This window comes from Micromys minutus (assembly GCF_963924665.1).
Source record: "Micromys minutus genome assembly, chromosome: 11".
NCBI lineage: Eukaryota > Metazoa > Chordata > Mammalia > Rodentia > Muridae > Micromys > Micromys minutus.
In genome coordinates this window covers 5,177,466-5,249,554 of record NC_137980.1, presented here as the reverse complement: position 1 = coordinate 5,249,554, position 72,089 = coordinate 5,177,466, and the positions used below count along the sequence as shown (strand labels likewise).

The 72,089-nt window shown below is 43.0% G+C and overlaps 1 long non-coding RNA gene across 1 annotated transcript; it reads right to left on the bottom strand.

Annotated features, from left to right (window-relative positions):
• Positions 1-49,294: 49,294 nt before the first annotated feature.
• Positions 49,295-67,311, bottom strand: LOC308427348. The gene is made up of 3 exons (XR_013975250.1): positions 66,952-67,311; positions 50,219-50,433; positions 49,295-49,515 (listed from the first exon to the last, which is right to left on the bottom strand). It is a non-coding gene; the product is annotated as an uncharacterized lncRNA (long non-coding RNA).
• Between the last annotated feature and the right edge of the window lie 4,778 nt (positions 67,312-72,089).

Here is a 72,089-nt window from a genome sequence, read left to right as displayed (position 1 = left end):
CATCTCTGGTAGAATCGGTCACTTCCTATCCCCACCCCCAAAATGCAAGATCAAGGAGCTTACAGCCGCACGGCATACTTAGACGGCCACAGAGGGACTTGGAGCTTAAGCACAGCACACTGGACTTCTCCCCAGGGACACAATAATAATCCCAGCCCAGGGCTTGCTATATTTAAAGAGAAGGAATGGGATTTTGAAAAGTTACCAAACCAAAATTCATAACGAATGATCATCTAGGGCCTATATAAGTGTCTGCCATATCTCAATATAGTTAATTTCTGTTTCCGGTTTCTACCTTAAAGTAGCATTAAAATCGTTTTTAATGATGATCTTATGCTATGGCATAGGTAAATATAAATATGTTTTATATACTTTTGGGGGTTTTGTTTGTTTTTTTGTTTTGATAGCAATGTCTTGCTATTTAGCACTTACTGGCTTGAAACTAACTATGTAGACCAGGCTGCCTCAGACTTGAAGCCATAGTCAGGGCCTAGATTTGCCTATCCTTGTACTCACGACGTTTTTGTGCTGAACATTTTCTGTGTAGATCAAAGGATTTGATAATAAATTCAGTTGAATGAAAAACCAACACCATACCTAGGTGTGAAAGAGAATTTGCTCGATAGTCCAATTAGAGATACATGAAGAAAGTGCAGCTGAAGAGACTTAATTCCTGCAGTGTGTGTGACTATGTTCTACAGTATGAAGGAGTTTCAGAAGTTCTAGAATATACCATCGACCAGAGAACCTGAGTCCAGAAACAGGCAATCTAGAGGAAATAAGCCCACCATTGTAAATTCAAGGGAAAAAAACGTCAGCAGGTAGGATAGTGTAAAGCTTGGACTGGGCTTGGGGGAGAGTGTGGTCATTGACAAAGTGTCCCCAAGAAGGAAGCAGAGGCCAAGTAGTTGGATACAGCCATATAGAGAGCTAGATGGGTCCAGAGTGGAACTTTACAGCACCAGATCAGAGGGAAGCGAAGACTTGCTTTGATTAACAGAGTGTGCAAAGATAGCAGTTCAGCAGCAGGCACAGTTGGTTCATCTTCTAAAGCAGGAGCGGAGGTTTGACAACAATAAGTAACTCGCTCGAATCAGTTTGGTTAATATGTTTTTGATCTTGTTAGAAAAATTAAGTCTCCTTGATTTCAAAGTATTCTCTTTTCTTGGTTTGGCTTACTCTAAAAATTCAGTTACTAAAGCTGGTGAAGCAAACCAGGTTTGCAACTTGATGCTGAGGCCTTTGAACATCTTGGAGGGCTGGAATCAAACTCTTCAAATCAGTTATGATTCCAGAGCTAGATGTAGAGATGCTTCTGTGGTGGGGGCAATTCTCAAACTTGCCTTCACCCTGGAATGACCTTCAGTGCTTGCTCATCACCACTGGGATGGTGACTTTAGTGACTGTAAGCACAGCCTGCACATGTGGATTTTTTAAACTGCCTATAGCTAATCCTGACATACACCCAGCCTGGAAACCTGACCACAGAGAACCTTAGCTGTCTGCAGAGAGCAATGCTGGCCAGACTTGCATGTTCTAATGTAGTAGGAAAAATACTGGAGGACTCCAGGTTTATTTTTCTTTTCTCTCAAACAAGTGGACCATAACCTATGCTTGGCTTTTCCAGTTTAACCTCCTAGAAAATATGCCAAAAGCAAACAGGTGAACGATTAACCTTACGAATCAAATGACTCCATGTTCTTAGGTCCCAAGTTCTGGCTGTGTGTGACCAAAGGTGAGGGTTTAGAACTGGGTCTCTCAAATCGCTCATTAGTACCCCATGCTTGGTTAAAGCTCTTACATCACCACACAATGGAATGTGACCTAAGTTCAAAAGAAAACAAAAACATTTGCATGGCTTTTAAGATTAGTAATGGAATCAGAGAGGTGATGTGCTTGAAACAGTATGTACTTTCCCCAACCTAGTGACTAATCCTTATGAACTCAGTGAGTGGTATAGTGAATGCACAGTTCTGACTACAGACATTCTAAATACTTTATTTGCTTGGACTAAGTCCAAATTATAGACCTTCCTTATTACCTAAGACACACACTTAGTATAGAAAACAAGGCCCTGTCCCAACACCCACTGTTAGAATTCTTGCCAAATTAACTACGAGTACACATTGGTGTAGGGTGGTATCCATCCCCACTGGGGAGATTTCTCATTCACAGCTGCTCTTCCAGCATGAAGGTTAGTAGTATCTCCTCTTGATCCCGGAATGTCTCAGCTTAGCTAGTTAGTCTTCCACTGAGCGTCCTCAAACTGCCTTTCCCTCACAGACAGCTCAGGTAAATCTCAGGACTGAAATGTGGCCCTTTTCCACTCAGGACACATACTAGGAAAACAAGGTTATTGGAATATGAATAGTGAATTAAGTTTTTTTTAATTGGATATTCTTTGTATTTACATTTCAGATGTTATCCCCTCCCCCCATACCATCCCCCCTTCCCCTCCCATTGGCTCCATGAAGATGCTCCCTCTCACAACCACCCTCCCCCCCCACTCAGTGCCTTGGCCTTCTCCAACACTGGGAGAACAGCCATCTCTGGACCAAAGGCCTCTCCTTCCAAGCTTTCTTTTTTAAAGGCACAATAACAAAGAGTTTCTTCTAAAGGCCCCTGTTAGGACAAGAAAGCAGAGTTGCATGTGGTGGTGCCTTTAATCCCAGCACAGAGAAGCCCCCTGAGTTAAAAGTAAGAAGCCCCTTCCTCCACAGGCAAAGACCTAGTGTTTATTTAGAGACTGGAATCTAACCACATGACTTTGAACAGGAAGTTTACTTTGATTTTGTTTTGTTTTCTTTGAGACACATTTTTCCTTTGTAGCCCTGGCTGTCCTGGTACTCACTCTGTAGACCAGGCTGGCCTCAGCCTCACGGAGATCCACCTGCCTCTGCCTCCTGAGTGCTGGGATTAAAGGCATGTGCCACTACCACCCAGTATTTTTAAACTTTTATTTTTAAAGTTCACTTTTGGCTCCCACATTTTTCTTTGCAAAACTAGCCAGTCAAACTAGGTAGTTGCTGTGATTTTTTGAGTTATAATTCTATGATCTGGATTGCCACTGTCTCTAAGCATTTAAGCACCATTTTTTCCATATATGCACTTTTTAATTAAACTGGGCTCCTTTTTAACAGATAAAACAAAAATTTGTTTTCATTGTATTTATCTAGTTCAAGATCACAGTCTATCCATTGAGTGTTTATGGATTATTGAAGATAGCACTGACTCAACTATTTTTTGAAATAGTGTCTAAGCACAAAGATATTCTACTACTAAGTAACTTTTTATATTTACATTTTAATTTGGTCATAATTAGTAATATTGTCTATGAGACATTAGAGTCACTTAAAGTACTTATAACTATGAAAGCATATTGCTTGTTTTGAAGATGTATGTGCCAATTGTACATACATGTCCTTAAAAACAAATGCAACTTGATGTTTGAGCACAAAGCAAACTTGTTGGGATTTATTCACTGTCTTCAACAATTGTGTTCTAAACACCCCGAATATAACTGGAGCTATAGTACTATCTAGGAATTCAAAGTCAAAATATCTCACAAGTAGGTCAGAACCTAGGATACTGTATACTTTTGTAGCAGTATAGAAAAAGCATACAAATTCTAATTAACCGTGAGACTGATCGTGACCAAGCACAAATTTAATAGCAGTAAGAGTAAAACGGTATTCAAAAAATGAAGATAAACTTCTGAAAGAGTGCACCGAGTTTTAGGAAGTTTCTCCAAGAAAACTGCTAAGTACTGGGCTCCACCTCAAGTTTTCTATTAACCATTGACTTGCACATTGACATGCTTAGGAATCATTTAAGTTGAGCGGAGGTGCTGAGCACTTCCCGAATTTCAGATGACACAGGTAATTCCATTTCTGCTAATTAGTGTCCAGAAAGTGACCACAGTGCAGTATGGACATCTCTACATTGGGAGAAGTGAGCTTCAATTCAAACACAGCAGCCAAGACCATCTGTGATGGGAAGACATTGTGTAGAAGACTTTGTTTCCATAAATGACACATCAGATAATTAAAACCCTCTTTAGGACAATTTATTCTATTTTTAATTTTGTGTATATGTGGGAGGGATGGGGTGTGTACGTATGATTGCAAGAACCCACAGGAGCCAGAAGTATTTGACCTCTGAAGCTAAAGCTAGAGATGGTTGTGAGCCACAGGATGTAAGTGTTGGGAACCAAGTTTGAGTCCTCTGGAGTACAGTGTATTCAACAGCTGAGCCATCATCTTTTCAGCCCTGAGGCTTGCTCTCGTTTTCAGATGAAGGCTTGACGAAAGGCAGAGAGGGCATGGAAATCAGTCTAAACTGACGAGTAACACTGGTTGACTGTGACATGTTAATAATGATCTTTCATGCCGTTTATATGTATGTATTACATAATAGAGTACAGTTTTTAAAAGGCTGGATGTATCCCAAAGTTTTAAGTTCTTTGTGTTTTCTGGGACTGATTAAATAATGCTGATATCTATTAGCACCTGCCGAATCCAGGGTGCGGAAGTGATCCTTAGGAAACTGGATACAAGAAGCAACAAAAGGTAGACTGACCAAGCTAATGGAAGAGTTAACACTTTTAGAACAGTGATCTAGGAAAAGTAACAAAATGAGGACAATTCAAATAGAGAGCACATAGTAAGATGATGAATATAAACATGCCGGGGACCACGTCAGCTCTAGATGAATTAGAATTCAACTGGAGGCTTCAGAGAATGACCAAGTGCTAATACAACTGAGTCCCTTTGGGCACAAAACGATGGTGTAAGCTAATGTAGCTCCAAAGTTTTCCCTTAACAACAGGGAAGGGGAAGGAAGGGAGGCAAGAAGCAGGTAAGGAGTGAATAGATGGAGGCAGCCTACTGTGTCTTATTCCAAATCCAAACACAGGTTCTAGCTGTAGATTTATGTTAAGGTGCTATATGATTGGACATTGAAGAGATGGGTGGGGAAAGGTTGAGGATTGGAAGTGGACGTGGGAGGGAAAATAAGATAGAGACAGGCGTGTATGGTTTTTTTTTTTTTTTTTTTTTGGTGCTGTATCTCTAGCTTGATAAGTTTGTTATTATTTCTAAGGGGTTCTATGGGTCTTTTATCTCATATAGAAGGGCAGTTTGTATCTTTGTCCATTGGGTGTAAATTTATTGTGCAGAGGGTCTGTAGATTGAGAATTTAATATATAACCCTGTTTGATAAGCCACCAGGCTTTACAGTTATGTTGTGTGGGCTGTGGAAGAAAGGAACATGCTGGGATTAGTTGTATCCACCCAGGACAGAAGCAATGGGGTGGGCGGAGTGAACCACACGGAGAGGGTGGCTTGCTGGCTGCGTGACAGAGTCCGTGCGCTTGGTTCCATACTGGAGCGTCATCCGAAAAGTGAGACCCTTGGGGATAGATGAAAGAATAAGCCATCCTTTTAATACTTACTGCAACATTAGCCATACTAGAAAAATAGGTCCCAGTTAACAAAAATTACAAAACTGAAAGCTCTATTTCATGCGGTAACTTTTGCCTATTTTTTTTTTTTTTAATCTCTCAAACATACTCTTTCCAGAGAAAGGAAAACATATCGGAGACCAGTGTGAGAGATAAGAGAGTAAAGGTTCTGGAAAATGTGTCACTTGAGAAATGACTGGATAAGCAATATACTTCAAACACCTTACGGGATGTCATGTCTTAGTGGAAAGGAACGAATGCTGTATTCCAGAAAGCAGAGCAGAAGCAGATATTTTTAAAAAGCAAGGGAAACAATGTAACAATGTAATAGGATTATTAGACAGAAGGGACAATTATACCGTTGGCAGCAGAACACAAAGCTGGGTGGGAGAAGCATCACCAAGATTAGTAACATACAGAGGAGCCTGAATACACTGAACGGTCCTCGGAACTCAGGGCCTTCGAAGGAAATGACCGTTGTTGACCCTTGACTATCAGCTTGTTCCTCATCTTTTGCTAACACATTTTTCTTCAGTGACCAAACTGCATAGGTTGTGCCAGAGCCAAAGTCATGGCAAGATGCAAGTGATGAGCGTATATCCTGATATGAAAACGTAAAGACACTGTCTCTTTGGTTAAGAATGGGTATGAGGTCCACACTGCAAACATTTAAGTCAGTTGTAAAGCCCCTTAACATACACCAGAGGAAAGTCACTTTCTCCCCAGGATTGCTGAAGGAATAAGGAAGGACTGAGCTCAGAACTTCTTCCAGATATGGTATTAGCAGGAAGGAGGCAGAGGCTTCCTGAGCATGAAAGTGGTGAAAATAGCCAAGCAAGAGGCAGGGAGGGGTAGACTGAGTCCTGGGCCTTTGGAGCACCTGGGTATTAATTAGTTTAGCAATGCTTAAAACAGGATTGGTTCTGGGAATGCCAACACACTACCCTTTTATATTGAAGCCAGTCTGAATGCAGTTTCATTATTTGAAGCAAGAAGACTTCCTTCTAATATGGACTTCCTTCCAATAAAAGTGTCTGAGTTTGTTTACTATTGCTGGAATAAAGAGCATATCCAAAAAGCAACTTGAAAAAGAATTTATTTTGTTTACAAGTTCCAATCATAGTCCACTGCTGAGAGACATCAAACCAGGAACTCAAAGGAAGCATGCTCCTAGAGGCAGGAACTGAAGTTGACACCAGAAAGGAAGCTTCCTACTGGCTTGTTCTCTATAGCTTGCTCAATTTTCTTTCATATGCCACCCAGGACCAGAGCCCAGGGTTTGGTGCTGTCCATAGTGGCTTAGGCCCACCCATATTAGTCAATAATCAAGAAAAGGCACTCACAGACTTGCTTATAGGGCAATCTAACAGGGGTAACTTATCAGTTGAAGTCCCCTCTTCTCAGATGATTCTAGATTGTGTCAAGTTAACAAAATAAATAAATATAAATAATCTGACACAAAAAGAAATTTTAATTACATGGCCATGTCATTTACAAGCCTTGCTTGGCAGGCTCATGGTCATTTCTAGCACTACTAGTGTTGCCTTTATGATATTTAGATGCAGTTACTGTTGTCAACACTTGGAAACAGTAATATTCAAATTTGCTGTTGTACATTGGTATAGCAATTTCTTTCTCTCAGTGCATTTGAATTGATGCATTTTCATTGTACAGAATATATTTTGCTTCTCACTTTGGTGTTCCTCAAAGTTGATCTCCTAGAAGTAGTGATGTTAACAAATATGTATAAAACAAATAAATAATTATACTTTACTAAGTATTAAAGTCTTTTAGAACATGAAGTCTGTTGATGGCTCATAATCATGGTGAAATATAGAGAACTGTCTCAACACTGTACTGATTGAGGTTCACAGTTTCAGGCAACTCCAGTTTTATAATTATGCAAAATAGGAACTTATCCAAAAGGTAGTGTGTCATGTGCAGACTCACTGGAAGGACTGGAAAGCCCTATTCCAGATGGGCTACAAAATTAAACTGAAACTCAGCTTTTTGCTGTCATTGACACAGACCCAAACAGCAAGCCTTCTGTGCTGGGTTCCTGGCATCACTAATTCTGAACAAAGCACTAATGTGAACCATCGGCTATGTCCTCAAGGGTTGTCAGTGCCTAACACTCTGAGCCTGCAGGGAAGACGTTTTCCTTTGTCTCCCACTAAAATCCATAAGTGGAGAATTCTCCAAATATGGAGAGGGGATTAACTGTCATGTGGCCAAAATGAATCATAACTTCTTGTAAGCCAAACTTCTATCAGCCAAACATCAGCTGTGAACTCTCCATACTTAGCTCTGGAGGGAGAGCTCTTGCTTAATCTAAAGTGACTGTCTGTCTTTCCCCATATAAAGGGAACAGCAGAATCCTCACCTAGACTGAAATCCAGCTCTCCTGGAATCATGCCATGGTCCTGTCTTAATATCCCATAAGTTCCAGACTAGTATTTAAATGAATCATACTAAAGTATACTGCATAAAGAAACAAAGTGGAGAGTACAAGAAAGCCTGCTGCATGTGGAAATGCACAGAGCACAGAAGATGGATGTGACCAGCTTACTTTGTCAAGGGCTCTTGATGATGGAGTGGTAGTGATGTCCAGACGTACTGAGAGATTGGAGAGACCAGGTAAGAACCCAAAAGAACCATTTTTCACTGAGCTACTGTACCCACAGCACCACATTTACCCACAGCTTTATCCTGCGGAACCACCTCCTTCTTTCCTGTTGGGTGGCATACACATGCTAGGCAGTGCATACACCAGCCTCAGGGAGCACCGTGAGCCTGGGAGAGGTGGGGTATGCCTTTAATCCTACCACTCAGGAGACGGAAGCATGTGGATCTCTGCAAGTTCAAATTCGACCTGGGATATGCAGAGAAATCCCATCTGAGAAGAAAGAGGAGGAAGAAGAGGAGGAGCAGAAGGAGGAGGAGGAGCAGCAGGAGGAGGAGGAGGAGGAGCAGCAGCAGGAGGAGGAGGAGGAGGAGCAGCAGCAGGAGGAGAAAAAGGAAGAGGAGGAGGAGGAGGAGAACTGTGTAACTACAGTATTTCCCCACAGCCAGGACCAATTGTTGTTGTGCCATAAACCTGCATTTTTGATGGCTCACCCTCAGTTGTCAACTCAGTTAAGACAGTTTGTTTTCATCCCTGCAGCCTGGCCTTTGTGATTGTGATGTATGATCTTATCAGCTTGACTAAATTGACAAATGTTTGTGAAGAGTAAAGGCCAGCTCTGTGAGTGTGCATGGGGCAACCCAAAGGGGGTTGATAAATGGGGAAGGCTAAAGGGAAGATACAGCTTTAATGGAGTGCTTCCTGGAGAGAATAAAAGGGAAATAAAGCCAAAAGCCTGTGTTGTTTTCTCTGCTCCCTGGTTTGACACAGTCCAACCTGGGCTGTGATACCCAGCTCTCTTGCCCATGATAGACTGAAGCCTCTGGAGCCCGAGCAGAAGGAAAGTTTTTCTGTTGGGTGTCTTGTTACAGCAGGAATGGAATGTAACTGATGCAGTTATTGATCCCAAACCATCAGAGAGTAGAGCAAAATGAAGCAACTTTGTGAATGAGCCATTTAGACTCTATAGGAGGTGATTCTCCAGTTCACCCCCACAAGGAAAGGGGTTATGGGAATATCGATGGTATGAACAAGTCACGGAGAGCACATGCCGTGTAGACGTGTAGACTGCTACACTACGGTCACGGACTGCTGCCTCCTGGCTGCCGCCACCACAACATGTGGTGTGACTTCAAAATTTCATAAAGCACGTAGCAACCAGCTAATGGGGTACACAGTAAAGCCAATAACTATGATGTGATTACAAATCCACCTCCTTACTTCTTCCTGCATAAAATGATGTGTCCTGCTGCCAAGAACCATATTAAATAGCACATCATAGGAAATGAACAGGAAAAGCAAATATAAGTGCTAATGATCACCCAATTATTGTAGGAGTGATTTAAGTTATCGACTGGATTATGTTGAGGGGTTATTTCCAATGCCCCAGTGTACACTGAACCCTTTATTTTGATTTTTAAAAAAAGGAAAAAAGAAAAGAAACTAAACTAAGGTGGTTTGGCTTTTAATGATAAATCTCTACTGTGTTGGTAGAGGCCTCAGCGTAGGCAGACACCAACGACCCAGCTAGAAGCCCATACAAGGTGAAGTATAAATGTGCCTTCTTTGTTCCCAAACCAGGTGTCTTTTACTATGTATTTTGTTTTATTTTGCTTTGTTTTGTTTGGATTGTTTTTTGTTTGTGTGTTTGTTTGGTTTTTTGTTTTTCTTTTATGCCCTGAGTTTTTGGACTTTGAACTCTGGGGCCTATACTAGAACCCCTTTGTGACCTTAGGCTTTTTGCCCTGGGGTAAGTCTTACATTTTTATCTTCCTTAGTTATAAAATGTTTAGACTTGGAGTGAGCCATGATACTGGCTTGCCTAGTTCTCCAACATTCAAGTCAACTTGCCTGAGGGTCTTCTCAGTCTCTCTATTCCATCGAGTTAACTCTCCACATAACTAAATTATCTAACTAGCAGATATATGATCATAAATATATAGACAATAGATAGAGATGATATACATACATGTATACATACATAATACATAGATACTTTCTTCTCTGTTCTCTATCTCGGCAGCTTGACTAAAACAATGGTGGACTCCCAAACTGGACATTCTATTATGGAAGGAGCCCAATAAGAAGTGAAAGTAGATGATTCAAGCCTATCCAGGGACAATATTAGCCTCAAATACACCTAGAGGTTTTCTTCTTAGAATCAGTTTAGGTTAAGCTCAGGTCCCCCTCAGCTTCCGCATGAGGCTGAAAGCTATCTATTGCTACTGGACTGCTTAACTGAGCCATAGCTAATTTTAGGAGCTAATAGCAAAGTGACAGAAAATCTTTGTGACATGAATGCCCTTCTTAAAGCTGGTTGTAAATCCTCATCTCACAGATTCCTCATCTGCCTTTTCCCTGCATGACAGGGTAAGAAGCATGTGAGTCTTACCGCGTCGGAAACACGGTTTCTGATCTCTCCCCAATCCCTCATGTTCCTCTGGGGTCAGGCATCACCATATATCCTATTGCTCAGACCCCAAACTATGGTCTTTTCTCGTTTACTAGCATTCCTTTATCCGTCTGCAAATGGGTTTGTGGTCTCTCTTCAAAGTGTACCCCAGACTCATTCACATCCCTTTTCTACATGTCTACTCTATTCCGAGCTGTTACCCTCTCTGAGCTGGACCATTACTTTGGACTTATAACTAGTTTCTTATTTCATGCTTTCTCCTGTATAACCTACTCATCACACAGTAACCAAAACGATATTCCACCGTGGTTTTGTTGAGGCAAAGTCTCAAACTCAGAGATCTGACAGTCTGTCTCCTGGGTGCTGGAATTAAATAAAGGAAGAGTGCCACACTTGCCAATGGACTTAATTTAGTCAGCTCATATTATTAATATTATAGGCTACATATTTGTGTCCTCAAAAAAAATTCATACATTGAAACTCTAATCCCATTGTGACTGCATTGGAAATGAGATCTTTAAATTGAATATTAAAAAGAATAGTACATTTTTTTTCTAGGAAAAATGATGTATAAGCATACAAAACTACAAAGTAACCGGCAGCTCAGCTTCTCTTACAACAGGAACACCTCAGAGGAAGGCCCAGTGGCCTATAGAATACACAGCATCATGCTCTCTAGAGGCAGGACTGGGGGAGGGGGAGAGTGGATCAACAGGAGAGGGGACAAGGGGAGGAAAAGGACAGAGGTGGAAGAATAATGAAATACAATCTTTTTGATGAAAATGTAGCCATGAAGGCCTAGTGTGGTAGTAATCTAAGAACTCATTAAACTGAGGCAGGAAAATTGACATGAGTCTAAGACCAACCTAAACATAATGAAATCCACTGTGTTGTCTGTTATGCTGAAAAAAAGTTAATGATTTTAAAATAAGCAAAAGTGGATGCTCAAATACAGTTACTTTGAACTTTTTTTTTCTTACTAGATTGGAGCCCCTAACCATCCCCTTCAGCCCAGGAAGTTTTTATTACTGACAATAAAACAATTGTGGAACATGAAGTGTACCTGTGTCCTCTGGGTTTATATATTAACTAAGATTAGCAGCTGGAGACAGAAAACCCAGCTAGAAATGTCTCTCCTCCAGTCTCTCCCACACTGATTCATGACAGCCGTTAACATGGCCTGGCCAAGAGTGGGTAGCTTGAAGTAAGCAGGAAGGCAGATTTCAATTGGCAATGTCACCTCCCTGCTTAGACCTTGTGACTGGAATATCCTGCTTTGGGATTTGGGTCAGTCAATCGGCAGGTATTTATCCAGTGCTTTCTTTGGACCCAGAATACTGTTAACTCAGCAGGATGCCACAGGCAAAAGCAAAGTGTGAGAGGCGAGCCAGAGAAAAGCAAATAGTCAAGTCCAGGCTGAACTGACGCTTTCCTCTCTTCTACTGCCCACTGCACAGCCGTTCCCTTGCTCTCTGCCTCTGCGTCCCAGCCAAGTTCCACAAAGCATGGTCTTCAGTCTCTGCTCCCTGTCCTTAGATTCTAGGGTTTTTCCCCCAGCCCCAGTTATTTTGTTTGTGTCTCAATCTTCAGGTTTCCTTGGAAAAACTCACCAGTGTCTCTCCTGCTGTCAAATCCCTGACTGCTCCTTCCCTCCTCCTTTCATTAAATCACCTGCTGTGTTTCCAATGTGGGACACTTCCTGTTTGGAACTCTTGCCATCCACAGCCTTGATTCCGAAGACAGACTCTGGAGCGCTCCTTGGCTTCTCTGTTGACTCGTGCTTCCCAGGAGTTGGTATTTCTTCTTCTAAGAAGCAGCTCTGATAACTCTGTAATCACACAGCCTTCAGTTCCTTTTATAGAACCAGCCTGCATTCACTGTCTTTTTTCATCTCCATCAAGAAGTCCTAGCTGCTGGGGAGGCTACAGGGAGTCTATTTTGGGGGTGTCTTAGCTGAAATTTCTACCAGTAGGGGATATAGAGACTGAAGAGGTCACGTCCTGTAGCCAGCCAGGTGGGACTTCCGATGGAGAGAGAGGACATCAACCCACCCACAAAACATTCAATTCAAAATTTATCCTGCCAACAAGGTATGCAGGGATAAAGATGGAGCAGAGATGTAGGGGACAACAAATGACTGCCCCATCCCATGTGAGAGGTGACCCTGACACTATTAAGGATACTCTGCTGTGCCTGTAGACAGTGAGAGCCTAGCATAGCTGTCTCCTGAGAGGCTTCTTCCAGTAGTGTACAGAAACAGATTCAGTGACATCAGTCTGAGCTCAGGAGTCTTGAGGAAGAGGGGGGCTGGAATTGAGTGAGCTGAAGGGGTCAAGGACTCTACAAGAAGACCCAGGGTCCATTAGCCTGGCCCATACGGGCTCACAGACACCGAACCATCAACCAAAGCACACACAGCGGCTGAACCTATTCCTGCTACACATTTATAGCAGACGTGCAGTTTGTTCTTCATGTGGGCCCCTAATAATTGGAGCAGAGACTGTCTCTGCCTCTGTTGCCTGAAACTGGATCCCGGTTTCCTTACCGGACTGCCTGGTTGAGCCTCAGTGGGAGAGGACGTGCTTAGTCCTACCGGGATTGGGTGTCCCAGGACCTAGGGCAGGATGGTACCCAAGGGGGTCCTCCCCTTCTCTGAGGAGAAGGGAAAAGGGTAGTTGGGGGAGGAATTTGTAAGGGCTGACTGGGAGGAAAGGTGTAACGTGAATAAAAAATAAATTATTGAAGGAAAAAAATAGAAGTCTGACATAAACCAAATCCAACCTGTCTACGAGGTGCCCATCCTCCACCCTGAAGTCCCTCCTCAGTCTATTTTTCTTATTTCTAGCAAATATCATTTTTTGTTTAACAAATGGTCAGGCGGTTTCTTATTTTTACATCTCTGTCTTTGGTTTTGCTCGCTTGTTTTTTGAGAGAGGTCTTGTTGTGTAGATTACATTGGCCTTAGATTACATTGGTCTTAAACTCAAGAGTCTCATGCCTCACACGTTGTCTGCCAGAATAGAGACTTGAGCCATGCCCAGCCCTTCCACACCACTCATACCTGTGCTGTTCCCTCCGTTAGACTTCTGTCGTACTGTCTTCTGCTAATGTCACTCATCATCCAGCCTGACAATTACAAATCTCATGAGGCATTACTGGCCAGGTTAAATAACTATTGCTGATACCTATTAGGACTTTGCAAGAAGTGTGTGTGTGTGTGTGTGTGTGTGTGTGTGTGTGTGCGCGCGCGCATGTGTGTGCTAAAAAAAGTAAAACAAAAAACAATGGTTGCTTGGCTTTGGGTAAGAGAACACATGAGGAAGAACAGAGTAAAAAAAAATTGACACATTCCTTCTTACAAGGAAAGAAATCAGACAATTCTGCTTTATTAAATTAATAATCTGTTTCAGGGTGTTCCACGGTCATTACTGGCTACATCCTGTGACCATCTGGAGGCCAGAATGACCAGCCAAGCGCTACGTCTTCATGCACACACACAAATAACTTTCACAAAATTCATTGGCAGGCTCTACAAAGTTTTCTGTGTTCTTTGAACTCTCTTGACCTTGGGGAGATGGATTGTCTACAGGAAACCTTTTAGCCAATTGAAGTTGGGCTCTTCTTAAAGGTCACATGCCCTTGTATTGGAAAGACTTCTTGTACATTTCTATTTCCTTTATTAGCTCCAAACTTCATTCTTCTCATAGAGCATAGAGAAGTGAAGATCAATGGAAAAAGAGAACTAGAAACCATACTGGAAACAAGCCTTCTGATGTGGCGATTGTCATCCTGTATGTCAGAATCTATTGATCCCAGCATATCCCCTTCTGGTCCTCCATGGTCAGCACAACTCATAGGTGCTCAGATGCCCAGCATAAATGGTTTAATATCTGCATATGCACATTCTCCTATGTAATTTCAATTCTCTCTAGAGTACTCATGTCATTCCAATGTAAATATTTTTAACACTGTGCTGTTATGTAATAGTTTCAATCAAAAAGTCTGTTCATTTTCTGTATACATATGTCCAAAAAATGTTTTTGATCAGGTATTGGCTGAATTTACAGGTGTTAAACCCATGGAACACAGACTCAATAGCACATGGGTGAAAAAAACTAAAAATGCTTAAATTTGTGGTGCAGAAACACATATATATGAGCTACAAGAAGATCCAAATAAGTAACCATGTATAGAGAATCTCCAGGCATTCAGTGTACCTTGGAGTATAAAGAAGTAGAAATTCAAAAATCAAATAGCCAAGGGTTCTGTCTATACTGCTGGTATACCCACATGAAAACAGAAGATAGTTCAAAACCAGAAGTTGAGAAATTTAGGCCTAACAAACATTTTTAAGTATAGACAGATGATTTTTTTCCTTTAGAATTGTAACAGCTTGGCCAGTGATTTAAATGATTATTAACATGTTCATTTCCCTGAAAGAGGGAACCTTGACAGAGTTGAAGTAACCTAACAAATATGGGGTAGTTCAATCCACTGGCTGAATGTGTGTGTGTGTGTGGGGGGGGGGGGGGGTGTGTGTGTGTATGGGTATCTTTCATCTAAGCTATAAGGCCTAGTTGCAGGGCCCTTAGGTTTAAAGCCAATCATGCAACGTTCATCCCATAGTATTTACTGAGATCTAATGCTGCTCTGAGTTCCCACAACAGACATTATGGACAACAAGGTCATTGCCATCCAAGGAGCCCATTTATCCATCAGTTAGATGGAGAACTCTGTCAATAATTTAGCAGCTTGAGTCCTACATACACACTTAGGTGTGCACACAGAATTAGAATTTCAGTTCTTAAAGGAATCATACAGAGGGATATGAATAAGATTTTGTGTTGCTAGCTTTGTATAATGGAAGCCATGTGAGACAATGAACTCTCTTCCAAGCAGGCTGTTTTTAAAGACACGTTATAAGTGAAAATGAAGGCACTGATAGGTTCCGTATCAGGCCCCACCATATCTCTTTCCGCACCAGCCTTGGCTCCAGCATTAAATTCTCTGGTGCTCATTTTTCCTCAAACTGTTCATTTTTTACTGATTTTTTGCTATGCTTTGAAACTGCCAAGCCTGGCCTGGATGACACACCTCCTCCAACAAGGCCACATGCTCTTGTCCTTCTCATACACTTTACCAACCTGGGACCAAGCATTTAACTCTACAGAGAAGGGACATTTTTCAATTAAACCATCACAATCTGACTATGTGGAAATGGATTTCTTTTAATTGGTAAACAACACTGGCAAGACATTAAGTCTATACACAAAATCAATACAATTTTTGAAACATCCCTTCAATGTATTAGAAGTAATGCTATTGACAGGTGGCAATAATGAGAAACTTTTCTTGTATTGTTTTGTTGTGTAGACAGACAGACAGAGATATGAATATTTTGTATTGTATGTATGACCCCCCACACTCCAAAGAAGTGAGATATGGGATCTTGACTAATAACAATACAATAATTTAAGGCCAGACCCATCATTAACTGGATACCATGGCGGCTTCAAAACCTGACTATATATACATCTAACATTTACAGATATTTATAATAGAGAGCAGGCCCCGATGAGTTTATATTATTGTCGAAGTAGCTGGTTCTATACTTGGTGTGTGTAGTGGCTATTTTTTGGTTGTCAACTTGACTGTATCTGGAAGGAACCACAATCCAGAATTGGCAGGCCCACCTTTGATTCTGTTCTTGAGGGATACAGGCTATTAATCTTAGGACACTAAGGCAAGGAGATCTCTGAGCTCAAGGTCATCTGGGACAAAGCATGTCCCAGATCCAGGTGTGGTGCTACACACCTTTAATCTGGGACACACCGTCTGCTGGAGACCTCCATAAGGACACTGGAAGAAGGAAGGTTGTCTCTCTCGCCTGCCTTGTGGGACTGAGCATCTGCTAGATCCTTGGACTTCCACTCACAGCTGCTGACCACTGTTGGGGAGTTGGACTACAGACTGTAAGTCGCCAACAAATTCCTTGCTATATAGAGACTGCCATAAGTTCTGTGGCTCTAGAGAACCCTGACTAATACATATTGGTGGCGAGCAATGCCAACAATGAGCCTTTTCGTTGTAAAGTTAAGTTGCGGGACTTTAAAACTAAGCCAAATTATGTCACAGAAATGTACCTGTTCTCATTAGTCTGAGATAAAACTTACTTTAGCTGCCTCTACCAAAAAGACAAGTCCCTGCCAGTGTGTTCACCAGCCTGCATTCTATAGCTGGGGTGGGGGGTCTTCTGGTCCTTCGCATTGACTTCTATCAAATAGAGGAGCCTGTTTTTTTTTTTTTTTTTTTTTTTTTTTTTTTTTTTTTTTTTTTTTTGTCCATTAGGAAAGTCTAAATCAGATTGCAACCTAGACAGGGGGTTCAATATCCAATTGTTATGTGCACAGTTCTTTGATACAGACTCTCCAGTGTTTCTTATAAACTGGATCAACACCTTCAAAGTGAAGTACCTCAAAGGACTGTAAGTTATCCTTTAAATGCATTTTTAAAAAATGAAACTGAACAGACAGCTCAGCAGAGTGTCTGCTGCTCTTACAGAGAACCCGAATTCAGTTCTCACACCTACACTGGGTGTCTCACAACCTTCTGAATTCCACAGACAACTATACTCACAAGTTAATACGCATGCACACATGCACACACTCACTCATGCATACAGAAACATGCACACATACACACACTCACTCATGCATACAGAAACATGCACACATACACACATTCACACATACACGCACTCACTCATGCATACACAGACATGCACACAAACATACAAACACACATACACACACACATTCATACAAATATATACACAAGTATACTCAGAAACATGCACACATACACCCACACAGGCACAAATACACACACACACAAAATCTAAAGTATAAAAATAACTCTTTAAATGAATAAATAAAAGTTAGAACATTTTCCCATTGTAAGCTGGACCTAAATTTCATTTCAAATTCCATAACATTCCTCTAAGTAAAACCACCTTGCTACTTCCTTTTCTCTTCTCTACCCTGATAAGTGGTGTTTTGATAAATGTTTAACACATCTCTTCAGGGCAGAAAGACATGATATATAGTAATTCCCCATTTCTGCAGTAAGTATAGACTCTTGCTATGTCTAATCCTAAATTATCGACATTGAGCTGGATACGACCCAGTATACTCCACTGCCCAGTGTGTATGGAGCACTGAGACAAACTGTGAAAAACAAATTCACCAACAAGCATTGATGTGAGGGCACCACTTTGGAAATTAATCGGATGATTCCTGAGAAAATTGGAAATAGTTCTACCTGAAGCTTCCGCTATGCCACTACTGGACATATGACTAAAATATGCTCCAACGTGTGACAATGACAGCAGAGACCTTGCCTCAACAAGACAAAGACGAGAACTGAGAACCAAAAGTAGTCCTGTGGCCATGCGGGCTGTGCACAGGGCATGCACACATATGCACACAATTTAAAATTTTGAAATAGAATAAAATCACCAGATGCAGTTGTGTTGTTGTGCTTTGTGAACACGCCTTTGGAAATAACCACGTCTTAGTTCTGTTTCCTCGATGCTACATTCACATGGGCTGACAAAAGCTACTTAGAGGAAATGTTTTTTCCATTAATTTATTTATTTGCTTTATATCCTGATTGCAACCCCCATCTGCTAATCCTCCCTCAAACAGCCCCTCCTCCCCTTCACCTCAGAGAAAAGGGCAGGTCCTTCTTCCAGTCATTACAGGATTAGTTAAGTCCTCTCCTATTGAGAACAGACAAGACAGCCCAGTTAGGACCATAGGATTACAGGCAGCAGAGTCAGGGACAGCCACAATTCCAGTTATTGGGGGACCCACATCTGCCACATACATGCCAGGGGTGTCCTAGCTTCAGCCCTCAGAGTGCTCTTTGATTGGTGGTTCAGTCTCTGGGAACCCCCAAGGATCCAGGTTAGTTGACTCTGTTGTCTTCCTATGAAGTCCTTGTCCTTGTCCGGTCCCTTAATCCTTCCCCCGGCTCTTCCACAACACTTCCTGAAATGTTTGGCTGTGGGTCTCTGCCATCTGTTCCGGTCAGCTGCTGGGTGGAGCCTCTCAGAGGACAGTTATGACTGTGATTGCAGGCTGACAGATACAAACATAGCCCGAGGCTCCAGGGTAGTTGAAGGAAGGCAGGTCAGCAATCTGTCCCTATTGCTCCTCTGAGGACAGCACATTCCCCCAGACCCCCATACTGGCCACGGTTGCCATTCGAATTCATCCTGTATTCATTCGTGCCCATCTTACACAGGGCACCTGTATATCCAGGCCAGCTGTGACAAACACAGCTGTCAACAGTGTGTTCACTTGATGAATCACTGTGACAAGGCTTTGACCACAAGAGGTATCTATGGCTTCAGTTTGCAGTTTAAATGTGCAGAGAGTGAAGGTGTGAGGAACAAGGAGCAGCTGATCATTATACATACAGTGAAGGGCAGAGTGCTGAGGGCCAGTACTCAGCCTGCTCTCTCCTTTTGATTCATCCTAGCAAAGCCCAGGGCACTGCTGCCAGCTGCTAGGACCTTCCACCTCAGTTAACCGTATCAACCTAAGGCCTCCCAGGCACAGCCCGAGGCTAACCTCGAAGATGTCCTTCCCAGATGCGTGCAGCTGGAGGTCTGTCTCCTAGGCAACCCTAGAGTGTGTCAGGTTGGGTTAACACTGTCACAATGACCACCTTGGCTTTCTCATTGTGTCCTTGTTGAATATTTGACCTGTCATCAGAAAGGATTTTTCTCCAGCATCAAGAAGAGCTTTCTTCCTGGTAGGTCTGCTGGACCTTCATTTCTTCCATTATTGCTGAAAATCAAATGCTGCTATTTCATTTTTGTATTTGAAGCTTTTTTCCCATTGGGTAACAATTATAGGTTATTTTCCTTCGGGTTTTTTTTTTTTTTTTTTTTTTTTTTTTTTTTTTTTTGACCTCACGGATCCCTTTGCAAGTGAGTATGCCATCTTACTCTTGCCCTTCATAGTCGGCTTCCCTTAAGACTTGTCTTCCTGTTGCAGTGGTTTAAGGTGGTTTCACACCGGGTATGGCAAACTATCTGTGTACCTTGGGACTATTGAATGTGGCTTTGTTGTTTCTTCTCAAAGTTGGATGGTTTAAGCTACTCTTTCTTCAAATACTCTGCTGCATTTGTGTTTTTTCGCTGGGCACTGCCAGTGTGTCTCCTTCCAGTGCTCTCTGTCACTTGCTATGTATGGGTCACACATGGTTCACACATGGCCTAATCTTTCTGGTCTGCCATTCTGACCATACGTTCTCTTCCACTGCACTGACTATTCCTAGATGTACTGAGCGACTCGTTCTCTTCACTAAATTTTGCAGCCCTAGTTTCTTTTATCTGGTCCTCTGTAAACCTGAAATGACTTACTCAATTGCTTTCAGTTCTAAAATATGATTCTTCATCTTGTCTTTTACCTCTGTGAGGAGAAAAGGCATCGTTTCAAACATTCCTACTTTATGGTAAGACTTCTGCAGTCCTTCCAGGGTGGTTTTTTATTTTGTTTGTGATTTTGTTTCCCTGTGGTCCTTGTTATTTTCTATTGAGCATCAAAGCATGTCTTTTAACAGCTATGTGTCAGCATAATTTGTGAATTAGGATAATATCTGGGCTCTCTGGGTCCCTCACCATCACTTACTACAGTTTCGGTGATAAATGTACTTTGGACCCGGATTTCCACCCTAGACAGAGCCAGCTGGCTCTAGCGCACTCTTATCCTCAGCCATAGCTCTCTGGAGTTCCAACCTCAAGAGTTTCCCAAGTCCCCACATGGGAGGGAAGAAACTGCTCCAAGCACAAAGCATCTTGTGAGTTTCTAAGACTGTCTTAGGGTTTCCAGACCCTGCACCAACAACCAGCCTCAGGCCTAGCACACAAATCTCTGTATTTTTAGTTTCTCCTGAACCTTGGAATAATTTCTCCCACTTCTTTGTCTTTCAGCTTCTTGAGGTAGGCCCCACTCATGTTGTCTACTTTAACTCACCAGATGGTTGGTCATGACCGGATTGCTTGGTTGTGTGTTAGTTATGATGTCTAGTCAGCGTTAAAGATCACATGATCGTGTTTCCTGTTGTGTTGCCTCTATCCAACTCACAGCATGTACCACCAGCAGCAGCACTATCACAACAAGAGCTGTGGTTTTATTTTTATTTTTTTTCCTCACGATTCTGGCCAAAGCTTTCAGCCATATAGCTATAGAAAGGCCGACTGGAGCTGACAAGACTGGCACAAAGTGGCCAGTGGTGAAACCTGGAAAAGAAATCAGGCGCTCTGAGAACTGGCAGACACAGTGTGCATCCTACACCTACAAACTTGTGCTCATTGTATGCAGTGAGGGAGACGTGCAGACAGGTGAGCTGCTCCCTTCCTTTAGGTTTCATGCCGTCTGCAGACAGCCGTTTCCCAGAGGTCTGCAAAAAAGGCAGTGCCATCCCCTGCTACTTGGAACATTAAAAAGGAGACCAATATCAGAGTTAGAATTTCTTCTCTCAATGGAAAGATCCATACTTTTCACCACGTAATTTCAAACCTGCTAGATAGAAGAACGCAGCTGAAGGGCAGTGGACCGGAACAGACAGGTATGCGTTGTACTAACTAGATGCTAGATTCATGAAGATCAAATCTGAAACAATTTCTATTTTTAAGGGCTGCCAATTGTGCAGCACTGAAGAGAGCTAAGTGTGTATGTCTGGACTTCGTGTCCGCTGAAAATAGTCCAGCTGCCGAGCAGAGGAGGCGTGAATGTTTGTCAGCAGGCAGCTGAGGGGTGAGTGAGGACAGCCAGGCTGGTACAACGCCACACTTCCCTGTGTCTGCTCAAGTTGTGTCCTCGGCCTTTCTCCTGGTCAGCTCTGCCTGCCCCAAGGCCTTCTGCTTAATAACCACTATATATTTCAGTTAAATTAATTTCTGGTGAGTTTGGTGTGCACCCTCGGATGCTTTATGCCACTTCTCAGAAATAAAGCTTGTGAAGCCCAGAAGTTGTGCCGCCTCCCTTCAGGATGAAGGGATCGGGTTCACAGGGATGTGGAGCATGGCTCAGGGCAACACCCACCATCTGAGAGACTGCGCTGAAGAAAGGGACCGACCGTGCAGAGAACACTGTCGCTGCAGTCCTAACCGACCCCACAGCTCTTGGGCACCTCCCGTGTCTGAAACTGAGCCAGAGTTAGAGAAATGAACACAGGAAGACACACACCCATACCTGTGAGGACATTTGTATTTTAGTGACTATCCCTTATAAGTAGCACCACAATCCCCCCCCAAAAAAATGACACCAAAGGCTCTTAACAATCCAGATACATAGAAGCAGTTCTGTGGAGGGGATTCCAAGAAGCCTTTGGAAGCAATATAAATAACATGGGTTTTCAGTGAAGATGGGCTTGCCAGGAAAGCCCATGACAAGAAGAAAGTCCAGACATGGAAAACAAAAACATTATAATGGCAGCATGCAACCTGTCACTTCAGTACTGGGGAAGCCAAGGCAGATCATGAGTTTGAGACCAGACTGTGCTATAAAAAAATCATGGGAGAAATAGTAAGGTCAGACCTTTAGGATTTAACTGAGTCTGCTGCATGTCCAAGGTAAGAATGTACAAAAATAAGAAAAACAAAAAAACCCAGACTTTTGTCTCAATAGTTCCCCAGAGCAAAGTACAGAACCTGGGAAGGCAACCAGGACTCTGGAGAGAATCCCAGACCCACATTTCTCCACTTGAGTCAAATTGGATATCATACACCTAACATATTAGATGGAGTGTGCATTATGTCACCAATTTCTTGTTCATTTGTTAATTTCATTAAGCACATTTACATCATTTTTTTGGCAACAGAATATGCAGCGTGCTCCCCAGTCACAAGGACACCCCTATGCTCACAGGCTCCGTTTCCTCAGCTGGTGGAAACATCATATTCCTTGACGCTAGCCAAACCCAGGGGCTGAAATCTGGCAGTGAACTATACACAGAAGGGGGCTCCTTGAAAACATCCCTGTGAGGAGCAGATAAAGTCCCATATTGTGCACGGGTGACAGATTCTGAAACCTTAGATCCATGGGAATGGAAAAGTCATCCTGAGGCCAGACTCAAGGGAATGAGAAAGTCATCCAGTGGTTTAAGTACCAAAGCTACGTACAAATGACAGACCTCATATGCAGAAACTATCAAACATAGCTTTCTGCTCCCTGGATGACTGTAGCCAGTGACTGCTCACCTAGAGATCAGTAAGCCTCCTCCTCCTCCCTCCTCCTCCTCCTCATCATCATCTTTAAAATAGCCCCTGTGCTCACACAGCCATATGTAATGAACAAGGTGAGCACCTGTGCTGCTGGGGCAACTCCATCAAAGCATACGGCTCCCTTTCCCAGCTTTTCTGCACACAGGACGCCTGTGTGTGTCTTTCTTCATCCCCTCATCGTCTTTGTCGGGTCAACCACCAGACCACACAGGATTCTGCACATGCCTCTTGCCCCTATCACCTGCCCCTGCTATGTGAGACAGTTTTGTAACAACTTGGTCTGATCGACCGCAGACTTCAGGGGACGGTTGTAATCAGGCTACCAGAGTGAAAACAGAGGGACTCAAGAGAATGCTCACATTACATATGTACATGCCCAGTTCCTTCACTAGTGTTCAGACAGAAACATTGGCAGCCATATTTACTGGCAATGCACAGAAACAGAAGACAGTATTCTGGAGGAAGGTGCAAATACTTTCCCAAGAAAGTGGCTCAGTCAAACACCTTAAAATAAATCTCCTGCCCCATAGCTCTACCCACAGACATGGAACTCAATAGTTAGTAGGAACTGGCACCAAGACTTGTGAAATGCTGCAAAACAGAGAAAGCATCCCCCAAACAGACACATTAAACACCTAAGAAGAATGACCGCACAAAGGAGAAAAATGTTACTATTTATACTTTCAGACAGAAAAAAAACAGGATACTGTATTAGAAGAACAGAATGAAAGAGGCATTAGAAACTGTAAATATAGTAGAAATTGTAAACTAAAAGATTTGAAGTTTATTTAGTCTTCTAGAAAGTAGATCAAAAACTTAAAGGTGGGGGGGCATGCATTTAAGATTTCTGAGGCCAGCCAGGTCTACAGAAAAAGTTCCCAAACAGCCAGATGACACAGAGAAAGCCTGTCTTGAAACCCCCACCCTCACCCCTCACCCTGATTTTTTTTAAAGTTGGGACATTATCTCATAGGAAATGTTCTGGAGAAATTCATTGAAAGAGTAATCTAATAACATTTTATGGAGCAGAAACTCATGAATTCCATATGAAGAGGGTTGCTAGAACACACAGCATATGAATAAAAAATACTCATGCCAAGGCATCCTTAGGAAATTTCAAAATACTGGGGTCAAAGACTTTCCATAAATGGGAAAGACAGGTTGCCTATGCTCTTATAAGGCGCTCCGGCCTCCATTCATGCACATGTGCACCTATACCTACACACACATGCATGTGCACATGCACACACTTACACACACAAGTTGATAAAAGTCTTGGAGAGGCATTAGGCTGTTTTGAACCACGGAGCAGAATGCCCGCCATAAATGATCTAAGTAGAGAGGGTTTGCTTTGGCTTCCACACCACAGGGGATAGCCAATCAGGATGGGAAAAGGATGGAGGCAGGACCAGGTCCTGGTCAAGGACTCTGGAAGCTGCTGGCTCCAGTCTCCTCCACAGAACAAGGAGCAGAGAAAGGGAGACCGTGACTTTACCTGCCTTCTTTTTCCCACTTTGTTCAGCTGGTGAGCTAGCCTGTGCAAAGGGTGTCATCACTTTCAGGGTGGGTCTTGCTCTCACAGTTAATCCTGTCTGGAAGCACCCTTACAAACAAGCTCAAAGGGGTGTCTCACATATGCCCTAGGCATTTCTTAATCCAGTTACATTCACAATTAAAGTCAACTATTGCAAGATAAAATGATTTCCTAATTAGAATCTTATGCTCCAGTAAAGCTAAAAACTACTTGGGATGGAGTATGGGTTCTCTTAAATTAGGAGTGATGTTTTATTGTTAAAAATTTGTCTTATTTTTAAAAGCTTAGATTGATTTACTCTAACACACACACACACACACACACACACACACACACACCGAGGGTGGGGTATTATATATATGGAACCCAAGGTTTTAAATATACTAAGCCATTGCTTACAATGAGCTACATCCCCAGCCCAGCACATATATATGTCGTTCACTGCACTGTTTGCGCACTTTAATATGTTTTATAATGGCAACATTTAATTTTGCAAAATACATATTGGGCAAAGAAAGTCCATCAAGAAAATAAGACAATGGCATCCCCTCTTGGGAGCTGTAAAGATGTGCTTCATGGATCCTGACCAAGCTCTGTAAGTCACTTTTCTCCTTGCTGTGGCCTGGCGCTGGCTAGAAGCAGTTTGAAGGAGAGGTTTATTTTGGCTCAAAGTCTATTGTGGCAGAGAATAGAACTCGCGGTGGTGGGAGCATTTGAACCATGTGGTGGCTGGTCACATCCAGGTGTCAAGCAGGAAATAGAGGGAATGGTCAGGAAGCAGATATCAGGTTTAAGCCCTGCAGCATCCCTGCCAGGGAAGCAGGGTCCCAAAAACTCCATGACCTCAGAACACAGCACGGCCAACCGGAGACCAAGCCCTCAAACAACACATCTGTGCAAATGCATCACATTCAAACACAACACTTTCATTTTATAGGCGGTCCTGGGCAGTGTGCCCTCTGAGCAGTCTACCCCACTTAGAACCACAGCTCTATTTTTGCTAAATTATAGACCTATCAGTTGGTGTATGTCATTTAAAATGTTGCTATTTTCTCCTTTATGTATTCTACCCTAGAAATAAGCAGGCTGGCAAGACACAATATTGCCACAATATTCCTGTTTGCTACCTCAAGGAGGCATTGGGTCCAGGCTGGCTGCTCTAATCACATAGTTTTTCCCATTAGTAACATAGGAAACAAATGTCCTTCACTTGTGTGTTTTGTTTCTTGGGGAGCTTTTCAAGAGCTATTTTTTTTTTTCTGATACCTGTTTACAAATACCGGAGTTGAAATGTCATAAATTAAAAGTGGTTATTAGAGCCAGCCAAAAAGATGCACATTTGTAGATGCAGGAGGATAGCTGCAAGTACAAAGCCAGCCTGGACCAAAGGACAGGCATTCATTAGGCTAGCCATGGAATCAAGACTGTTTATTACTATCACAAAACAAAGCAGTGTATTACTCTTCTCTAACACTGACAAATAAATGCAGACTTTTTATTTGTTAACAAGGTTTTTTTTCTTTTTTCTTTTTTGTTTTGTTTTTTATTTGTTTTTGAGATATGATTTAGCTATGGTCCTGAAGACCAGGTTGGCCTTGAACTCTGCCTGCCTCTGCCCCCAAGCCCTGGAATTAAAGGTGTTTTAACTTGTATATAAACATAGTCACAATGGAAAGAGACAAAATGGGGAGAATGGTAGCACTGCTTGTATCTCAGCACTAGAGGCAGCTGCAGTTCATTCCTACTTGGGATGGGACCAGCCTAGGCAACATGAGACCCTGCTTCAGCGCCTACTCCCAATAAGTCAAATATGATAGCACTAAAACTTGATGTACAACAATGCCACACAGGGTACTCTGAGCTGTGGAACTATTTCTGTTTAAAATTCCGTAAGATTTTTTTTTCAATCAATATCCTTGATGCTTCTTAAGGTACAAAGTACTTTTGGTTAGAAAAAGAATACAGTTTATCAGGCGGTATCTAGGAAGACTGAAGGCATTCGAGTAAGTTTTTGGAGATGGCCCACCACTTTGCATGCTATGGATAAACTCTGCATTGCAAGGCCTTCAGAGATTTTATCCCAGGATTGCTTCTTGCTGCTATTATGCCTTTCCTGTCATTGTTACATACTTTAACAATTTCTCGGCATTGGCCCATTAGGCAGATTTTCTGCAGATCAGCAAGATCTACTCTCATGTAGCAATGAGAACTTTATAACTCCTAATAATAATTTTATAGAATTCTTTATAAAATGTATACAAATAATTTTCAGCCCTCTAAAAAGCTGCCAATAGGGCTCTGAAAACCTTGATGTGTCACGTACTAATTGCACTAGGATAAGAAAGCAGGCTTGAAACAGATTCACAATCAGAGAAACACTCCTTTTAGGTTAACTACAAAATTATTATCTGGCAAATAAAGGTCATAAACTGGGAAGGAGCAATTTATTACAGTTGCAAGGACAGAAAATAAAATATTGACTGGTTTATCTATACAAAATTTCAAAATAAGACACTAGGCAGATGACTTGTTTCTTGCTAAAACTGCTAACTTATGACATAAGAATTATTGTTTTAAACTTTTAATAGACTTATGGAGCTAGCAACAGATAATGAATGTTTAGTTGGGTACTAGTCTTAATAGAAACACATGTAAACATTTCTGCTGTAATTCCTTATCATTTATGACTTGAATTAGTGTCTTAAACTTGCTATGAACTTATGAGGGAAAAGATGCTTGAAAACCATGTGATCTATCCCTTTCTAAGAAAGTATAAGAACTGAGAATGAACAATAAGAAAAGGGCTTTTTTTTTTTTTTTTCTTACTTGCAACAATAAAATGGTAGAAGCTTTTTTGGCAATAAAAATGGGGTCTTTTTCTTAAATTCAGAAATAAAAGGATAGAAGTAAAGGTTAGAGCTTCTTTTCCATCCAGAATGAGTGAATTTTTTCTGCTTTGGCACTTGCTCATTGGAACTTGCTTGTGGAAACTTTTACTCCATCCACCAAATGTCTATATTCACATGGAGGTGTAGGTCTGTATATGTAAGTATGCATGAACACTTGTGGAGCTAATGAAACAGGTGGTTGGGCCTGACCAGAGTGTGTGGTGTGTTGTGTGTGTGTGTGTGTGTGTGTGTGTGTGTGTGTGTGTATTATATTGCCTGTGTAAAAGACTTTCTTTCTGTATGCATGACTTTTTTTTCCTTTTTCTCTGGCTCACAAGGAGTTAACGAACTCCAAGCTCCCCACCCATCATCTATCACTGAGTGGGTCTGTAAGAAAAGAGCCAGAGTAATCAACTTCTGTACTTAATTCACCTGCTGCTGAGCATCTGACATTAATTACTGAAGCCAACAGCTTTTGGTCTTTGAATAACAAAGAGTTGAGAGAGGTTAAGTATTACTATAAGCAACTTTTGCCCTTGAAAAGCTAAGTTTTGCCCCTGAAAACTGCCAACACTACCCATTGCTATTTTCCTCAGTACACGGTGCGGGGCTGGTTCCCAGCAACAGTACAAAAGGAAAACAGGAAATAACGAAGATGACTTACTTCCCTAGCATCCAAACCTGTAGTCATTTCTGACCAAAGACTCAAAGCAAGATAGGGGACTGTGCACTAAGATGCGGTATGAGAGGTGGTCTTGCTTCACAGAATGAAGAGATCAGAAAATTTTTAAAAAGACATAAAACCCAACATTTAAAGGAGAGACTTCAGAAAACTCATGCTTTATAGTACTAACTCATATTATAGACTCATATTACCTTACTTCTGATTTACACGGAAATGTATATACACCCCTTAAGCATCAACGTACAACTCCCACTTTCCTTCTAAAATCACAGTGTGACCGGGGCTATTTTAAATTTAGGACCTGGAGTTTTAAGGTGTTTCTTCAGCCAAGTGAATCATTTCTATGAAGTTCAGCAGGAGTTTGGGATGCTAAATTGGATGGAATTAAGGGGCTAGAAAGACCTGTCTAGGACCTTCTGGGCTAAAGCTGTGCTTTGGTGAGTGATGCAAATGTAAATACAGAACAATGCCCCAAACCCTTGGCTACCTGATCAGTCCAGACTCCTTTCCTCACTGACAGGCTGACTACAAGTGGACCCATCCCTGGCTCTTGGCTAAGCAGATGAAAGGCTCTAGGACAGGGCTGCTCCTATAGGTGATATACTAGAGAAAGATTCCCTCTGTCTGTAGAGGTTTAAGGGTCTGGAAGCCCAGGCTACTTAAGCCTGGGAGCTGGAAAGGCCTGTTGCCTGAGGGTCAGGCCAGGGACCAGAGCAGCACAGAGCTGAGGGAGGTGTCTTAACCACCTTTGTCTAGTCTCTACATCTTCAGTCTGAACATAAAATAAGTCAACCCTTGTGTCTTAGTCAGGGTTTCTATTCCTGCACAAGCATCAAGTTGGGGAGGAAAGGGTTTATTCAGCTTACACTTCCATATCGCTGTTCATCACCAAAGGAAGTCAGGACTGGAACTCAAGCAGGTCAGGAAGCAGGAGCTGATGCAGAGGCCATGGAGGGATGTTACTTACTGGCTGGCTTTCCCTGGCTTGCTCAGCCTGCTTTCTTATAAATCCCAGGTCTACCAGCCCAGGGATGGCTCCACCCACAATGGGCTGGACCTCCCCTCTTGATCACTAGTTGAGAAAATGCCTTACAGCTGGATCTCATGGAGGTATTTCCTCCACTGAGGCTTCTTTCTCTGTGATAACTCCAGCTTGTGTCAAGTCAACACAAAACCAGCCAGTATACCTTGCAATCAGTTTCTCAAAGAAAGAAACAACCTCAATATTAAAGCCAAGAAAAACAAAAGGTCATATAAGAGAGAAGTTATAAAACATTACATGTATAGATGAAAAGTCAAGAAGCTACGATAAGAATATTTATAGAAATATAACCCCTGCCCAAACTACCTTCAGGTGTGAGTCTGTGTTTGTCTTTTAGTTTACAAAATTTGGGATATTTTCTTTGTTTTTAATAGGTTTGTTCCTTTTAAAGTTTATTTTGATGAGATGATAGAAAAAAAAAGGCATTTGTCACCATTTCTAACATCAGACATTACACAGATGCAGGTATTAAGGATGTCTGAAGTGTCCAGAGAATGATCTCTTCCAAACTTGATATGGTAACACAGTGTCTTGGGTTTCCATCGCTGTGAAGAGACACCAGGAACAAGACAACTCTTCTAAAGGACAAGATTTAATTGGGGCTGGCTTACAGGTTCAGACCTTTAGTCCATTATCATCAAGGCAGAAAGCATGGCAGCATCCAGGCATCTGGTGCTGGAGGAGCTAAGAGTTCTATATCTCATTCCAAAGGCAAACAGGAGAACACTGGCTTCCTGGCAGTTATGGGGAGAATCTCAAAACCCATCCCCACAGTGACACCCTTCTTCCAATTAGGCTACACCTACTCCAATAAGGTTACACCTCCTAACAGTGCCACTCCCTGGACTAGCATATTCAAACCTCCACATTCCATTCCCTGGCCATATTGGCTTGTTCAAACACATGAGTCTATGGGGACCAAACCTATACATAGCATAATGCAAACTACATTTAATCCAACTTCAAAAGTTCCTATAGTCTACAGCAGTCTCTCCTGAGGTTCATCTGATCACTTAACTGGAACCCCTTATAAATTCAGAATCCAAAAAGCAGATCACCCACCTCCAATGTCATATGATCATTCTGAAACTTCATAGTGAGAAAATACTGGACCAAAGCAAGACCAAACTCCAGCTTGACAAACTCCAAACTCGGCATTTCTATCTTCTTTCTGCTTTGTTGACTACAGCACAATTCTCTTCGTCTGGTTCCACTCCCTGTTAGCAGCTTTCCTCAGCAGTATACCACAGCTCTTGCATCTCAAACATATTGGGGTCTCCAAGGCAACTTCAACATTACAGCTTCTTGTTCCAAAGTCTGGGCTCCTCCAAATGGCTTGGGTCACATCTCCAGCTCTGTACACTGTAAAACTTTAGGCTCTGGTTGACTCCACTGTTGCTGCTGTTCTTGGTACTGGCATCTCCAACATGCTGGGGTCTTCCCCTGCAACTAGGCTTCATCAATAGCCTCTTCTAGGTTCTCTTTATGGTGCCAAGTTTCAACTTCTTTGCATGACCCTTCTAGTCCTGAGCTGTCAACTACAACTGAGGCTGCACCTTCAACAGGCCTTTCCTGGACTCTCACAGTGCCAAGCCTCAGCTGCTCTTTATGATTCCATCATGTCTAAAAAAACAATACCATGTGGGTGATTCTTACACACTACTGAGTCCAGCTGCAACACAAAGTAAACCCTTGGCTATCTCTGGAACACAGCTTCTTTGTGCTCTCAGAAAGCATGTCACACAGTGCCACTGGTCTCTTAATCACTGCTAATGTCGTAGCTCCAGATAACTAGCATCAATTTTCCCAGTAGTCATTCTATTCCTGACTCTAAAGCCAGAGCCACATGGGCGAAACTGCTGAGTTCTGCTGCTTGTCGGAGCTGGAACATAACCCACTTGTTCATTATCACCAGCTTTCTTTTCCAACTCCTTCACTCCCTAAGCTTGCCTGTCCTGGAACTTGCCTTGTAAATTAACCTTGAACTCAAGAGATTTGCATAGCTCTGTCTCCTGAATGTGGAACTTAAAGATATGTACCACCACACTTTATCTTGCTCTGTGCCAGGTTAGACTTGAACTCAGAGTTCTGCTTACCTCTCTCTCCTGGGAATAAAGAACCCAAGTACTACCCTGCCTGGACCTAAGCTTTTCATGGTGTCTACATTTCTCAAGATCTGGATCCAAAGCCTGTGTCTTCCAGCCTCAAGAAATGGATTACAAGTGTGCCCTTCATTTCTGGATTGTAGTTCATTTCAGACCAAAAGTCTGAATGAAAGCCATAACCAGCTAATAATGCCTGACATGATATAACCGTTTCTTGCTCAACTAGAAATACATAAATGATAAGGTGGGCTCTTATCCCAAGGTCATCATTGTCTTCTTCTGTTTATCTCCTGTTTAGATTCTATTTTTCTTCTTGGTGCCCCTTCATTCTTTGAATTTTATGTTTTATACTTTTTCCCCCAAAGCTTGCTACACTTTGCCATTCATGAGATGAAACCAGAGAACAAAGCCTCTGCTGGGGTTTTTGAGACTTTCTTTGTTAATGCAATTAATATAAATCTTTTTACCTTAGCCTCAGGCAGACTCTTCAGACAAGGGCATAAAGGAGCCACATTCTTCACTGAAGTAGCACAGAAACAGTATCTAGGCCATGTATTGAAATTCTTCTTCACTGAAACCTATTGGGCCAGCACCAATGTCTTCCATATTCCTACTAGGATGGTCCATTAAGGCATTTCACTGTTTTTCAAAGTCCCCAAATCCACAGTCTCAAAACAAACAAACAAAGCCTGCGTGGTCAAGCCTATCCCAGCAGTTCCGGACTTCTGGAACCAACTTCTGTCTTAGTTAAGGTTTCCATTGCTAAGACTAGTTCTAGGAAGCTAGGAAAAGGATCTCAAAATCCATCTCTTCAGTGAAACCCTTTCTCTAAGGAAGCCACACCTATTCAAGCAAGGTCACACAGCCTAAACATGTCACTCCCTGGACTAAGCATTCAAACCACCCCACACAGCATTGTAATCACAGTGTTTGGGAAGCTACTGTAGGAGGATCATGAGTTCTAGAGCAGTGTAGACCACTAAGGGAGCCACTGTCTTGGAAGGAAGGAAGGAAGGAAGGAAGGAAGGAAGGAAGGAAGGAAGGAAGGAAGGAAGGAAAGCTACCTTTAAAGATTGTTTAGGATGGGTCTGTAAAGATAGCTCAGCAGTTTTGGGAACTTGCTGCTCATCCAGAGGTCCTGAGCTCAGTTCTCAGTGCCCACATGGAGCAGCAGCACACAATAGCCTGTGCACCCAACATCCTCTCTTCTAGCATCCTCTCTTCTAGCATCCTCTCTTCTAGCATCCTCTCTTCTAGCATCCTCTCTTCTAGCATCCTCTCTTCTAGCATCCTCTCTTCTAGCATCCTCTTTTCTAGCATCCTCTCTTCTAGCATCCTCTCTTCTAGCATCTTCTCTTCTAGCATCCTGGGCATACGTGGTTGACCTGTGTAGAACATACAGAGCAGGCTGAGGATGAAGAGATGCCCCAGCAGTTGAGGTGCTTCCGTTCTTCCAGAGAACAGGAGCTGGCTTCTGAGCACTCGTATGAGGCAGCTACACGATACCTGTACACATGTGGCATATACACCGAAACACACATAAAGAGGAGTAAATAGTTTTTAAATAGTTTTAATTGAGAATAAATATGCAAACCACAAAATTTAATTCTTAAGGTTTGTTGACTATTAACCATTTAGACTATAGTTAAGATGTTGCATAATTTAACTCAGAAAAACAAAAAGAGCTTTCTTCTCCTTCTCAAGACCCTAAGACTAAGTTATCATTTAGGTGAGTGTGTGTGTGTGTGTGTGTGTGTGTGTGTGTGTGCTAGACTTACAGGTGACTGTGACATGAGCAACTTGATGAAGGTGTTGGTAACTCAGGTCCTTTGGAAAGGACACACTTTCACACACTGAGCCATCTCTTCAGCCAGTTATCTAGATATATTGAATTTCCTATTTGTGGTCTAGGAACAACAAACCCTAAAGACTATATTTTCCCCATACTTTCTACTTGACTTCATGTTAGATTGTCAGCATCTGAACATAATAAACAAGTTAATATTTACATTTGTGTTTCTCTCTGTGCCCATCACAATGAACGGCAGGCCTTCCACAGTAAGTCGAAGTCAGCAAGCAACAATTCTTTCAGTATACTGATCACACACAATGGACACAGGGCAAAGCTACCAGTAAGGAATCTAATGGCTGATGGTAGTCATTAATCTTGCCCAAAGGGGGGAGAGGGGCGGCGCTGGAAAACTGTTTTGTGTTTTCTGATGTTTTCTGAAAACACTACAGGAAGTGCTCTAGATGGGATAGACAATCATAAGGATGAGTAGGCAGAATACCCAATGAGGTTAAACAACAGCCACATCTTACTTTAACACTCATTTCTTAAAAGGTATTGTATCGCATGCTTGGTAGAGTATTGCTTTAGGGTGTTTGTAAAGGACATTGAGGGCCTCTCTGAGTGCCAGCATGCTCCCCTGTGTCCCTTGCCAGCACCAGGAGGCAGAATAAACCTTGGCTTTCTGGCTTGAGCATGAAAAGTTTACAGAGCTGGCTGGCTGGGACTTCTCCAATGGCTTGTCTCTATCAAGTTCTCTATCACAGACTGCGTGGGACAGGGACACTCGAAAGCAAGAGTTGCGATTGTCATATATTTGCTTCTGATTATGTCTCGACAGAGAACTGAGTGAGTCTGACAAAATGAGATTCTCTAGAAAATAGGGTCAGCCAGGCAAGGAGGTGGCTCATGCCTAGCCTCTCAGTACAGGGAGGAGGAGGAAAGAGGCTAGCCTGGGCTAAATCGTAAGTTCCAGGTCAGCCTATGGGGCAAGGGATGACTTGATCTTCCAAAAATGCAAAAAGCAAACAAAATAAAATATACATTTAAAAATGTATCATGAAGCATCCAGAGCAAGGTATGGTGACATGTTCCTTTAACCTTGGCACTTGGGAGGCAAAGGCAGGCAGATCTCTGAAGGTTCAATGTTTCTATCGCTGGGATGAAATACCAAAAAGTGTGGAGAGAAAGGGTTAATTTGGCTTACATTTTCCATATCACTGATCATTATCAAAGGGAGTCAGACAGGAACTCAAGCAGGGTGGAACCTAGAGGCAGGATCTGAGTAGAAGCCATGGAGGGGTGCTTCTTGCTGGCTTGTCTCTCACAGCTTGCTTGGCCTGCTTTCTTATAGAACCCAAAACCACCAGTGTTGTAGTAATATTTAAATTCCAGCCTGTGGTTTCCACCCCAGCCTTAGGCCATTGAGTTCCCAGATAAAACACACACACACACACACACACACACACACACTTAATTTATTTGTAACATTTACTATGTTCCATCTGGGCTGCTTTTAACTCCAATTAGGCAGCCCTCAGATCCATACTCTCTTGATCCTTAACCCATAGCAGCTTCTCCTTCCTCCTCTTCTGCATTCTTTTTCCTCTACCCCCAAGCTCAGGAAACCTAAACCCCACCCAAGTTTCTTCTGGCCAACTATTAGCTGTTGGCATCTTTATTCACCAATCAGAATTAAATTGAGGGCAAGGTCACAGGAGCTATGTGCAGACTGGCTCTTGGAAGCCTGCACTTAGCATTACAATAGCCAGCAAAAGACAAAACCTCAGCCAACCTGCCCAATAACAGACCCATTCACAAAGGACTGGGCTGTGCCCATCAGTCAATAGTTAGGAAAGATGTCTTACATGCTTGCCTACAACTGGGACTTACTTTCTCCTCCTCTCAGACGATTTTAGCCTGTGTAAAGTTCACATAAAACTATCCTATCCAACACACCCAATAAGCACATCACAGTCTTCAAGAGACTTTAAATAAACAAACAAATGTACTCACATGAATAAACTATCTTTACATGAGTACTTGACCAACTCAAATGGAAACTACACAAACTTACACACAAATGTCCCTAGTGGCTTCACTCAGAGTGTCCTCAAAAAGATACAGTTCAAATGTTCATCATCACATATACAGATAAAACCATAATAACATCTATATCATGGAATACAGTGGAAGCTAGGGAACGTGTTATAGATACATGGAACAACACAGATGAATCTTAAAGCGTGTGTGCTGTGCAAACAGGCCAGGTCCAGAGAGTATACATTCTTTATAAGAAGTACTAGAAAATACAAATTGACCCTGTTGCAGTGGTTTGAAGAGAAGTGCCCCCATGGGCTCACATGATGGAAAACTGTTGCTCTCTGAAGGTATGATCCTTAGGAGGTGGGGTCTTGCTGGAGGAAGTGCATCATTTGGGACTGGGCTTTGTCCCTCTGCCAGCACACTCAGCATGTGGCTGGAAACGGTTTCCCAGGTTCCTGTTCCATCTTCATGCCTGTCATTTGCTGCCATGCCCCCTGTGGTGTGTTGCTGTCCCCCAGTCCAAACAACCACCTTCCTGGGGAGTTGAGCTGCAGCTCCCTGCAAAAAAGATCATTCCAGATGGACGGTTTACATCCCCTCACAAGGGATGGAGAAGTCATGAGCCCCTCACCCAAGAATCCAGTTGTTCCCTACCACCTGTTTGATGGATCATGGCCTTAATAGCATGTGGCCTCAGACAGGGGCTGCAGTCTATAGGCTGCAGGGGGCGCTACTCAGTCAATGTGGCTACTGGCAAGGCCTGACCACTACTGAGTAAAGGCTTTTTAGGTATGGCCTCCTGTCTGGGGAGGAGCACCTACATCCCTGCAATTGACACCACAGTTGCGTCGTTCTGTAAGAAAAACCAATAAACTCATCGGTTCCTCTGAACCTGTGCCTGTTGGCCACTGGGATCTTAGGAAACAGGTAAATGTTGCTTATGTTTCCCCATGGGGAGAAATTTTACCAACACCTCAACGATGGCAGGCTCTTATTCCACTGGGATGATAGCCAAAAAAAAAAAAAAAAAAAAAAAAAAATTCACCTTTGTCTATGAGTTGCTTTTGGCCACAGTAATTTATCGCAGTAAGAAAATTCAATACTACAGCAGTTAATTTTTTTAAGTCAATTGCCTATTACTGGGTGGAGGCAGAACTGACTAGAAAGAGGCATTGGGAGAAAAATATGAATTTGGGGACTTGGAGTTGGCTGAACTTGACTCAGCAATCAGTGTCATACACTAAGAAAGAAGGCATCTATTCCAGTGTTCTATAACATGGCTTCACAGTAAAAATAACATTCCCCACTAAAGACAAGCCTTGGTGAAAATGGGACGATCACGGAGATGTTTCTCTTTCCTTGGAGTTCAGTGTGTATCAGAGTGTTCAGTGCCCAGAGCGAGCATCCCTGCTGGCGCCATTTGGGATCCCTGATAGGGTTACAAGCCGATAGATAAGCTCTGCCCCTCCCACACATAAAAGCTGAGCCCCGGAGATACACTCCCCACAGAAAATAAAGCCCAAAGGTCTAGGGACAGGCGGGATGGGGCCAAGACCAAACTGGCTTCTTTGCCGGGAACTCTTGTTATCTTGTTCTGTATTTACCCAGCGCTGTATTTAGAAAAGATTAAATCAAAACTGTGAAATTAAAACGTGATGAGTGACAGTTCTGAGAGACAACAGCTGTGTGGCGTTAGATTTTCATCGTGTCAGGCCTGAGACCTGGACTTCAGGTCAGTTTTTTCCACTGGCACCCGTCCTGAAGGGCAAGAATTATCTTTCTCCTGGCTATTTTCTCAACCACCTGTTGCCTCCATGGGGTAGAAGATTAATAGGGTTTAAGTGGGAATGAGCCTTTTCAAAGGTCTAGGTTGCCTGGGACCCTCAGGGAGTTCTCACCTTCAGAATATGTTGATAAAGCAATGCATTACCTACTGTTACCAACGGCTTTTTGAAATAGTTATACTTAACATATATTCAAATAAGTCTAAACTCACTATAGAATTCAAGAGGTAATGGTGATTTGTTTTATTTTTCTCTTTATTTGTTGTTGGTTTTGTTATTTTGCTTTGAGACAGGGTCTTGCTATATTGCCCCGGCTCTCCTGAAATTCACTCTATAGACTAGATTGGCCTTCACTTTAGACAGCTGCCTGCTTCTATCTCCCAAGTGCTGGGACTAAGAGGATTGCCACTAGGCCCAGATTTCTTTTTCATAATAAATGCAAGGTGTGTTCTCGGTTTTGTCTATAAAATAAGGCACTTTCTACCTGGCTTAACATTGATGTTTAATGAGCTACTGGCATGCCTTACTCAGTGGAATGCTAACAGGAGACCTAAGAGGCAAAAGTCGGAGCATATCAAATGCACTCTACTAAACAAAAGAAGCCAATTCCAAAGGCCTCTTATGTCTGATAACATTCACTGGATATTCTGGAAGAGGTAAATGTAGAAACATGGAGAATAGCTGAGAACTTTCCAAGGGTCAAAGTGGGCATGGGGCTTGGACAGTGGGACACCTCTATGTTATAATTATGGTGTAGGTACATACATGACTGTGGGCAAGAACTAGTTGTCAAATAATATGAAAAACAACTATCTAAATCAATAATCTCTGAGTTTGTGACCAGCTGGATCTATAGTGCAAGTTCCAGTAGGGCCATACAGAGAAACCTTGCCTTGGAAAGCAAAAACAAAGCAAAATAACAACAACAACATATTTTAGTTTTTAAAAACACTCAATATTTTCAAATAAGTATCATCTACCCCTCCCCAAATCTGTTTTAAAGTGAAGGAAAAATCAAAGACCATCATAGGCCCTGCAGATTTGAAAATTCCCATCAGATTCTAAAGGTACAGAATGAGTAATCAGACTCTTCTATTAATAGCAAGTAAGCCGTGTGAGTCACAGTGTTCAGTAAGGTTGTGAGCCTTGGGAAGAGTTGCTGGTACCATGGTCATTTTTGCATCTGTGTTTAGACGTGGCAAGATGTATGCTTGAAATATTGTTTTTACAGTTAGACGATTAAGATACAAGGTTGAATCTGAAATTTTCACCACTGTATTGCTGTTCAGTTTGCTCTTTTAGTGTCTGTCAATCCTTCAGAAATTGGCCAAGAGCAGACAGCCATTTAGCATCTTTATACAAATCCTACATTCTTGGATGCATTTCCTTTTCCATCATTTGAGTATAATCTAGCCTCACTGTGATCAGTGACATCTCTACAAGATGGGCGTTTCGGCATATTTGGTGGAGATGGCATTTACTACAGTATCTGGTAAAGAAAACCAAGGAAGAAGTTTGTGACTTCCCATTCACAGTAAGATGATCTGAAGCCCTGTAGTCATTCAGGCTCAACACGGAAGGGCATTTCTTTTCCATCATCTACCCACATAATGCATTGTGCTGGAAGATGACTGTACTACCTGCCCCTCTGAGGCCCGTGAATCCGAGGATAAAGGACACACACACAAACACACACACAGAGTTTGTTACTTTAGAATTTCCCTTCTTGGCACAGTTGCTGGGCATCACTATCTTCCTCCTGGAAAAGCATGACCTTATTGATTTCTTAGTTCCGCCTCTGCCACCTGCACTAAACTTAGTGACAAATCCCATCTGGCCAAAGCCAATCATTCATCCATGACTATAGTAGTGGTCCCAGGCCTCAGCTTCTCCCAAGACTTCACATGCTGCTGAATCCTTCTCGTTCCTGAGCATGTTGAAAAGCCCCTCTCCTCCTCACTTCCTCCTGCCCACCTCCAGGCCTCTACCTTCTGCCCAACAATTGGTCCATGGCTTTCTTTACTGACAAATCAGGAACCACTTGGGGAACAGGAACTTAGCATCAATACCTCCCCTTACAGTAATTAAAGCCGAAACATAATTTTAACTATAACTGAAAATAACAGTGTGAGATAATGTTAAAATTAAACATTAAAACTAAGAATGCTAATAAAATGTTTTAAAATATGTTAAACTGCTGTGGTAAATAATAAGAAGGTGTTAACTTTTTATCTCGCTCTTTGCCAGCTCCCGAGGGGCCTTCTGGCACAACAGGGATTTCTAACTTGGTGTTCCATGCTGCCTCTAAGAACTCAGATGTTGTTCACTTTACCACCTCTGCTGCTTCTGTCCCGGGTGGATACGACTGCCCCAGCGTGTTCTTTTTCTCCACCATCCAGTACAAACATGACTCCACAGCCCAGTAACTTATCAAATAGGTTTATGTGTTAGACTCTCAATCCACAAACCTTCTACACAATAAGCTTACAACCAATGGATAAATATAAACTGCCCATCTATATAAGATAAATTAGACCCATAGAAACCTTTAGAAAAAATAATAACAACCTCATCAAGCTAGAGATATGCCAAGAGAAACATACATGTCTGCCTCCATTTTCTTCTTCTGTCAATCTCCCCTTCCTGTGTGTCTCCTCTTCTGCCTTCCTAGACCTTTCCCTACCTACCTCTCTACTGTCCAATCATGTATTGCCTTAACATTAAACAATTATACCTACATTAAACATTTTTTACATATTTATTTGCTTATTTGAGGTAGGATATCACTATGTAGCTCAAGTAGGTCTTGGATTCAAATGATATTCAGGGGTCCTGAGACTAAAAGGTGTGTCCTGTCTATCCAGCTTGACCTTTTGGGACACAGGGAAGTAATATGTAATTGGTGTTACTCCTTAGTACTGGTGACAAAATGAACAAAATATCTGGTTAATGTGTTTGAGTACTAGTATTAAAGTCAGTTGGCTCCAACCACCTTCTGCATTTCTGAGACTCCAAACCTACATACGCAGGACATAAAACAGAACATTATGTGTTTCCCTGCTGGGGGTGCCTGAGTGGGAACCAAGCATTGTCCTTGTAGTCCTATGCAGAGTATGTGTGGCCAAGGATGGCCACAGCTTTCTCAAAGGAAAGAAATGTGAGTGCTTGCTTGATTTTCTTGCTTTACACCTAAGTTGTTTATTATATCTACATCCTTACACACTTACATACATGCATACATATATACATATGTATGTATGTATGGCTCAATAAACACCCTAGCCTAATGGCCAGCCCTACCTAGGCTAGGCTATCATATACACATATACCTGCACTTATGCACACACACACACACACACACGGGGGGGGGGGCTGAAGAAGAACAAAGATTTTCAAGTTCTTCCTGCTCATAATTATCCCTTAATTTTAGAGATCATTTATTATGGTCAAACTAATGCTTCTTGGCATAATTAAGTGTTGGCCTGTATTCCATGTAAATTTAAGCAAATGAATTTTGTGAATTTGGTCAGTAATTCTCCATCACTGTTATTTGTAGCTACGGAATTCTTACTGTGAGCCATGCAGTACAGTATAAAGGCTGCAAGGAAAGCTGCCTTGAGGAGAAGGCACTGCGTAGCTGGAAGGGGACAGGTTAAAAACCACAAAATAACAGCCAGTGTAAGAGAACAATGTGTAAGTTATTTCACAAAACATGATTGACATTTTAAAATGATGGTTATTCTTATGACAATTTTTACATTGTGCATTCTTGCTTATTAATAGTAAAATGCCCAAATCTGCCTTTTATGAGTATATCACCCTCTCTTGTCAAGGCTGGCCTTAGATTTCTACTGTCCTGCCACCCAAGTAGCTGGGATTAAATGTACTCATCATAATGCCTTTCATGGTCATCAGAGGCATTTACATTCTGTTGCTAGCTATGGATATAACCTTACTTGGAAACATATCATTTACAGAGATGGTTGGCTTAAGATGAATGTATTTAAAAAGAGACCTTATACAATCTGGTCTGTATCTTTACTTTTTTATTTTTTAATTTTAGACAGGGTATCATTACATACTCCTGGATGACTGGGGACTGGAAGATCCACCTATCTCTGCCTCCCAAGTGCTGGGATGAAAGGTGTGCTCCAGTACACTGCCATAATCAGTTCGTTGTTGTTTTTAAATGTCTTAGCCGGGTTGTCCTAGTGCATGCTTTGGTTTTCTTTTTATATATGTTAATGCACTGTCGCCGTCTTTAGACACACTAGAAGAGAGCACTGGATCCATTACAGATGGATGTGAGCTACCATATGGTTGCTGGGAATTGAACTTAGAACCTCTGGCTGAGCAGTCAGTGCTCTAACCACTGAGCCATCTCTCCAGCCTCATGACCAGTTTTTTTAATTAATCTTTTTTCATTTTTCTGTTAGTTTTGAGATTATATCAACATCATTTCTACCTCCTCGTTCCTCCTTCCTTCTGGGGCTTCCCATATTCTCCTCCTGTTCTCTTTCAATTTTATGGCCTGTTTTGATATATGTGCATATGTATGCATATACTCCTAAATGTAACCCTGTCCGGTCTGTATAATGCTAACTTTTATGTAGGTTCTCGAGGCAGATGATTTGGTATTGGATGACCAGTTGCTATGCTCTTCCCTGGAGAGGACCATTTCTCCCATTCTCGGCATCCTCAATTGACTGTAATTCTTCACAGGGTTGAGGCTCTATCTACCATGGATTTCAGTGTTATCATCTTTGTTCAGCCCATGTTAGGCAATCATAATGGGCCAGTTGTTGTGGGTGTAGCTTCTGACATTAGTAGGAAGCATAGCCTCAGAGCAAACTCCGTGGTCCTTTGGCTCTTAACAATCTTTTTACCTTCTCCAGTGTTCCTTGAGTCTTGAGTCGGGAAGCATTTTGTAGATGTATCTGCTGGGACTGGGCTCCATGATTCTGCATTTTATTAGCTATGGTTTTCTGTAATGGTCTCTCTGCTGCAAGGAGAACTTTCCTGATGAGGGGCTGCTGACTACATTTATCTGTGGGTACAAGACCAGATATTTAGAAGTTAGTTAAAAATTATGCTGGTCTAGAAAAGTGGTGATTGTAGATTTTTCTTCCTGAAGATTCATGATTTCAATAGCTCTGGGGAGTTAAATCGATTTCCAGTCCCAAGCATAATTTTCCTCTAGTTGAGCAAATCTTAAGTCCAACTGGATTTCTGTTGATTATCGCCAAAGTATGTGTGCCCCTACTAACCTTTAGGGTTAGTGCACCATTCTAGCCATTGTTGCTTGTAGGGATTGTAGCTGGGTAGAACTTTTGATTGCCTTCTTCCTTTGGAAACTTCTTGAAAGCTACTTGTCAGGGAGGGGACATTTAGGTCAGTTTCAGATCTCTGTGCCTATGTCAAAAGTATCTTTAGTAATAGAGAATTGTTTTCCATCTTCGGCGGCAGGGGGGGGGATCAAGGACAAGAACAATAGTCTGTATATTGTGAAAGTCTCTTGGACAACCCTAACCAACAACTCTCATGACTGGTGTTGGTTTTTTGTTAGGTGGTCTTTGGCTCTGGTAGGAAGCATTGTCAGCCCAGATGAGGAAATTTTATTTAAACTATATATGATATTATGCACAGACTAACAGGTATTATGGGGTTTGTTTAAGGTAGTCAACAATATGACTCAGGCATCCTTACTGCTATCTTACTCTCTCCTGTGTTCAAGTCCCTCCTTTTCCCTAACTACAGCCCACCCCCTTTTCTACTTCCCCATCATACCTCCTGTACCCTGCTATTTCTCTATCACTTCCTCAACCCCATCCCAGAAATGGTCCCTTTCTAGTGGCCTGGTCTCTGCAGTAGTCCAGGATGTGCACTCACATCTGCTAGTGTGGAACTTGGCTCTCCCCTGAGACACCATGAAAATATCCAGGGATCGGACGCAGGAATGACGTCATGCTGAGGCAACAGCTACCCAGCACCGTGTCTGATCAGGCCTCTGGTTCCATTACTGCCATATCGACAGTGATGTAACTTAGAGTTCAAAGCTTCACCCTTGTTTTCTAAAGAAAGGGATTTCACTATAACAGTACACTGATACTTTATGTGGCCGACCTGCATTTTACTTTTCCAGTGTTTTAGACAGGAATAAGTACGCCAGAACCAACAGGCCATAGAGCTAGGCAAGTTTAGAGTAGCCATGTTTAAAACTGCCCACAGGCTGACTCAGAGACCTTAGAAATGTAAAGGTGTCATTCAGGGTGGCATTTCTTCAGGCCCAGAATCTGAATAAGATACCACTGGGCCCTGAAGTGCTATCTTAAGGCTCTGTAGGTAATTCCAGTATGAAATCTATTAGGGACAACATTACTTTGCTTTAAAATATCAAACTTTTACCTAATATTCATTCATTCATTCATTCATTTGCAGTGCTGGGGTCCAACTCAGAATGCCCTGTAATCTCGGGGAGCTCTCTACCCCTAAACTATATTCTCAGCCTTAATTTTATTATATACCTAAAATTATAATAAAAAGAAAGACATCTCTGTAGCGTATACAGACAAAGCACGCATGCGCGCACGCACACACACACACACACACACACACACACACACACACACACCCAACAAGTTTAGAGATCCTTTTGCTTTCCAAAAGAATTCAAAAGGGAAAATGTTTTCCCTCCCATCCTCTGGTAGGATTTGCAGATGACGTATCCCACTGGCAGGTGGCCGGCTTCTAGTTTTATCCAGGACATTCTGAAGCTCCAGCCTGGAGGAAAACTGTGCTTCTGGGACAGGTGGTCCAAGCTACACTTGGAGAAATGCTAATCTATCGTTCTCTTCATTTTAAACTCCAAGGAGAAAGCAATGAGCTTGGCCACTGTCAAGACAGATTTCAACAGGCCATCGAAGTCCCCAGGACCGCTCCAAGGGCAAGGCAGCTAATCAAGCCTGAGATGACAGATAGCATGTCGCCATGAAGGCCCTGGTTTTTACAGTAAGTCACTGCCTGCATACATGCCAGATTCCAACCTGACTTGCGTCACCACTGTATGGCTTTGTGACAAGATTAGTTACCAAACACACTGAAAAGATAACCTTAGGAAATGGAGGGCAAAAATGAGACAGAAAGTTTGGAACCGCAGAAGTAAAAAAATCCAAAGGAAGGTCACCCTCAAAGTCACTGTTCAAGGACAAAGCCGGGGAATTTGCGCCAACAGGCTTCGGATGGAAGAATTTGATCCCTAGACTAGTCAACCCTTAAGGCAAAGAAAACAACGCAGGCTGTTAGTGCTGGGCTTGGTCGAGATTCAAGAGCTGTAAACCTCGCGCTGCTCGGGAAGCTCAGAGACCTGTCTGCAGTGTGAGGTCCGCACCGGCGCAGAGTCCCCAGGAGCCGTGACTCAGCGCTGAGTCAGGCGAGTGCTACGTGCTGTGCCGGGACCCGCTGTCAGGAAGGGCGTCCCAGAGCCCTGGCCGCGGAGACCCTGGGGCTACTCACCCGCCGCACTCACGGGCCAGAGCCGGTGACGTCCCGGATCCGCTGGGGGTGGGGGGGTGGGGGATGGTCCCACGTGACCCCGGTTTCCAGGGCTGTGGCGGACGCTTTCATCTGGCCTGGTTTGGTTGTTTGTTTGATTTTAAGGTTTTTTTTTTTTTTTTTTTTTTTTGGTTTTAATTTTTGTTTGTTTTTTTTGTTTTTTTTTTTTTTTTTTGCTTGCGTTTAATTTTTTTTATAATAGCTTGACATTTTGAAATGAGACACAGGAAGAATGAGTAAATAAAACAAAAACACGACTTAAAGGCTAAATGACTGTGGCCCTGGTGGGATCCTAAAACAATGGGTATCCGTGGAGAAAGAGTCTTTAACTCGCTTTTGATTTACAGTATTAAAGGAAGCCAAACTTTGGTCTTTGTGCAATCGCCTTTCTCATAAAGGATTCTAAAAGCTGGAGCCATGTGTGATAGTAACTCCTTACAGAGAACTGTGGCATCCTGAGCATGCAGCCCTCTAGCATCTTGTTCAGATTTTTCCAACTGTGCCGATGATTGTGACCACGCTGTGTTGAGAGCCAATGGCGGGTATTGCGTGGTTCCGTGTAGCTGGCCAACGAGATAATCCAGAGACAGGCTGATAAACAGGGACACCTTTGAGCTGATTTTTAAGACAATCACACCAGGCTTTTAGGCCCGGTGCCAGCTGTTGCCAATTGTTCCTCAAGGCCCAAGAATTCTTACTCCTCAGGACACCGGTGTGCATTTGAAACGGTGCTGCGCAACCTTAGAACAGCCTTTCTGTTTGCAATGCTTTTCTTACAGGGAAGAACTTTGGGGTGACTCTCCAAACTTACGTGCAGGCTTGACAGCCCAGGTTTGTTTTTAATAGGAAGCTAAAGACCCCAAGCCGAAATTGAAAAGGAAGAAAAGAAGGAAGGGAGGGAGAGAAGAAGGGACAGAGAGAGGGACAGAGGGAGGGAGGGAGGGGACGTAACTGTGAAAGGTGGATGAATTAAGAAATGGAAAGTGATATATTTCAGTTACTGATGACAAGGAACATCTACAGGTTAGGTTAGCCATGGAAGCTTGACAGTGTTGTATAGAATATTTAAAATACAACTAGTTATATTTTGTTGACTGGTGTTTAAAACTGACTTGCTCTGGGTCGTTATTCTTAATCTAAACTTGTGCTGCTTTAATAATGCTCTCAGGGTGAATTTAAAGGCCAGGTTCATTTTAAGGTATGACCTTGAACCTGCTTTTTACCTTAGCTAACCCTGTTTTTTCATCTGAAAAACAGAGGCCAGACTCACTGGCTGATCAATTTGAAGACAGCTTTCAATGAGGGGATGCCTAAAAAAAACGGCTGATGTGAAAAGCATCCAACAAGTTAGCATCTTGTCATTATCATTAAATGTGATTAAGCAGCTGGCCAGATGTTACAAAGTAGTAACCTTACCTGGGGCAACAGAGGCTGTGGGAACCTATATCACAAACCTGGTGGTTAAGTGACTTGGGGCAGATCCTTGGACAAATTCTAAAGTGTCTGAGCAAGTATTCTTTTACCATTAGAGAGAATTAAATAAAGGGAGTCTGAATCAAGAAAGCTTTGCTGGCAGTCAGTTAACCAGAGGACTGCGTAGAGCTAGCTTGGGACAGAGAAGCAGAGAAGTCTCGGAGGAGAGGATATAACCTCTGCCCTTCATGCTAGAGATCAAGTCCCTGAATGTGCAGCAATTTTTTCAACCCTCTGAGTCAGGAGCTTGTTTCTTTCCATTTGTAAAACAGATGAGCTTAACCGTAGACCAGCGTCAATGGTCAATTTCCCACCAACGTCTCCAGCAGCCCAGGAGAGAGGTATTTTCTTGGAACACCGTAACACATGTAAGACATACTTGTGTTTGTCAGCTTGGGCCATAACAAATACCACAGACTGGGTAGTCTCAACAGCAGACAGTGTCACACAGGGCCAGAGGCTAGAAATCCAAGATCGAAATGAAGGATAAGGGAGGTTTCATTCCAAAGCCTCTCTTTGCTCGTATTGCAGGTGGAGGCGCTATACTCTATGCTCAAGGAACCTGTTGTTTGTCCAAGAGGAGGAACGTGTGCTGGAGAGAGAAAGACATGCAACATATACATTTTGAGTGAGTTAAAAGCAGGAAAAAAAAAAAACACACACACACACAGTCAACTTAACTAAATGTTCTATGTGGGATTCTTCTATTTGGGATTCTAGACTACAACAGAAAGTGTTCTTGCCCAGGCATAGAATAGTTGAGTTTGTAAAACAGGAAGAAGAAACAAGTTATAGTAGGTTGATAGCTTCAATCAGGTTACTTCCATTTTCATGCCACCAAAGCAAAGGGGACTTCCTTATTACCTGGATTTGGCTGCCTGGGGCACATTCAAGTTCATAGCTAAGAATCTCCCTTTTCCAGGAAAAACTTGCCTACTTGGTGTTCATTTGCTCTCCTAACACTCAGCCTTGATGCTTAGCACAAAGGACGCCACTTGAGATTGAGCCATCCGGGCATAGTCTGAAAGTTTAGCAATATCCACCTTTCTAGTTCTTGTTAATAGGGCCACCGTGATATGTTTTAAATGATCACCTTAAAAAAAAAAGCAGCTGCTTCGAAAATGCTTTCCGTCCTGCTAAGAATGGGACACGGTGTGTTTTGTGTGGGAAGTTATTTGATATACTTCTGTTCATCGGTCATAAAATCGTTCCGTAGCTAAAGTCCTGTTTTCTCTGGGAAGCCTAGACTGATGGCTCTCACTCCACACAGGACTAGTAAAATGCTTCCACTGTGTCCCCAGCTGCTTTTTTCAAAAAAAAAATATTTTTGTTATTCTTATTTGCAGTTTTGGAGACTTAACCCACATGCACAGAAGGAAAGTACTATGTTTCTCCTAGTGTCTGTCTAGTTCAGTTTGGCACCTGAGCTAGCCAGCCTGTTGGGGTACACTGTGTGGAGATGTATCGATATATTCAATTATTGATTCTGTACTAGCAGAGAGCTAATAGCCCATCACTGGTCTCGTGTTTTGTAAACATTTGTTCCTTCCTCACATGTCTAAGGCCATCGAGAATTGCATCTTGATTAGCTTTAATAAAGAGCTGATGGCCAAGAGCTGGATAGGAGGTGGAAGGACTGAGAATTAAGAGGCAGAAGATTCTCCAGTGGGCACAGAGGTGGACAGATGACTGAGAAGAGAGCAGACCTGACCACATGGCAGCACTAGGTGCCAGGATTAGTTGGGTTAGAGCAGTTGGGAAACTGCCAAGCAAAAGGCCTACACTTTCTCCAGTAGGCAAGTCAGGCCTGCCTCTAGCTAAATGTTTCCCTGGGGAGAACGTACCTTCTGATGGAGTAGGAAGATGTCGTTCAGGATCTAGGGCCAAAAACACAGAGATCAAAATGAATCTTAAATTTAGATGACCCATTGTCATTCTTCCATTAGCTACAGGCTGCATTACTATAGGAATGGCTGTAGTTGAGCAATAAACCATTCACTGTATAACTAAATCCCGTGCTGGCTAATGATAGTCACAGTATCTGCATGGACTTTGGTCCTCTTTAGACTAGGACAATATCATCCATTACTCTTTCAGTTTAGCTGAATTAACTGCGTCAAAAGATTAGATGCCATACTGAGCCGCCCAAAAATGAGGCCAACGTTGTCTTCACTGCCCCAGAACAGCAAGACCACCAGGGATAATGATTGTGTTTTATTATCCAAGGGCAGGCAGTTCCTCAAGCTTTGCATTTGACAGCCTGGATATGGAGACAGGATGGTCAAGCCTTTTGATTTGTATGTTTGTGAGATACAGTTTCTCCTCGTGTTGCTGCCCAGCGAGAGCTTACTACGTAGACCAGGCTGGCCTCAGCCTTCCAAGTGTCACCATACCACACAGCCTGACCAACCACACTTGAGTAAGAAATCTGAGATGCTCAGGCCTGAAGTGTTTTGGGTATTTTGTCTACTGAATCACTTGGACCAGAAGTTAGCCCCAGAGAATTTGCTGTTGACATAGACTGCTACCACAGTAGATCCTTGGTTATTGTGACAGGGATGTGCTCAGCTTGGCATGGTGGCACATACGAGTAAATCCTGGAACTTCGGAAGCTGAGACAAAATGGTAATAAATTTGAAGGCATCATTGAGTACATATGATTTATGCATATATAATTTATATTTATAAAATATTTTGTATATGCAAATGTTCATATGTATTTACATTCACATATCTAAATAAAGGTGTAGTCATGTACAGTGGTTCATGCTTGTAATCCCACACGCAGAAGGAAAACACAGGAGGTTCACTGGAGTTTGAAATCAGCCTAGGGTACAATGTAATACCTGTTCCCAAAACCCAATGTGTGCACAAATAATTTCCTAGTTAGCTTTTAATGCCAACTTGACGTAGCCTAGAGTCCCATCTGAGGGATTTCCCAGATCAGACTGATTGACCTATGGACACATCTGTAGGAAACTGATTGTCTTCATCGGTAATTGATGTAGGAGGGCCCGGCCAATTGGTGGGGGTACCATTACCTAAGCGGGTGGTTCTGGGCTGGGTAAGGGCGCTAGCTAAGCATGCGTGCCCAGGCAGCTGGCAAGGACTGCACCTTCATGATTTCTGCTTCAAGTTCCTGGCCTGCCTTCTCTCTATAGTGGACTGTCGCCTGTCCAATGAAATCAACACACTCTCCCTTAGGTTGAGTTTGAGCTTGCAGGACACAGATTCACACTAGTTACTAACACTGACAACCTGCCCCCAAACATCCCCACTAGCCTTTAAACACAGTGACAGGAGGTGGATGTGTCATGTGAACACGCAACATGTAATTATAGTCTGCCAACTGAAAAATTCACACCAACAGTCAAAATTCACACGCATAATGGTAAAACTGGCTTATTACTTAGTAATTATAATAATTATGATGGCCATACCGGTGCTGATGATAATAGTATTTACTTAAATGCCTGATGTGCCAAGTCTTAGAGTCAGTTTTGTATCTCATTTAATCATTTCATCAACATTCACAGTACTATGCTTGCTCCTCATTGTTAGAAGCAGAACATCAGAGTGAGGTACTTGCCCAGGGTCAGCCGTGTTAAGTGGAGAAGCTGTAACTCATGCATATGTCTGTGCATATCACTGTGGCTGAATTGTTCCCCACATAGAGACCCGTGGGCTTGATTTCTCTGTCACCAATTTTATTTCATCCAGCTCGATAGCTCAGCATCCACTGTCAGTGGCCAAGTGTATTTTATTCAGATCTCATCCTCTCTGGGATAAATTGCACTTTGGTATTGTCTTCTCTTTCCGCCTTCTGGGAAACATGTTAGTAAGGAAAAAGAGAGAGAAAGAGAGTCAGCAAAAAGATAGGTTGTAGTGAGATTGAACAGGAATCTTTTCGGGACAAGGTGGGCATCGGGCGCTCTGGTTGGCTGCGCCTCTGATCGCTGCTGGTCTATGGAGCCCTGCAGGCCTCTGACGTTAGGGCCTGTCCTGTGAGCTGTAGAGGATCTGTCAGGTCTAGACGTTCGCTCTCCTCCTCCCACAGGCTCTTTTGGGCTCCTCAGCTGCTCTCAAACCGCGCTCCTTTTGCAAACTGTGCGATTACTAAGGTACAAGGACAAGTGCTTGCGACTCCGACTACCGGCGAGGTGGAGGCAAGAGGACCGAGTCGGAACCGAGGAGGCTCAGTCAGGTCTCCCTTCCAACCTTTCCCTCCTTTAGGCTAGAGAAATCTTCTCCCTAGTGCTGGAGAATTAGCCATTTTGCCAAAGCTCATTCTGTGACAGAAACCCTGGTGCCCTGGCTCCTTCAAGCTCTTAGTCTTTGGCATCTTAAAAGCCCTTCTCCTGTTATCAGTGATGGCTTTCAAGTCTCTCCCCTCTGAACTAGCCTCAAAAAACGCTGCTGAGTGTCTGGCTTTCATTCTCCGGCCACACCTCCCTCTCTCTGAGGCAGAATGTTCCACTACCCTTCTGGGAGATGTGAAAGCCCAAGAGAAGTGTAAGAGAACAAACCTTCAGTGACCAGTGACGTTCCTGTTCCCACAGAGCAAGGTGCGGAGTGTCCAACTGTTCCTATATTGTCTTCTACGGGGTGGGCGGGTGTATTAACTTTTCCTTTACTCACACGTACAGGGCTCAATGACTTTTCACAGATCTCTCTCAGGGAACGGAACTCACATGGCACAGGATGCTGTGCTTTGTGGAGTTGCCCGTTACACTTTCAGGAGCTGAAAAGCAATTAAGATGTGTGAACAAGCATTCTTTGTGTGTGTGAACAACTAGTTGGGCTATCTTCTTCTTCTTCTTCTTTTCTCCACATAAAGGGCTAATTAATTACCTTTCGTGCTAATAGTGATAGAAATGTAAACCATAAAGTTTTAGCTACAGGAAAATTCAATTCCAATTCCCTTTGAAGTTTAATCGTTGAAATCCTCAGCTGCCGGTTTCGGGACTTTGCTGAAGGCACGGAACATAAATGTCTGCAAGCCACTGCTGCAGACTCAGCCCCTCTTTATTGTGTGGACTTCCCATCTTAGGAGTGTCTTTTCCCATTCAAAACTTGAGCTTTATGCTGTTCTCAGCCCCAGAGCATCTTTTCTCATCTATTTCTCTATCTCTCTCTCTCTATGTATTTATTTATCATTTTGGTCGCATATTCTATGTCTTTATATTTCAAATGTTATCCCCTTTTCTTGCCTCTTTTCTCCTCCTCCCCTTGCTTCCATGTATATGCAGAGTTCCTTTTAAAATCAGGGGATTATTCAGGCGCACAGATACAAGCCAACATGGCCAAAGAGCATCAGGAGTTTAAGCTCATCCTCAGCTACATGGAGTTTGAAGTCAACCTGGGCTAAACAAGACCTAGTCCTTAGCTCCCTTCCCCAAACAACACACACACACACACACACACACCACATATACACACACTTTTTGCCAATATTTAGATTTGTGTTAATGAGGTAGCATAGGCCTGTTGGTACCTCCAGGTTAGGATGTAGCATAGGCCTGTTGGTCAGACATAAGATGATATAAATCATAGGACTGGATGGTTAGAAGTGACTATTCTTCCCGATGAGCAAGGTTTTATCTTCAGCATCTACATGGCTGCCTACGACCATCTGCAACCCCAGTTGCAGGGGATCCAACACCCTCTTCTGCCCTCCGAGGGTACCAAGTATACATACATGTATTACAGTGAACATATGTGCATATCAAATTTAAAAGGGAGTGGACCATCAAGTAAAGTTTGAGGCCCTTCTGGGCTAAGGAACTAGAGTGTGCTGTGTGGTTAGGCCTAAGGAGGAAGTGGAACCCATGTGTTCCCTCTAGTCCCCTCCCCCACCTCACTTTGTCCCGGCATCGTCCTGGGTGTCTGTCTAGCTACTTGCCTATAATCATTATAATAAAGCAGTCAGTTGAAGTGCTTTTTATCACTGAGATGAGGGAACAATACTAACAAATCATTGAACATAAAGCCCAGGTTGTGGGAACCGTCATTTGTAGCCACTTGGTCAGAAATTCGTCAGACCTTAGCGTGGGGGATTTGAGCTAGCCCAGGCAGACTGCACCATTCAGTTGGTGTGTGCTAGACAATTGCTCTGTGGGTGAGAGAAAGCCCCATGCCTCAACACTGACGCCTTCTATGTTAGGTCTCAGAGTGGAGAAATGAAGTTCTTCTATTTTTTCCCCTTTACATCAGCCAAAGGACTAATCACAACAGTCCTAATGATCTTAATTGATTTTATTGTCCATCTTATGATTGCATAACCCATAATTCCTTAAAATAGAGCAAGTGCTGAGCTCAGCAGAACAGGTTGATTTTATAAACAGAAACAGGATAAAACAAACAAACACTCGGTAAAAAGCAGATAGCAGGCTGGACAGGGTGGTACATGTTACTTACAGCCCAGCACCCAGACAAGACCCTGCTGCAAAAGAAGGAGAAGGAAAAGAGGGGTGATTAATTAAGTTACTTTCCTTAATCAGTAAGCATAAGGTTGCTTCAAATCCCTTCACTGTGGAAGAATTACATTTTTTAAAATTAGCATAATTAATCAAGTCAGCTGAAAATGACCAAGTTAGAAAATTTCTGTTACACACCAGTCAGAATGGCCAAGATCAAAAACTCAGATGACAGCAGATGCTGCAAGGATTCGGAGAAAGAGGAACACTCCTCCACTGTTGGTGGGGTTGTAAGCTGGTACGACCACTCTGGAAATCAGTCTGGCGGTTCCTTAGAAAATTGGACATTGTACTACCTGAAGATCCAGCTATTCCACTTCTGGACATATACCCCAGAGATGCTCCAACTTACAACAAAGACACATGCACCACAATGTTCATGGTAGCTCTATTTATAATAGCCAGAAGCTGGAAAGAACCCAGATGTCCTTCAGTAGATGAATGGATAAAAAAAAAAAATTGTGGTACATTTACACAATGGAGTACTACTCAGCTATCAGAAACAATGACTTAACAAAATTCTCAAGAAAATGGATGCATCTAGAGAATATCATCCTGAGTGAGATAACCCAGTCACAAAAGAACAGACATAATATGCAGTCACCGATAATTGGATACTAACCCCAGAAAACTCTGAACGCCCCAGAAACAACTCACAGGCCATATGAAGCTCAAGAAAAACAAACACAAAAAAAAAAAAAAAGGAAGAAAGAAAAGAAAAAAGAAAGAAAGAAAGCCTCAATCCTTCTTAGGAGAAAAATAAATGTATAGCACCCTCTCAGAGTGTGGTACACCTGGACCTTAAATCATTAATAATCCAAGAGCTAAGAATATAGCCTTGTGGCAATTTTTGGTATTCAAAGATCATTATGCTTAATCTATACTCACCAAGAAAACTGTTTCCATGTTATGTTCTGTCCTACCTGTACTTCATGCTTATGGTAACTAGTGGGATTTCAATGCATGCTATCAAACCTCTAAAAGTACTGACAAAAATATTCATATAGTGTTATGCCAAAATGCCTTTAAAAATCTGTATATGTATCCCTCTTTTTTAAAAAAATAAAATTGTAAGAGGAAAAAAAAAGAAAAAAGAAAGAAAATTTCTGTTATCTTTCTAAACCTCAGAAGGTCTGATTAATGGTGATACAGGATAAAGTCATAACACGATTGACTCTGTTATGACTTTAGCCTGTTCTGTTGGGACACAGTGCAAGAGCTAAACCAAAAGCAATACCCTCCTGGGATTTCTAAAAACACTGTGATAGTAAACAGCAGCTAATGTGAGGGGACAGATCATGTTGGAAGGTAGTTTGGTATCTGCTTCCGTCTGAGGCAAGGGTTTAAGAGCATGGGATGCAGTATTTGATACTGTAGAAAACAAACAAACAAAGGGAGAAACAAACGTGAGCTCTTTCCAAGTTTAAAGATAAAACAAAGAGAAAGCAAGGGGAGAGGGGGAGAGGAAAGGAAGGGGATGTATTCAGGTACTCTGAGAAACGTCCAGATTCATTAAGCTTCAACCTGACTCTTACCCAGCGTGCCCTTCCCAACACTGACCTAAGAGACTCAGAAGCAGGAAAATGACAGCTTAATTTTGCCTCTGCCCAGCTGCCCAGATGAAGGGAAGGCTGTGGCAAGCCCAGTTCTGTGGTTGGGACACTGCCCTGGCGGCTTTCCTGCTGACAAGTGCCACTCCTGGAGTGCTGGGTCACTCCACCCTCAAACTAACTTCTGGCTGAACTGGGGGCATTCTGGCTCTTGCAAAGACGAGTCTCCAGTCCTGGTTTTCACACTTGAACTTTTGGGTCAGAGGGAAAGCCAAAAACTGCAACCTATCTGGAGCAACAGCCAGGATTTGGTGCTGCCAGGCAGTTTCTGCCTTCCCAGACCTTTGTCTCCAACTTCTACATCCAGAGGATCCAGGAAAGACCAACCTCTTACAATGAACAGCTTGTTTCCACGTTACTCCTCCAGCAGGATTCCTTCCTCTGCATAATTATTCCATGCCAGTGAGTTGTGTACTTCGAAAACTATATCATACATTTAGACTAGTATGATGTAGAAGAGATAAATGTAATATAAGAAGTACATGCAATGTTCATTTAAAAATGATGGCCTTGGAAATTAGAGGAGATTTAGAGGAGGCTGAGTTCTACCCTGAGTACAGAACCTACTTCTCGAACAAGCTTAAACTTTCAATAGCATGGAAGTTGCTGCTGACATGTGATTCATTGTATCATTGTGACAACTCTGGTGTCCTCGTGTTGTGATTCATTGTATCATTACGACAATTCTGGTGTCCTTGGATTCTTTCCCTGCACAGAACTGTCAAGTGGCTTTAAAATAATGGGAATGATTCTTAATATGTACAGAATGGGCTATGACTTAAAGTACATAAACATGTTTATGGTTTCTATTAACGTGATGTAGTGTGTGAAAACACATAGTAAATCTAGGGACACTGGCAAAGTACATAGTGAAAGACCCCGAGGTATGTAGATTATCTCAAAAGCTTGCTTCCGGAACTGACACTAAAATTGTAAATTTGCATTTAATTTACATATAATCTATTATTGTCACTTTACACTTAGCTGGCATATTTACTTGTACACTAGAGTTCTTGTCTAGCATGCACAAAGACCAGGGATTCATTCCTAGCACCTCCCAAAACTGAGTGTAGTGGTCTTGGCCTGGAATCCTAACAGCTGGAAGGCAAAAGTTAGAGGATCAGAAGTTCATAATCACCCTCATAGGATAACCTGGGATAACCTAGGGCAACACAGACTTGTCGGAGCAATGTGCTTGCAGCGTGAGCTTGAGGCTGGAGTTGGGTCCTCTGAATCCATGTAAAGATTGTGTAGGAGCAGAGGCCCATTGCTTGTAATCTCAGTGTTTGGGATCCCCAGAGCAAGCTGGTTAGTTAGAGTTGTCCAGTCTACAAGCTCTGGGCTCAATTAAGAAACTTATGAACACACCCACACATACACACACATACACACTCACAGAGATACACATACACACATGCACACAAGCACACGAATATATGATTAAAAACAAAAATCTTTGAAAAAAACTGATTTGACATCTGTATATTTGGCATTCACATACCAAACATGTGCAGAGTTCAGCGGACAATTTGTAGGTGACAGCTCTGTCCTTGCACCCTGTAGGATCCGGTTACCGAACTGTCATGGAGTTGCTGACTCACGTGCTCCAATTCTTAGTGCCATCTCAGAACTCTGTCTCCTTTTAACCTGCTCAGTATAATGGAATGTCAGCACTATACCTCGGAAGCTGGCTAGCGGTGGAAACAGACAGACGTCTGTTCACAAGGCGGGAAGAACGGATAAGTAGCAGCGAGTTTACCACAGGTGGCTGGGAGAAAGTAAAGAGTCTGGTTTGTCGTAGTTGTTTGGAGTTTTGTTGTTGTTGTTGCTTGTTTGTTTTCTTACTGGTAATTACATTGAGCATTTCACAACAGCAGAACAGAAGTTCGTGTTATGCCTGGGACTAAGGTGAGTGACCCCGGTTTTACAATCTGAGCAGTTTTACTTCCGGAGCCTGCTCCAGATTCTCTCTCTCATGCTGGCCTATGTGCACCAAGCACATCAGTGCCGGACACCGGCCAGCGAGGACATCGGAACTTTCCTTCACCTGTCCCCAGTTTGACTGGGGAGAGACGGTGAAATTTTCTCATTAGATTAGACCTCGTTTCTGGTTCACTGTTTGGATGAAGCAAGCTCAGTAAACCTGTCAGAGAGGAATTTGCATTTCTCAAGACTGAACGTTGACTCCAGCCAAGTTCTCGTCAGGGGAAACGAACATGAGTATGAACGCCCATTTGAACTCTGCAGCTCCATTCCGAGGCTTTCAGGCTTCACTTCATGTGCTTGTTGACACATGAGAGCCTTCCTTCTGGGATGTCCAAGCAGACTGAAAAACAAATTGCAAAACCTCACCAAGACTAAGAAGTATTTCATCAGGGCACTTGGCCCGGACACTTCCCTCCCACTTTCTGCCTCGGAAGATTTCCTCACATCTAAGCGCGTCATCTGTGTGGCCTGACATGAAAAACAGTTGTCCTTTCTAGAGCACTGCCTCTTAACAACACTACTGTGGGATGGAGCCAACATAATCCTCCATGTGTCCCTGTCTCAAGACACCCCAAACAGAATGGAGAGGAAGGATTCACAACTTCTATTGTCATTAAAAAGCCTCAGTCCTTCTTAGAAGAGAGAACAAAACCCTCATGGGAGGAAATAAAGGGACAAATAGAGGAGCAGGGATTGGAGAAAAGATCATCCAGAGACTGCCTCACCTGGGGATCCATCCCATATGCAGCCACCAAACCCAGGCACTATTGCTGATGCCAAGTAGTGATTACTGGCAGGAATCTGATATGGATGCCTCCTCAGAGGCTCTGCCAGAGTCATACTGATACAGAGGAGGATGCTTGCAGCTAACCATTGAACTGAACATGGGGACCCCAATAAAGGAGCTAGAGAAAGGACTGAAGGAGCTGAAAGGGTCTGCAACCCCATGGGAAGAACAAAATGATCAACTAATCAAACGCACCACAGTTCCCAGGGACTAAAACACCAACCAAAGAGTTCAATGGAGAGACCCACGGCTCCATTCTCTGCCATCAATGGAAGGAGCGGACTTTGGTCCATCGAAAACTAGGTTTCCCAGCGTAGGGGAACGAACGCCAAGGTGCTGAGGTGGGAGAGGGAGCACCTTCATGGAGGCAATGGGAGGGGGAGGGGGATGGGCTTGGGGGAGGGGTAAATACAGAGAATATCCAATAAAATAAAAAGTAAAAAAAAAATAATATTAAGAAACCGTATCTTTTACTTCACATTTTTTTTAGCTTGTCAGTAAGCAGTGAAACAAGTCCTAACACTGTCACCTCCTGCAGCTTTTACAGGGACAGTGAGCATCAGTGGAACCAGGGCATGAGTCACTCTCCTCTGCGGAAGCATCAGCAGACAAGGGGCCAAAGAACCCCAAAGCAGAACTTTAAGGCACATTATTTGTGTCATAGCCAATGGATATAGCCCCCAAAACAAAGCTAGTTTGTTTATACCCGGTTTTGACATTTTACTCCCATCACCAATAATGATCAATACCTGTTAAGCTAGCTACTACTATAAATATTTTTAGTTTTAATTATAATTTTTTTATTTCTAGTATAGAGATGTTTGGTACATTGAGGAAAATCAATCAATAACTATGTATTGAATGGATGAATGAATGACAATAAAGAGATGACAATTACTACTTGTGAAAAAACAATTTGGGCTGCCATACCAGGGAAAGAAGTAGAAGCTACTCCCGAGGTGTGGCACACAGAGAACATGGCTGTCATGTTGGTTCTGGGGAACACAACCTGAGAGGGATGCAGGTTTGGGTCCAGGGCAGCCAAGATGTAATGTTAGAGAGAGCAAAGAGCTTTGGACCCCTCCCAAAGTGACCTGGATCAGAGATGATGGAGGAAGACAACCAGAAGATCTTGGTGACAGACAGAAAAGAAAAAATGAGAAGATCAAACAGGATAGAGATGCTGAAATGACCTGCTGGTCCAGCCCCCTGCCTCCTGACCTGCTGGTCCAGCCCCCTGCCTCCTGAAGCAGTTTCTAGAGTCGAGCTCCCAGAACAGCTTCAGAATGGCTGGTGATTCCTGAGAACCTCAGTTCATTCAGCCTTTCAGGTGGATCCAGTCAGACCTTCAGTCACGTCCAGAACTTTCTGCACAGCGTCCGTTATCCAGTCTCCTTGTGCTTAGAAATCTCTGTGTGATGTAGAATTGAAGTTATAATTTCTTTCATTGGTATGGCATTTATATGTTGAAACAGGCTTAAGGTTTTTGTTGGTATACAACTCTGATTATCGATACAAAATTTAAAACAAATTTTGTTACTCTTAGATTAAAAAAAATAAGCAATTTGGATTTTATTTTGCTATGCAAAAAAAATCCCTTTATAGCTAGCTATATTTGATTTTTTTTCTTTTAGACCCTTCTTTTTGGAAACATTGTTTTATTTTGTTTCTTATGCTTACAGCCAGTAAGGTGAGCCCCTTAGCTTTGGATTCATTTTGAATTGTTTTGTTTTGTTTTAGGAGACAGGGGCTCATATACCCTAGGCCAGCCTTGAACTCCTGGTACTTCTGACACCCCTCAGGTTCTGTGAGTGCAGACATGTGCTACTTATCGGCGATTTACGATGCACAAATCAGTAGAAGCTCAGGAGCCTTGTACAAGCAGCATAGTATTTCGTGTAGTGAGTGTATGCCCTCCCGTCTGCTCCAGGCTAGTTTTAACAGGGGGTAGCATGCTACAGGTGTTATAGCAGAGTGTTCGGAGCATAATAGAGTAGGTGTTTGCACACACTCAGTACAGGTACATTTCTTAATGCTGTCCGTCTGGGTTTGCTTGAGTTGGGATGCAGAGGTCACCCGTGCATGCAAAAGGTGGACCCAATGTGCCTTTGGGCCAGTGCAATCATTCCAGAACTCTTGTTGACAGCAAAAGCTTGAAAGCTAATTAGTGTTGAAGGTCGAGAAGACTGGCAGCCATTGTTTCCTACTGGGTGGCTGAAGTGTGTGGTACTGAACCAGACCTTTAACTCCAGGGTGTTTTGCCTATCCATCTGGAAAGAGGAAAAACAATTCTCACTGGTCTGGTACGGAAGCGATCGCCAAGAACTTTGTGACCCACACAGGGAAGGTGACACCACTTGCTGCATCTTACTGATGTCCCCTGTGACTAAGGGGTATTCAGTGCTTCAGAGATGCTGAGAAAGAAAAACAAAAGCAAAAAGACAAATAGTTTCATAGATTTTAGTAACATGTACACAGTTTTTTTTCAATATGTTAGCAAAGATTCTTTAGCCTATAGTTTCAGATCGTAGCTTTATTTAGTTCAGCATTTCTTAACCAGACTGTGTCATACTCCTCTGTGGAATCTACAACTTTGCCAGTTTCTCCTTACCGTGGTAAAGAGCCAGCCTTTGGGTCCAAGGTTTTTACTTTTCTTCTTTCTTTCTTTCTTTCTTTCTTTCTTTTTTCTTTTTTTCTTTTTTTCTTTCTTTCTTTCTTCCTTCCTTCCTTTCTTTCTTTCTTCTTTCTTTCTTCCTTCCTTTCTTTCTCTTTCTTTTTTTTCTTTTTCTTTCTTTTTTTCTTTCTTTCTTTCTTCCTTCCTTCCTTTCTTCCTTCCTCCCTCCCTCCCTCTCTCTCTTTCTCTCTCTCTCTTTTCTCTCTCTCATGAAAAAGAGAGGCTGGTATTGGAGGAAATAAGGTATGTAGAAGGAGAAATAAGAGAAAGAGGAAGTAAAGAAAGGAAGGCAGGGTGGGGGAGAAGGGGAGGAGAAAAGGGGTAAGAGGAGGATATTTAGGACCAGGGGATAAGCACAGAATCAGAAATAAAGTCTTCATATTCTAGCATCTTCTGGTGGGCTTTTATTTCCAAATGATAGTAGATCTTTGATTTATGAAAGGTATGTACTTCATTAAAGATGGTTACTCTTTCCGCAGGGCACCGCAGTAGACACATTCAAGGTTTTCTGTGTCATTTTACAGTCTATACTATTCCCAGTTCCACTTCCTAAATTCAAACCGGTCCACGTTTGAATGTATATGTTTAGTTGGTATCATCTTAGCGTATGTATCCTTTGGTGTGGCTCTTTATTTAAAACTAACAGGTAAAACCTTTTCCTTTCTGCCACTTTTCCAAATGTGAACTCTTAGAAGTGGAAGTCAATATGTTTATTTCTGTAGCAATGCCGGCATGTAACAGCCCATCATTGCTGTGCCTGACTGGTGGTTGCTAAGCACAGGCTTGTTCGTGTCTGCTGCTAACCCTGTTTCCAAAGGCTCTGACTTAGGAGTACTAAAGATGGTGTGGTGGCAAGGGTCACTTGTGATCTTAGCCAAACCATTCACTAGCTCACCTCATTGCATAGCTCAGTTTCTGAATCTGTATGCTTGAAGAGTACAATGCAGTGGGCTTTCCCAAATGCTAGCCTGCTGCTCTCCCTTGGTAGCTGGCAGTGTGGTTCCAGGAAGTATCAAGCTCTGGGCATAAACTCTAATTCATCCCAATGATGATAATGCTAATAATCCTCAAGGCTTAGCACGTGACTGTGTATTGCCCACCCTGTAGCAACTCCTGTAGACATAAGCAACTCACTGAAGTTGAGCTAGCAAAATTAGAGATTTCCCACATCTCCACAGTGGAGAGATTCCTTCTGCCCTGCAGTTACTGCAAAGGAAAGAGTGTCCTGCTGCAGGCCACACTACAGAAAGGATTAGCAGTAAGAAATATCCAACACTGAGTTTCAAACAGAGCAGAGTCCTTGGATCCTTGAGACAATGTGGAGTCACTGGTCTGCCATTTCTCCAGACTCACACTTACACATGCCAATAAATGCCCTACTGTAGCTGAGTTTGGCAGCTCACATATTTAATCCAAGAACTCCAGAGGCTGATGCCAGAGGATTTCCATGAGTTTAAGACCAGATTTGTGGTAAATCCCTCTCTCAAAACAGGCAAACACACAAAACAAAACCAAGAAGAGCTGGAGAGAACTGTCAGTAAAGTATGTTTGGTACAAGCTTGAGAACCAAAGTTCAAGCTACAGCACCCACATAAAAAGCTGCACTGTCACCCAGAGCTGGCGGGGTTGGGGGTAGAGACAGAGGGCTCCCCAAGCGTGCCTAGCCTGACCATGGAGCCCCAGGTCCTAGCCAGAGATCCTGCTTGAAAAAAATTTCTAAAAGAGCAATGTCTGAGGGTGACCTCTGACTTTCACATGTATGTATAACACGCACATCCATAAGGACACACGCATGGTGTTGCAACTAATTTACCAGTTGTCAACTATTATCACTAATATCAGAAAAGTTACTGGACCCAAATAACAAGCATTTGATTAGTGATTAGATCACGGTCCGACATTCTTCCTTCTTTACCAAGAGCACAAATGCCCATAATTGCCAGTTCATGTCTGATTGAATGTGCCCTTGAAAGTGCGCCCCTTTTCCAGGCAGGATGAGAGAAACCATACAAGGTATGTATCACCCTTTATGGGGGTACATGGCTGTCACTGGTTTGGGATCTGTGGAAATATGGAAAATGGGGTGAGTTAACCCTTAGGAAGGAGAGTCACAAACACTCAGCACATGTGTCTATCTCTAGTCAATAGCTGAAGAAACAGATCGAGATGAGACAAACTTCTGGAAGCCTCAACACAGAGCTGGGCTTCACCTACCTCGGTATTCACGTTACTTGCTGTGGACATCTGTTCTTTTGGCTGTATAGTAAGACACAATTTCCTCCAGGACACTGCTATTCATTGCATCCTCCAGGGCACTGCTACTCACTGCATCCTCCAGGGCACTGCTACCCACTGCATCCTCCAGGGCACTGATACCCACTGCGTCCTCCAGGGCACTGATACCCACTACCCACTGCATCCTCCAGGGCACTGCTACCCACTGCATCCTCGAGGGCACTGCTACCCACTGCATCCTCCAGGGCACTGATACCCACTGCATCCTCCAGGACACTGATACCCACTGCATCCTCCAGGGCACTGATACCCACTGCATCCTCCAGGGAATTGCTACCCATTACCCTAAACATGTGATTCTCCTTAGGTTATCAAAAATATTTTCTCTTTTTTTTTTTATTTTGAGGTCAATACAAAATCATTGCTTGTTTAATAATTATAGTCATTGCTTTATTACAAACAATGAAACTGTGTTCATGGGGGAAACATAGAGAATAGGACTTGGTAGCTAATGCCTGTATCCGTTCAGGAAAATGACCACAGAGGGTTGTTGTGAGTCTGATGCCAGCCTGTTCTATACAGTGACTACAGTGTCTGCTGAAACCCAGACTCAAAAAAAGAAAGAAAGAAAGAAAGAAAGAAAGAAAGAAAGAAAGAAAGAAAGAAAGAAAGAAAGAAAGAAGATAATGTTGATTGTCTTTGATGAATGGTTTCAGGACTTTATAGGGATTGGGAGACAGTGGTCATCACTTCAGAGAAAATGGATGAATATCATCTAGTGGTGTAAAGAAAAGTTCCATTTGAAAGCTTATTATGCATGATTTAAGGGTAAATATTAGAAGAATCAAAGCACACAAATTAGCAGGCACACCTGGGACTCTGGTAGTACTCATGTGCATGTGCAAGTGTGTGTGCGTGTGTCTAAGTGTGTACATGTGTGTATATCTGTATGTATCTCTGGATGTGACTGTGGATGTTGTGTTTCTGTGTGTCTGTGTATGCTTTGTGTGTTGATGAGTATCTCTGTATGTATCTGTCAGTCTCTGTGTATCTCTGTGTATATCTGTGTGTGTTTCTGTGTGAGTCAGTATGTGTATCTTTGTGTGTGTGTATATATCTGTGTGTGTTTCTCTGTGTGTCTGTATCTCTAATACATGTATCTGGATATCCCTATGTGTATCTGTATTTATTTCTGTGTGTATCTGTATGTGTCTCTGCATTTCTCTCTGTATGTACTTCTGTGTATTTGTGTGTGTCTATCTCTGTGTAAGTCTGTATGTGTACCTTTGTGTGTGTGTGTGTGTGTGTGTGTGTGTGTGTGTGTGAGTATCTGTGTGTGTGTCTCTATGTGTCTGCATTTCTGTGTGTGCCTGTGTCTCTGTATAAATGTGAGTGTGTTGGTGGTGATTCCGTCTCATTGTCTCATTCTTGGCATTCGGTTTGTATTCAGGAAGACCAGATTGAAAATTTGGAATCTGTGCTGGAATGGATTGAAACTGGCCTCCAGTCACTAAGGAAAAATCAAAACAAAACACACGAGAATTTAGAAAGGACATTTTTCCTGCCAAAGGATAATTTTTCCTTGATGTTATTTCTTATTTGGGCCAATATTCCAATGGAAAAAATTAGATTGGTCAAGAGTTCAATATAATTTTCTATGACATTGAACCCAAAGTAACATAATGAAGCATTTAGAGACTGGTGATATAGCTCAGTAGGTAGAGTGCTTGGCTAGCAAGGATAAAGGCCCCGGTTCTATCCTGGGTACCATATTAATCCAGATGTCCTGGCACACATATGTGATCTTAGCACTGAGTGCCTGCCATATAGTGAGTTTAAGGTCAGCCTGGGCTCCATAAGACATTGTCAAAAAGATTTAATGACAGAAAATTCCATTCTTTCCTGATGATATGTGTGTGAGTACTTCATAAGTCTAAAAGAAAAATTTAGAAAATGGAATAATATAATTTTGTTATTTGGAGAGTAAACGCTGATATTTATTAACATAGTTATTAAGCACTTGCTACAGGTCAGATGTTATATACTAGATTACAAGGTGATTAATTCACATAGAAACTAACAAAATTGTACACACAGATGAAGGTTTAAGTATTGCCCTCAGGATTCTGAGATTATTACTAAGCAATGTATCTCCTTGCTGTGGTTGTCAGGAGAATACTTAATAGTCAGTGTTTAGATTGTCTGAGCGTTGAGAGCACATGGTGGAATGTAGTCTGTGTGCTTTCCTGCGTCAAATGATTTCCACGAGGAACTACCTGGTCTAATCAGCTGCAATCGAAATGACGGGAGAAGACGTGGGAGGGGTAATAACAGTGAAGGGGCACAAAGAAAGCACTCCCTTACAGGACAGGTGCAAGCACCGTTCTCCATGTCCCACAACTGACTCCTCAGGACAACCGGCGGACAGGGGCAGAGTGTCCCTTTCCCACTCCAGGGGTTTGCAGCCACTCTTACACACAGCAGCGGGGAAGGCATGGGCACTGTCTGCTCTCTGCCATTAGGGACTCTGATGCATTCTGGGGAAAGGAGCCTTTTTCACCCTCAGAAGTGACCCTCAGGATTTCTAGTCTCGACCGATACCAGAACCGCCCTTCTGGAACTTACTCTTTGAAAGAGCATGTGCGTGCTGAGACACTGTGGAATCTTAGACCCACCTAATAAGACAAACAAAAGAACAAACAAAAACCCCTTTAATCTGTTTGGAGATGACACTGTGGAACCCAACAAGTTAATACTCCTATTTTCACATGCAGATACAGCAAAAACAGATGCTGAAGCTACCCCCATCCCCCCTTTTCCTCTCCCACATGTCTCTTCATTAAAGAAGGTACTTGGGGGCTCCTTCATGGAAAGTTGACCCCAATGTGAGCTCTGGTGGTCAGCCAGGGCCCCCGTTTCTAGTGGGCAGAAAAAGCACAGCTCTGCTCTGAAGGACGCGCTGTATGCTTCCTGCGCTCCACTGTATTCCTTCCCCCAACCCATCTGCATACGTGGGTTGAGCACTTGCTTAAACACAGGGACAAATGAGAATTAGTCCAGTGTTGCTTAACTGATTAAAGGGTTCCCGTGAAGATCCACGCAGCTAGTGCCACCCTACAGGCTACCCGAGCTGCCTGCAGTTTCCTAAGTACATTCAGATCCCTGGAGAGCAGTCATCCAGAATACATACCTTGCAAAAAAGTTAGGAACGTTCAGGTTGAGTAATGGTTCAGAAGGTTTGCAAATAGCACACACTCATTTTTATGTTGCTAACGACTCCTTGCTAGGAAACGAAACACTTGTAATTTAATCTGTGATGTTCTCAAGAGTCTCCGGCCAAACCACCTCAAGCTGTGAACGAACGCCTTGGCTCTGGAGAGCCAGGCAAGGGTCAGGGAAGGGCAGTCCCTGGCCTGGGCTGGCCTGGTGCCTCCAGAATAAACCAAACAGCCACAGGAAGTGGTTTCTGTGATTCAGTAGGTGGCACACTTCCTCTTGAGTCAGAACTGAATCATAGCTGTGAGAGGCAAAAAGGCTCTTTCTCTGTCCCACAGTTCTTTCCCTGTCCCCCCCCCCCCCCCCCACTGCAGCAAAGCTATCAAACTCTATCAAATGATGTGCGTCTCGATCGGTTGAGCATATTAAGATGAAGAAAGGGAGAAAGAAGACCATTTGGAAACAAGAAGAGGGTTGGAAATACAGAGGCCTGAACTGAACCCTGTCATAATTTCGTTACAGGGTCACTTTCTAAGAGAGGCAAAGGAACGCCACTTGTAGGTTTCACTGGGGTCATAAAGGCCCCCGTTCTCCAAGCTATCTGACCCACTTCCAGTGAGACAGTTAGCTCTCGCTTACATAAGCCATGTTACTTTAAATGGCCCTGCTTGGCTTTGCACTTGCTGAACCTGGCATACTCCCCTGTCTGCTGGACAGCCGTCCTTGATGTTGTTTCAAGCAAGGCCTTCGGTCAGCTCCGGGTGAAAGGACCCTGTTCTGAATGTACTGAATGCTGTTGGCAATGCTGTAAATTGGTCTTTGGTCCAAGGGGAAAAAATCCTTGGCAGTTATCCACAAGTCACAAAAGCAGACGTGCTTTTCCACATCTCTTCCCAGGTGTGTGCCATATTGTTTAATATCAGTAGTTCTGGGAATACACATATATTTAACCACATTTTTATCTGATGACCTTTTATGTTAGTATTTCTTGGTTCCCTCCTTCCAAGCCAATGTATTTAGATTGATAGCATGTCTCTGAACATGACTTCACAGGCCCAAGCTAACTGCCTTTGTTTGTTTGACTCCTAGAAAACTGATAATCGTGCTGGAATCAGAAATCTTATTCCAATGTTAATATCTCATGGTTCCTGCTGTAAACCAGTCCAAAGTTTAAAGAACACATTGATTTGTGTTCAGTTTCAAGATAAACAGTAATCTGTGACTGTTTATATAGTGCTGTGCTTAGGATATTCAGGGCCTTGGCTGCTGTACTCAGTAGTGTGTGTGAGTTTGTGTGTGTGAGTGTGTGTGTGTGTGTGTGTGTGTGTGTGTGTGAGTGTGTGTGACTGTGTATGTGTGAGTGTGTGTGTGAGTGTGTGTGAATGTGTATGTGTGAGTGTGTATGTGTGAGTATAAGTGTGGGAGTATGTGTGTGTGTACATGTATGAGAGTATTATGAGTGTGTCTGTATATGTGAGTGAATGTGTGTGACTGTGTGTGAGTCAGTATACATATGCAAATGTGGTGTGTGTGTGTGTGTGTGTGCTCATGTATATAAAGGGGTTGGTGGAGTTGCAGGATCTTACATACGTTTCTGAACCTCTGAGCCTTCCTTTCCTCGATCTGCAGAAGAAGTCTCTAACACAAGGACAGTATTGCTGTGAGAACTGAAAGTTACCTAGTGCCCAGGACAGCTTCTGGCTGTGCTCAGCCTTTAAGATCAGTTTGTGCTTGCTCTCTTTATTTACAGCATCTTTTCATCGGGAGATAGGAACGGCATTCGGACACAGGACGCGGGCATGCCAAGTCCCGTCTGGCCCATTGACATCATTTACATCCAGCTCCTGTAGCAGTTTCATCCACACACCTGCAGCAATGTGACAACCAGGGGCCTGTCGGACTCCTTAACAGACTGGCCAGGAAGTAAGCCAGCAGTTTTCAAAGCCAGCTCTCCAGGCTGGTCAGCTCCTGGATGGCAAGGATGTGAGAGGAGTCCTCATCTGACACTGGAAGGAAGTGCCTAAAGGAGCAGCAGGGCGCAGGCCTGGCAGCACTCCCTCCACAGCAGACAGATTGGGAACAGCCAGGTCAAACCAGGCAAAAGGCTGGCCAGCAGGGAGAAGCATACATCCCCCGTGAGATCTGAAAGCCCTTCGGAAACCCCCACCTCAGGCATTTCCTTGATGCCTCTCTGCACAGGCTGCCATGCGAACAGTGCCTCCCCTCCCCCAGAACGCAGGTTCAGCGTCACTGACGTCATCTACCCTGTGCTCACCTGTCTCAACCGCACATCTTGTACTGTGGTTGGCTGATTATAGTCTTCGCTAGACTGTGAGCTGGGAATCTCTCCCAAGTGCTGAAGTCACAGACTGGTGCCCGCATGCCCAGCAGGATCTCTTTCCCAACTCTTGTCTATACCTCCAAGCACATCCCTCAGTGGGTGCTCAATGTTGCTAATGCCAAAGACATTTTTTAAAGAAAAATAAAGTCAGGAAAAGACACTCTTGCCATGAGAAAGTTTGGAAGAGGAATTGGGGACCTCAGGTGCTAAGGTCCCATGTGTCAGCTGAACAGGCCCCACCTGAGTTAAGGAGCAAGTAGTCCCCCTTTGTAGGAAAGTACAGAGAGAAGAGGGTGAAAATGGAACAGCATTGACAATGGCAACCAAGCTTGGGCATTGCCTAAATGGAGTGCTGAGTGTGTCTCCTGGAAGCCTCTGCTTAAATAGCTCACAGCAGAGTGACTCAGCAGTTGGAAGCCGGGACACCATGCTGCCTTCCCTCTGTAAGTGATGAATCACATTGCCCAGGGTGTCTGTGGGTCTGAGTGTCGATAGCCTTGCATGTCTGTGGCAGTCTGATTCCACACACACTCCTGTCTTGCCAAGCGATCACTCTGTGTGTGTGTGTGTGTGTGTGTGTGTGTGTGTGTGTGTGTGTGGGTGTGTGGCAAATCTCACTTTACTAATCTAGAGACTGACAAAATGTGCTTGACAGGTATGATCACATGTTGGCATTCATCTTGAAATGGCCGATCAATACAGTTCCTATGCTGAAAGCCAGACCTAGACTTCTAGATTCACGGTGGGCGAGTCCTCTAGAATGTTATAAGCCCACCTTCGTACAGGTATCCTCATTAAGTTGTTTTCCTTAGGATAATGGTTTGCTCCTACTTATTTGTGAACTCTTTGTCCCTGGCAGACAGACAATAGCAGGACAAAGCTTTAAGAATGAGGTAGGAAATCCTATCTGGTAGCTATTTTCTGGAAATTGTGGAAATAACCAATGCTCAAGTTTTGGTAGCACAACACTTTCATCTTGATCACTAAAGAGGATGCTCTGTAGACATTTTGTTTGACAAATACTGGTATTAGTTCAAGAAGAACCCTAAGAGAGCTCCCATTAAAGACCAGAAGCGTCTCTACAGGAAGAGGTGGATTTGGGATTGGACTAGTTGCTCAGAGCAATATGAGAAACAGACTAAATGAAGTCTAATCATAGTTCCGGACAGTAAATGCGTTTTCACATGCCTGCAGGCTGGTCTCAGTTTCCTATTCTACTTTTGCAAAATGCAGCTGACATTAAGGAAGCTTCCCACGCTGTCCCCCACGGTCCGTGCTTGTCACCACCAATACAATTCTTCATCAGTAAGGTCTTGGGACAATGAGGACCTTGGATCACACATGTGTGCCTTCCCCCAGAGAGTTTCTGTGGGGCCATTGTATGCACAGTGCTGAATGTCTCTTGATTTGCCTTTGTTTCTTAGTTTTCCATGTGTGCATGCACACGTGACTAAGGGAATGTGCATATGTACACACACGTGTACACACTCATGAAATTTGCTTACCTCTGTGATAGTGTGGAAGCTACACAGATCAACATCAGGCATCTTTATTGATTTCCCCTTATTTTTGAGACAGGCCTGTCATCAAGACTGGAGCTCACTCTTTCACTGCAGCTGGTTGGCTAACGGGCTCCTGGGAACCACCTGTGTGCAGCGCCAGGTTACATATGGAAACCACATCCCTCTGTTTTATAGGAGTTCTGGGGATTTACAATTGGTTCCTCTGGTTTGTGCAACATTTTACCCAATGACTTGTCAATATAGCTCCTCCTTTCTTTTCTTTTATTGGATATTTTCAGTTTTCCCTCCAGAAACCCACTATCCCATTACCCCTCCTCTGCTTCTGTGAGGGTTCTCCCCCACCCAACCGCCCACTCCTACCTCCCCACCCTGGCATTACCCTACACTGGGGCATCGAGCCTTCACAGGACTAAGGGCCTTTCTTGCCACTGAGGCCGTCTTCTGCTACATGTGCAGCTGGAGCCATGGGTCTGTCCATGTGCACTCTTTGGATGGTAGTTTAGTTCCTGAGAGCTCTGGGGAATCTGGTTGGTTGATATTGTTGTTCTTCCTAAAGGGTTGCAAACCCCTTCAGCTCCTTCAGTCCTTTCTCTAACTCTTCCAGTGGGGGCCCATTTCTCAGTCCAGTGATTGGCTGTGAGCATCCAACTCTGAGTTCGTGAGGCTCTGGGAGAGCCTCTCAGGAGACAGCTCTATCAGGTTCCTGTCAACAGGCACTTCTTGGCATCAGCAATGTTGTCTGGGTTTGGTGACTGTATATGAAATAAATATCCAGGTGGGGCAAGCTGCTCCACCCTTTGTCTCTATTTCCTCCTGTGGGTATTTTTATAAAGATTTATTTGTTATGTATACAGTGTTCTGCCTGAATATATGCCTGTATGCTAGAAAAAGGCACCAAGATCCCATTACAGATGGTTGTGAGCCAACATGTGGTTGCTGGGAATTGAACTCAGGACTTCTAGAAGAGCAGTTAGTGCTCTTAACCACAGCACCATTTCTCCAGGCCCATCCTGTGAGTATTTTGTTCCTGCTTCTAAGAAGGACTAAAGCATTCACACTTCAGTCTTCCTTCTTCTTGAGCTTCATGTGGTCTGTGAATTGTATCTTGGGTATTCTGAGCTTTTTGGGTAATATCCACTTATCAGTGAGAGCATACCATAGGTGTTCTTTTGTGAGTGGGTTACCTTACTCAGGATGATGGTTTTAGTTCTATCCATTTGCCTAAGAATTTCATGAAGTCACTGTTTTTAATAGCTAAGTAGTACTTCATTGTGTAAATGTACCACATTTTCTACATCCATTCCTCTGTTGAAGGACATCTGAGTCCTTTCCAGCTTTTAGCCATTAAATAAGGCTGCTATGAACACATTGGAGCATGTGTCCTTGTTACATGTTGGAGCATATTTTGGGTATATGCTGGGTCCTTGGGTAGTACTCTGTCCAGTTTTCTGAGGAACATCCAGACTGATTTCCAGAGTGGATATACAGCTTGCAATTTCACCAACCATGGAGGAGTGTTCTTTTCTCCACATCGTTGTCAGCATCTGCTGTAACCTGAGTTTTTTATCTTAGCCATTCTGACTGGTATGAAGTGGGATCTCAGGGTTGTTTTGATTTGTATTTACCTGATTATTAAGGATGTCTAGTATTTTTTTAGGTGCTTGTCAGCCATTCGATATTCCTCAGTTGAGAATTCTTTGTTTAGCATTGTACCCCATTTTTAATAGGGCTATTTGGTTCTCTGAAGTCTAATTTCATGAGTTCTTTTTATATATTTGGAATTAGCCCTCTATCTGATGTAAAAATCTTTTTCCAGTCTGATGGTTGCCATTTTCTTCTATTGACAGTGTCATTTGCCTTACAGAATCTTTGCAATTTTAAGAGGCCCCATTTGTCTATTGTTTATCTTTGAGCATAAGCTCTGTTCTGTTCAGAATCTCCCCGTGCCTATTGTTTAATGCTCTTCTCCACTTTCTCTTCTATTAGATTCAGTGAATCTGGTTTTATGTGGACGCTCTTGACTCACTTGGACTTCAGCCTTGTACAAGGCAACAAGAATGGATCAATTTGCATTCTTCTACATGCTGATTGCCAGTAGAACCAGCACCATTTATTGATAAATAAATCATGCATCATAGGATGCATGGAATCATTTCTATCTGTCCTTAAGTTTGGTCTTCTCACTTGTCCTGGATGTTTAAGGTTAGGGGCTTTTTGCAATTTGCATTTTTTGACCCTTGTGGCAATGTTTTCTATGGTGTCTTCTGCATGAGACTCTCTCTTCCATCTCCTGTATTCTGTAGGTGATGCTTGCATCTCTGAGACCCGATCTCTTTCCTAGCTTTTCTATCTCTAGGATTGTCTCCCTTTGTGATTTCTTTATTGTGGTTATTTCCATTTTTAGATCCTGGATGGTCTTGTTCAATTTCTTCACCTGCTTGGTTGTGTTTTCCTGTAATTCTTTAAGGGCTTCTATCTGTTTCCTGTGTTGTCCTGTATTTCTTTAGGGCAGTTATTTATGTCTTTCCTAAACTCCTCTATCATCGTGAGATGTGATTTTAAATGAGATCTTGCTTTTCTGGTGTGATGGGGTATCTAGGACTTGATGTATTAGAAGAACTGGGTTTTGATGATGCCAAGTAGCCCTGGTTTCTGTTGCTCATGTTCCTGCTCTTGCCTCTCACCATCTGGTTGTCTCTGGTGCTGCCCGCCCTGCTGTCTTCAACTGGAGCCTGTCCCTCTTGTGATCCTGGTGTGTCAGAACTCTTCAGAGTCCAGCTGTCTCTGTGATCCTGTGATTCTGGGATCCTGTGATCCTGAGATCCTAGGTTTGTAAAGGTTCTAGGAGTCAAGCTGCCTCTGGGATCCTGAAATCCTAGTGTGACCAAGATCCTGAGATCCTTTGTGTGTCGGAGATCCTGGGAGTCAAGCTTCTCTGGGTGTTGCAGGAGTGGATGGGGAGCCAGAGCCCTGGATTTCCTTTGGGCACAGGTGCAAGCTGGAAGGAACTTGTGCCTCCCGCTGGACAGGTGTTTGTGTTTCTCTACTTCTTTCAAGGGTCCCAATTATGCTGGGTGTTGGGAAAGATGCTGTGGCTTCAACTGTGATCTTGAGTGTGTCCCAGTCCAGTGCTCTTGGTTGTGTCTGATCTCCTGGGAGTTGAGCTTCCTCTGTGATCCTGTGATCCTGGGCATTTCAGAGTACCTGGGAGTTGGGGTCTCTCTGAGTGTTTTAAGAGTGGATGCAGATCCAGCGCCCCAGGTCTAGTCTCTGGTTCAGGTTCAGAGGGGAAGAAACCCATGCCATTGGCTGTGTGTGGCTTCCTGTGTCCCTGGATACTGGGGCAGCCAGTTACTTTGAGTGCTGGGATTGATGTTGTGACCTCTTCTGTGATTCTGGTTGTTTCAGAGCACCTGAGAGTTAGGCTCCCTCTAGGTTTTGCAGGAGTGGGTGCAGAGCCAGCACCCCAGGTCTGTTTTGGGTACAGGTTCAAACTAGAAGAGACCCATGCCACTGGCTAAACAGGGGATCCTGCATTCCTGGATACCT